Raw genomic sequence first — 72,089 nt, 5'->3', positions numbered from 1 at the left:
TTTTTGTGGAGCCAGAGTCTGTATAAAATAAAGTGTAAATAGTACCATAAATAAAGTATACATAGTACCATTTTATAGTAGTATAAAACGGACATTAGAAACTCTGAACTTCAAGGTGAAAAAAATACACAAAAGTAGTTCTCAAGTTCTAGAGACTTGGAGAATCCAGGAATCAACAATGTCGTGGAACTCCTACAGCCTTTCATAAAGAATGGCCCTCGAGGAAAGTGGAATTGTCAGTGGGCATTGTGTTGGTGCCTCAGCTAAACGCGGCAGGAATTTATTTATAACCTAGTGTAACATCCTCGAGGCACTGTTCAATTATTCAAGCAATTGTAAAATTCTCCCAGTCTTAGAAAAGATACAGGTGTGTGTCCCTCTGCTGTGGCTGTGCACTGAGGCTTCAGTAAAAGTTGCCGTCTAAAACCACCGGCCTGCCCTTGAATTCTTTTTTTTTTTTTTTTTTTTTTTGAGACGGAGTCTCACTCTATCACCCAGGCTGGAGTGCAGTGACACGATCTCTGCTCGTTGCAACCTCCGCCTCCCGGTTGAATGATATTGAGATGTAAAAAACCATACAAAAGATCAATGAAACCCAAAGTTGATTTTTTAAAAAAATTATTTATTTATTATTTATTCCATAAATTATTGGGGTACAGGTGGTGTTTGGTTACCTAAGCTCTTTAGCGGTGATTTGTGATTTTGGTGCACCCGTCACCTGAGCAGTATACACTACACCCTATTTGTTGTCTTTTATCCCTCGCCCCCGCCAACTCGTCCCCCTAAGTCCCCAAAGTCCATTGTATCATTCTTACGCCTTTGCGTCCTCATAGCTTAGCTCCCACGTATCAGTGAGAACATACGATGTTTGGTTTTCCATTCCGGAGTTACTTCACTTAGAATAATAGTCTCCAGTCTCCTCCAGGTCACTGCAAATGCTGTTAATTCATAAAAAGTTGATATTTTCGAAGGCGTAAATAACATTGAAAGACCACTAGCTAGATTAATAAAGGCAAAAAGACAAGATCCAAATAAACACAATCAGAAATGACAGAGGTGACATTACCACCGACCCACAGACATACAAGAAACCCTGAGACTATTCCACATGCCTCTATGCACACAAACTAGAAAACTAGAAGAAATAGATAAATTCCTGGAAACATCAAACCTCTCAAGATTGAACCAGGAAGAAATGGCAACCCTGAACAAACCAACGGTGAGTTCCAAAATTGAGTTAGTCATACAAAACGTACCAACCAAAACAAAAGCCTTAGACTAGACGGATCCACAGTCGAATTCTACCAGATGTGGAAAGAAAAGCCGGCACCAATCCTACTGAAATTATTCCACAAAATTCAGGAGGAGCAACTGCTCTGGAACTCATTCTATGAGGTCAGAGTCATTCTGATACCGAAACCTGGCAGAGACACAACGAAAAAAGAAAAATAGGTAAAGTAATACATATGCTAATGATCTTGATTTAGCCATTCTACGGTATATACATATTTCAAAACAATATGTACATGATAAATATGTACAATTTGTCAATTAAAAATATATAAAAGGAATGGGAAAAAATTCAAATGGCGCAGAATTTGAAAGGAGAAGATACAGAACAAACTCCAGTGTCTTCTGTATTCAACTATATATACACACATTCAATGGACCGGGAGCAGTGGCTCAAGCCTGTAATCACAGCACTTTGGGAGGTCAAGGCGGGCGGATCACCTGAGGTCGGGAGTTCGAGACCGGCCTGGCCAACATAGAGAAACCCCAGCTCTACTAAAAATACAAAATTAGCCGGGCATGCTGGTGCATGCCTGTAATCCCAGCTACTCGGGAGGCTGAGGCAGGAGAACCGCTTGAACTCAAGAGGTGGAGGTGTGGAGGTTGTGGTGAGCCGAGATGGCACCATTGCGCTCCAGCCTGGGAAACAAGAGCGAAACTCAGTCTCAAAAAAAAAAAAAAAAAAAAAAAGGATTTAATGAATGAATGATGAGACCGTTGGTGACATCTCCCACCTTCTCCCTCTCACTCCACTGCAGTCACACGGGGCTCCTCACTGTTCCCGTAGCAGCAGGCATGTGCCCGCACAGGGCCTCTGTACTGGCTGTTCCCACTGCCCGAACCCCCTCATGCACCATCTGCGCTGTCCAATACGGCCGCCTCTGGCCACACATGGCTACTGAGCAGTTGAACATGGCTGGCCCAAACCAAGATTTCCAATACGTCGTATGGTTAAAAAAAAAAACATAAAATCTTGCAAAAATGTTTCTATTGATTATGTTAAAATTATGATGTTTTAGGTATATTAGGTTAAATCAGCTATTTTATCAAAATGAATGTCACCTGTTTGTTTTTGCTTTTTTTTTTTTTTTTTTTTTTTTTGAGATGGAGTCTCGCTCTGTCGCCCAGGCTAGAGTACAATGGCATGGTCTCGGCTCACTGCATCACTGCAACCTCTACCTCCCAGGTTCAAGCGATTCTCCTACCTCACCCTCCCAAGTGGCTGGGATTACAGGCGTGTGCCACCACACCCAGCTAATTTTTGTATTTTTAGTAGAGACAGGGTTTCACCATGTTGGCCAGGCTGGTCTCGAACTGCTGACCTCGTGATCTACCTGCCTCGGCCTCCCAAAGTGCTGGGATTACAGATGCGGGCCACTGCGCCGGCCATGTTTCTCGACGTCTGCTGGCAAGCACGTTCCAGTATTCGCATGGCTCCTAGCCCTCATCTCCATTTCTCTGCACAGATGTTACCTTCCCCATGAGGTCTGCCTTATACATGAGGCCTGTATTATCAACTGCAAGTCCCCATTCCCCAACCCCGTTGTTTCTTCTCTCCAGAACACTAGGCACCATCTGATCTACTATGCCTTTTCCTTATTGTCAGATACTGAACTCTCAGATACAGTTCCCCTTCCTCCCTCCAGGGGGCGCCACGGAACGCAGGGCCCTCACTGGCCCTGGGGACTGGGTGACGTCAGGGGTGAGCCTCTTGTGACTGCCTCCCTCACCCTGCGTAAGCTCAAAGGGACTAAAGGTCAGCCCCGACACCCGGAGCCATTGTGGCTCCGGCCGGTTGTGCCTGCCCTCGGGCCCTCACGGAGGCGGGGGTTCCAGGGCACGAGTTCGAGGCCAGCCTGGTCCACATTGGTTGCAGAAAAGAATTCTTTTTATCGTTCCCTATATAACAACAAAACATAAAGGGAGGACGCCTTGATAGGGAGAAATGACATCTTCCTAAGCGTTTTTAAATTACTTCAATGTATCTTTTTTTTTTTGTTTTTTTTTTTTTTGGGAGACCGAGGCTTGCTCTGTTGCCCAGGCTGGAGTGCAGTGGTGTGATCTTGGCTCACTGCAACCTCCGCCTCGTCGGTTCAAGGGAGTCTCCTATCTCAGCCTCCTGAGTAGCTGGGATTACAGTCGCCTGCCAAGAGATGGGGTTTCGCCATGTTGACCAGGCTGGTCTTGAACACCTGGCCTCAAATGATCCACTCGCCTTGGTCTCCCAAAGTGGTAGGATGACAGGCGTGAGCCACCGCGCCCAGCCTCTTCTATTCTTTTAGAGACAGGGTCTCACTCTGTTGCCCAGGCTGGAGTGCATTGATGTGATGTGTGATCATAGCTCATTGCAGCCCTGACCATCCGAGCTCAAGCAATCCTTCTGCCTCAGCCTCCCGAGTAGCTGGGGCCGCAGATGTGCACCACTGCACCTGGCTAATTTTTAACATTTTTGTGGAGCCAGAGTCTGTATAAAATAAAGTGTAAATAGTACCATAAATAAAGTATACATAGTACCATTTTATAGTAGTATAAAACGGACATTAGAAACTCTGAACTTCAAGGTGAAAAAAATACACAAAAGTAGTTCTCAAGTTCTAGAGACTTGGAGAATCCAGGAATCAACAATGTCGTGGAACTCCTACAGCCTTTCATAAAGAATGGCCCTCGAGGAAAGTGGAATTGTCAGTGGGCATTGTGTTGGTGCCTCAGCTAAACGCGGCAGGAATTTATTTATAACCTAGTGTAACATCCTCGAGGCACTGTTCAATTATTCAAGCAATTGTAAAATTCTCCCAGTCTTAGAAAAGATACAGGTGTGTGTCCCTCTGCTGTGGCTGTGCACTGAGGCTTCAGTAAAAGTTGCCGTCTAAAACCACCGGCCTGCCCTTGAATTCTTTTTTTTTTTTTTTTTTTTTGAGACGGAGTCTCACTCTATCACCCAGGCTGGAGTGCAGTGACACGATCTCTGCTCGTTGCAACCTCCGCCTCCCGGTTGAATGATATTGAGATGTAAAAAACCATACAAAAGATCAATGAAACCCAAAGTTGATTTTTTAAAAAAATTATTTATTTATTATTTATTCCATAAATTATTGGGGTACAGGTGGTGTTTGGTTACCTAAGCTCTTTAGCGGTGATTTGTGATTTTGGTGCACCCGTCACCTGAGCAGTATACACTACACCCTATTTGTTGTCTTTTATCCCTCGCCCCCGCCAACTCGTCCCCCTAAGTCCCCAAAGTCCATTGTATCATTCTTACGCCTTTGCGTCCTCATAGCTTAGCTCCCACGTATCAGTGAGAACATACGATGTTTGGTTTTCCATTCCGGAGTTACTTCACTTAGAATAATAGTCTCCAGTCTCCTCCAGGTCACTGCAAATGCTGTTAATTCATAAAAAGTTGATATTTTCGAAGGCGTAAATAACATTGAAAGACCACTAGCTAGATTAATAAAGGCAAAAAGACAAGATCCAAATAAACACAATCAGAAATGACAGAGGTGACATTACCACCGACCCACAGACATACAAGAAACCCTGAGACTATTCCACATGCCTCTATGCACACAAACTAGAAAACTAGAAGAAATAGATAAATTCCTGGAAACATCAAACCTCTCAAGATTGAACCAGGAAGAAATGGCAACCCTGAACAAACCAACGGTGAGTTCCAAAATTGAGTTAGTCATACAAAACGTACCAACCAAAACAAAAGCCTTAGACTAGACGGATCCACAGTCGAATTCTACCAGATGTGGAAAGAAAAGCCGGCACCAATCCTACTGAAATTATTCCACAAAATTCAGGAGGAGCAACTGCTCTCGAACTCATTCTATGAGGTCAGAGTCATTCTGATACCGAAACCTGGCAGAGACACAACGAAAAAAGAAAAATAGGTAAAGTAATACATATGCTAATGATCTTGATTTAGCCATTCTACGGTATATACATATTTCAAAACAATATGTACATGATAAATATGTACAATTTGTCAATTAAAAATATATAAAAGGAATAGGAAAAAATTCAAGTGGCGCAGAATTTGAAAGGAGAAGATACAGAACAAACTCCAGTGTCTTCTGTATTCAACTATATATACACACATTCAATGGACCGGGAGCAGTGGCTCAAGCCTGTAATCACAGCACTTTGGGAGGTCAAGGCGGGCGGATCACCTGAGGTCGGGAGTTCGAGACCGGCCTGGCCAACATAGAGAAACCCCAGCTCTACTAAAAATACAAAATTAGCCGGGCATGCTGGTGCATGCCTGTAATCCCAGCTACTCGGGAGGCTGAGGCAGGAGAACCGCTTGAACTCAAGAGGTGGAGGTGTGGAGGTTGTGGTGAGCCGAGATGGCACCATTGCGCTCCAGCCTGGGAAACAAGAGCGAAACTCAGTCTCAAAAAAAAAAAAAAAAAAAAAAAGGATTTAATGAATGAATGATGAGACCGTTGGTGACATCTCCCACCTTCTCCCTCTCACTCCACTGCAGTCACACGGGGCTCCTCACTGTTCCCGTAGCAGCAGGCATGTGCCCGCACAGGGCCTCTGTACTGGCTGTTCCCACTGCCCGAACCCCCTCATGCACCATCTGCGCTGTCCAATACGGCCGCCTCTGGCCACACATGGCTACTGAGCAGTTGAACATGGCTGGCCCAAACCAAGATTTCCAATACGTCGTATGGTTAAAAAAAAAACATAAAATCTTGCAAAAATGTTTCTATTGATTATGTTAAAATTATGATGTTTTAGGTATATTAGGTTAAATAAGCTATTTTATCAAAATGAATGTCACCTGTTTGTTTTTGCTTTTTTTTTTTTTTTTTTTTTTTTTTGAGATGGAGTCTCGCTCTGTCGCCCAGGCTAGAGTACAATGGCATGGTCTCGGCTCACTGCATCACTGCAACCTCTACCTCCCAGGTTCAAGCGATTCTCCTACCTCACCCTCCCAAGTGGCTGGGATTACAGGCGTGTGCCACCACACCCAGCTAATTTTTGTATTTTTAGTAGAGACAGGGTTTCACCATGTTGGCCAGGCTGGTCTCGAACTGCTGACCTCGTGATCTACCTGCCTCGGCCTCCCAAAGTGCTGGGATTACAGATGCGGGCCACTGCGCCGGCCATGTTTCTCGACGTCTGCTGGCAAGCATGTTCCAGTATTCGCATGGCTCCTAGCCCTCATCTCCATTTCTCTGCACAGATGTTACCTTCCCCATGAGGTCTGCCTTATACATGAGGCCTGTATTATCAACTGCAAGTCCCCATTCCCCAACCCCGTTGTTTCTTCTCTCCAGAACACTAGGCACCATCTGATCTACTATGCCTTTTCCTTATTGTCAGATACTGAACTCTCAGATACAGTTCCCCTTCCTCCCTCCAGGGGGCGCCACGGAACGCAGGGCCCTCACTGGCCCTGGGGACTGGGTGACGTCAGGGGTGAGCCTCTTGTGACTGCCTCCCTCACCCTGCGTAAGCTCAAAGGGACTAAAGGTCAGCCCCGACACCCGGAGCCATTGTGGCTCCGGCCGGTTGTGCCTGCCCTCGGGCCCTCACGGAGGCGGGGGTTCCAGGGCACGAGTTCGAGGCCAGCCTGGTCCACATTGGTTGCAGAAAAGAATTCTTTTTATCGTTCCCTATATAACAACAAAACATAAAGGGAGGACGCCTTGATAGGGAGAAATGACATCTTCCTAAGCGTTTTTAAATTACTTCAATGTATCTTTTTTTTTTTTTTTTTTTTTTTTGGGAGACCGAGGCTTGCTCTGTTGCCCAGGCTGGAGTGCAGTGGTGTGATCTTGGCTCACTGCAACCTCCGCCTCGTCGGTTCAAGGGAGTCTCCTATCTCAGCCTCCTGAGTAGCTGGGATTACAGTCGCCTGCCAAGAGATGGGGTTTCGCCATGTTGACCAGGCTGGTCTTGAACACCTGGCCTCAAATGATCCACTCGCCTTGGTCTCCCAAAGTGGTAGGATGACAGGCGTGAGCCACCGCGCCCAGCCTCTTCTATTCTTTTAGAGACAGGGTCTCACTCTGTTGCCCAGGCTGGAGTGCATTGATGTGATGTGTGATCATAGCTCATTGCAGCCCTGACCATCCGAGCTCAAGCAATCCTTCTGCCTCAGCCTCCCGAGTAGCTGGGGCCGCAGATGTGCACCACTGCACCTGGCTAATTTTTAACATTTTTGTGGAGCCAGAGTCTGTATAAAATAAAGTGTAAATAGTACCATAAATAAAGTATACATAGTACCATTTTATAGTAGTATAAAACGGACATTAGAAACTCTGAACTTCAAGGTGAAAAAAATACACAAAAGTAGTTCTCAAGTTCTAGAGACTTGGAGAATCCAGGAATCAACAATGTCGTGGAACTCCTACAGCCTTTCATAAAGAATGGCCCTCGAGGAAAGTGGAATTGTCAGTGGGCATTGTGTTGGTGCCTCAGCTAAACACGGCAGGAATTTATTTATAACCTAGTGTAACATCCTCGAGGCACTGTTCAATTATTCAAGCAATTGTAAAATTCTCCCAGTCTTAGAAAAGATACAGGTGTGTGTCCCTCTGCTGTGGCTGTGCACTGAGGCTTCAGTAGAAGTTGCCGTCTAAAACCACCGGCCTGCCCTTGAATTCTTCTTTTTTTTTTGAGACGGAGTCTCACTCTATCACCCAGGCTGGAGTGCAGTGACACGATCTCTGCTCATTGCAACCTCCGCCTCCCGGTTGAATGATATTGAGATGTAAAAAACCATACAAAAGATCAATGAAACCCAAAGTTGATTTTTTAAAAAAATTATTTATTTATGATTTATTCCATAAATTATTGGGGTACAGGTGGTGTTTGGTTACATAAGCTCTTTAGCGGTGATTTGTGATTTTGGTGCACCCGTCACCTGAGCAGTATACACTACACCCTATTTGTTGTCTTTTATCCCTCGCCCCCGCCAACTCGTCCCCCTAAGTCCCCAAAGTCCATTGTATCATTCTTACGCCTTTGCGTCCTCATAGCTTAGCTCCCACATATCAGTGAGAACATACGATGTTTGGTTTTCCATTCCGGAGTTACTTCACTTAGAATAATAGTCTCCAGTCTCATCCAGGTCACTGCAAATGCTGTTAATTCATAAAAAGTTGATATTTTCAAAGGCATAAATCACATTGAAAGACCACTAGCTAGATTAATAAAGGAAAAAAGACAAGATCCAAATAAACACAATCAGAAATGACAGAGGTGACATTACCACTGACCCACAGACATACAAGAAACCCTGAGACTATTCCACATGCCTCTATGCACACAAACTAGAAAGCTAGAAGAAACAGATAAATTCCTGGAAACATCAAACCTCTCAAGATTGAACCAGGAAGAAATGGAAACCCTGAACAAACCAACGATGAGTTCCAAAATTGAGTTAGTCATACAAAACGTACCAACCAAAACAAAAGCCTTAGACTAGACGGATCCACAGTCGAATTCTACCAGATGTGTAAAGAAAAGCCGGCACCAATCCTACTGAAATTATTCCAAAAAATTGAGGAGGAGCAACTGCTCTCTAACTCATTCTATGAGGTCAGAGTCATCCTGATACCGAAACCTGGCAGAGACACAACGAAAAAAGAAAAATAGGTAAAGTAACACATATGTTAATGATCTTGATTTAGCCATTCTACGGTATATACATATTTCAAAACAATATGTACATGATAAATATGTACAATTTGTCAATTAAAAATATATAAAAGGAATAGGAAAAAATTCAAATGGCGCAGAATTTGAAAGGAGAAGATACAGAACAAACTCCAGTGTCTTCTTTATTCAACTCTATATACACACATTCAATGGACCGGGAGCAGTGGCTCAAGCCTGTAATCACAGCACTTTGGGAGGTCAAGGCGGGCAGATCACCTGAGGTCGGGAGTTCGAGACCAGCCTGACCAACATAGAAAAACCCCAGCTCTACTAAAAATACAAAATTAGCCGGGCATGCTGGTGCATGCCTGTAATCCCAGCTACTCGGGAGGCTGAGGCAGGAGAATCGCTTGAACTCAAGAGGTGGAGGTTGTGGTGAGCCGAGATGGCACCATTGCACTCCAGCCTGGGAAACAAGAGCGAAACTCGGTCTCAAAAAAAAAAAAAAAAAAGGATTTAATGAATGAATGATGAGACCGTTGGTGACATCTCCCACCTTCTCCCTCTCACTCCACTGCAGTCACACGGGGCTCCTCACTGTTCCCGTAGCAGCAGGCATGTGCCCGCACAGGGCCTCTGTACTGGCTGGTCCCACTGCCCGAACACCCTCGTGCACCATCTGCACTGTCCAATGCGGCCGCCTCTGGCCACACATGGCTACTGAGCAGTTGAACATGGCTGGCCCAAACCAAGATTTCCAAGACGTCGTATGGTTAAAAACAAACATAAAAGCTTGCAAAAATGTCTATACTGATTATGTTAAAATTATGATGTTTTAGGTATATTAGGTTAAATCAGCTATTTTATCAAAATGAATGTCACCTGTTTGTTTATGCTTTTTTTTTTTTTTTTTTGAGATGGAGTCTCGCTCCGTCGCCCAGGCTAGAGTACAATGGCATGGTCTCGGCTCACTGCATCACTGCAACCTCTACCTCCCAGGTTCAAGCGATTCTCCTACCTCACCCTCCCAAGTGGCTGGGATTACAGGCGTGTGCCACCACACCCAGCTAATTTTTGTATTTTTGGTAGAGACAGGGTTTCACCATGTTGGCCAGGCTGGTCTGGAACTGCTGACCTCGTGATCTACCTGCCTCGGCCTCCCAAAGTGCTGGGATTACAGGTGCGGGCCACTGCGCCGGCCATGTTTCTCGACTTCTGCTGGCAAGCATGTTCCAGTATTCGCATGGCTCCTAGCCCTCATCTCCATTTCTCTGCACAGATGTTACCTTCCCCATGAGGTCTGCCTTATACATGAGGCCTGTATTATCAACTGCAAGTCCCCATTCCCCAACCCCGTTGTTTCTTCTCTCTAGAACACTAGGCACCATCTGATCTACTATGCCTTTTCCTTATTGTCAGATACTGAACTCTCAGATACAGTTCCCCTTCCTCCCTCCAGGGGGCGCCACGGAACGCAGGGCCCTCACTGGCTCTGGGGACTGGGTGACGTCAGGGGTGAGCCTCTTGTGACTGCCTCCCTCAGTCTGCATAAGCTCAAAGGGACTAAAGGTCAGTCCCGACACCCGGAGCCATTGTGGCTCCGGCCGGTTGCGCCTGCCCTCGGGCCCTCACGGAGGCGGGGGTTCCAGGGCACGAGTTCGAGGCCAGCCTGGTCCACATTGGTTGCAGAAAAAAATTGTTTTTATCGTTCCCTATATAACAACAAAACATAAAGGGAGGACGCCTTGATAGGGAGAAATGACATCTTCCTAAGTGTTTTTAAATTACTTCAATGTATCTTTTTTTTTTTTTTTTTTTTTTTGGGAGACCGAGGCTTGCTCTGTTGCCCAGGCTGGAGTGCAGTGGTGTGATCTTGGCTCACTGCAACCTCCGCCTCGTCGGTTCAAGGGAGTCTCCTATCTCAGCCTCCTGAGTAGCTGGGATTACAGTCGCCTGCCAAGAGATGGGGTTTCGCCATGTTGACCAGGCTGGTCTTGAACACCTGGCCTCAAATGATCCACTCGCCTTGGTCTCCCAAAGTGGTAGGATGACAGGCGTGAGCCACCGCGCCCAGCCTCTTCTATTCTTTTAGAGACAGGGTCTCACTCTGTTGCCCAGGCTGGAGTGCATTGATGTGATGTGTGATCATAGCTCATTGCAGCCCTGACCATCCGAGCTCAAGCAATCCTTCTGCCTCAGCCTCCCGAGTAGCTGGGGCCGCAGATGTGCACCACTGCACCTGGCTAATTTTTAACATTTTTGTGGAGCCAGAGTCTCTATAAAATAAAGTGTAAATAGTACCATAAATAAAGTATACATAGTACCATTTTATAGCAGTATAAAACGGACATTAGAAACTCTGAACTTCAAGGTGAAAAAAATACACAAAAGTAGTTCTCAAGTTCTAGAGACTTGGAGAATCCAGGAATCAACAATGTCGTGGAACTCCTACAGCCTTTCATAAAGAATGGCCCTCGAGGAAAGTGGAATTGTCAGTGGGCATTGTGTTGGTGCCTCAGCTAAACACGGCAGGAATTTATTTATAACCTAGTGTAACATCCTCGAGGCACTGTTCAATTATTCAAGCAATTGTAAAATTCTCCCAGTCTTAGAAAAGATACAGGTGTGTGTCCCTCTGCTGTGGCTGTGCACTGAGGCTTCAGTAGAAGTTGCCGTCTAAAACCACCGGCCTGCCCTTGAATTCTTCTTTTTTTTTTGAGACGGAGTCTCACTCTATCACCCAGGCTGGAGTGCAGTGACACGATCTCTGCTCGTTGCAACCTCCGCCTCCCGGTTGAATGATATTGAGATGTAAAAAACCATACAAAAGATCAATGAAACCCAAAGTTGATTTTTTAAAAAAATTATTTATTTATTATTTATTCCATAAATTATTGGGGTACAGGTGGTGTTTGGTTACATAAGCTCTTTAGCGGTGATTTGTGATTTTGGTGCACCCGTCACCTGAGCAGTATACACTACACCCTATTTGTTGTCTTTTATCCCTCGCCCCCGCCAACTCGTCCCCCTAAGTCCCCAAAGTCCATTGTATCATTCTTACGCCTTTGCGTCCTCATAGCTTAGCTCCCACATATCAGTGAGAACATACGATGTTTGGTTTTCCATTCCGGAGTTACTTCACTTAGAATAATAGTCTCCAGTCTCATCCAGGTCACTGCAAATGCTGTTAATTCATAAAAAGTTGATATTTTCAAAGGCATAAATCACATTGAAAGACCACTAGCTAGATTAATAAAGGAAAAAAGACAAGATCCAAATAAACACAATCAGAAATGACAGAGGTGACATTACCACTGACCCACAGACATACAAGAAACCCTGAGACTATTCCACATGCCTCTATGCACACAAACTAGAAAGCTAGAAGAAACAGATAAATTCCTGGAAACATCAAACCTCTCAAGATTGAACCAGGAAGAAATGGAAACCCTGAACAAACCAACGATGAGTTCCAAAATTGAGTTAGTCATACAAAACGTACCAACCAAAACAAAAGCCTTAGACTAGACGGATCCACAGTCGAATTCTACCAGATGTGTAAAGAAAAGCCGGCACCAATCCTACTGAAATTATTCCAAAAAATTGAGGAGGAGCAACTGCTCTCTAACTCATTCTATGAGGTCAGAGTCATCCTGATACCGAAACCTGGCAGAGACACAACGAAAAAAGAAAAATAGGTAAAGTAACACATATGTTAATGATCTTGATTTAGCCATTCTACGGTATATACATATTTCAAAACAATATGTACATGATAAATATGTACAATTTGTCAATTAAAAATATATAAAAGGAATAGGAAAAAATTCAAATGGCGCAGAATTTGAAAGGAGAAGATACAGAACAAACTCCAGTGTCTTCTTTATTCAACTCTATATACACACATTCAATGGACCGGGAGCAGTGGCTCAAGCCTGTAATCACAGCACTTTGGGAGGTCAAGGCGGGCAGATCACCTGAGGTCGGGAGTTCGAGACCAGCCTGACCAACATAGAAAAACCCCAGCTCTACTAAAAATACAAAATTAGCCGGGCATGCTGGTGCATGCCTGTAATCCCAGCTACTCGGGAGGCTGAGGCAGGAGAATCGCTTGAACTCAAGAGGTGGAGGTTGTGGTGAGCCGAGATGGCACCATTGCACTCCAGCCTGGGAAACAAGAGCGAAACTCGGTCTCAAAAAAAAAAAAAAAAGGATTTAATGAATGAATGATGAGACCGTTGGTGACATCTCCCACCTTCTCCCTCTCACTCCACTGCAGTCACACGGGGCTCCTCACTGTTCCCGTAGCAGCAGGCATGTGCCCGCACAGGGCCTCTGTACTGGCTGGTCCCACTGCCCGAACACCCTCGTGCACCATCTGCACTGTCCAATGCGGCCGCCTCTGGCCACACATGGCTACTGAGCAGTTGAACATGGCTGGCCCAAACCAAGATTTCCAAGACGTCGTATGGTTAAAAACAAACATAAAAGCTTGCAAAAATGTCTATACTGATTATGTTAAAATTATGATGTTTTAGGTATATTAGGTTAAATCAGCTATTTTATCAAAATGAATGTCACCTGTTTGTTTATGCTTTTTTTTTTTTTTTTTCAGATGGAGTCTCGCTCCGTCGCCCTGGCTAAAGTACAATGGCATGGTCTCGGCTCACTGCATCACTGCAACCTCTACCTCCCAGGTTCAAGCGATTCTCCTACCTCACCCTCCCAAGTGGCTGGGATTACAGGCGTGTGCCACCACACCCAGCTAATTTTTGTATTTTTGGTAGAGACAGGGTTTCACCATGTTGGCCAGGCTGGTCTGGAACTGCTGACCTCGTGATCTACCTGCCTCGGCCTCCCAAAGTGCTGGGATTACAGGTGCGGGCCACTGCGCCGGCCATGTTTCTCGACTTCTGCTGGCAAGCATGTTCCAGTATTCGCATGGCTCCTAGCCCTCATCTCCATTTCTCTGCACAGATGTTACCTTCCCCATGAGGTCTGCCTTATACATGAGGCCTGTATTATCAACTGCAAGTCCCCATTCCCCAACCCCGTTGTTTCTTCTCTCTAGAACACTAGGCACCATCTGATCTACTATGCCTTTTCCTTATTGTCAGATACTGAACTCTCAGATACAGTTCCCCTTCCTCCCTCCAGGGGGCGCCACGGAACGCAGGGCCCTCACTGGCTCTGGGGACTGGGTGACGTCAGGGGTGAGCCTCTTGTGACTGCCTCCCTCAGTCTGCATAAGCTCAAAGGGACTAAAGGTCAGTCCCGACACCCGGAGCCATTGTGGCTCCGGCCGGTTGCGCCTGCCCTCGGGCCCTCACGGAGGCGGGGGTTCCAGGGCACGAGTTCGAGGCCAGCCTGGTCCACATTGGCTGCAGAAAAAAATTGTTTTTATCGTTCCCTATATAACAACAAAACATAAAGGGAGGACGCCTTGATAGGGAGAAATGACATCTTCCTAAGTGTTTTTAAATTACTTCAATGTATCTTTTTTTTTTTTTTTTCTTTTTTTTTGGGAGACCGAGGCTTGCTCTGTTGCCCAGGCTGGAGTGCAGTGGTGTGATCTTGGCTCACTGCAACCTCCGCCTCGTCGGTTCAAGGGAGTCTCCTATCTCAGCCTCCTGAGTAGCTGGGATTACAGTCGCCTGCCAAGAGATGGGGTTTCGCCATGTTGACCAGGCTGGTCTTGAACACCTGGCCTCAAATGATCCACTCGCCTTGGTCTCCCAAAGTGGTAGGATGACAGGCGTGAGCCACCGCGCCCAGCCTCTTCTATTCTTTTAGAGACAGGGTCTCACTCTGTTGCCCAGGCTGGAGTGCATTGATGTGATGTGTGATCATAGCTCATTGCAGCCCTGACCATCCGAGCTCAAGCAATCCTTCTGCCTCAGCCTCCCGAGTAGCTGGGGCCGCAGATGTGCACCACTGCACCTGGCTAATTTTTAACATTTTTGTGGAGCCAGAGTCTCTATAAAATAAAGTGTAAATAGTACCATAAATAAAGTATACATAGTACCATTTTATAGCAGTATAAAACGGACATTAGAAACTCTGAACTTCAAGGTGAAAAAAATACACAAAAGTAGTTCTCAAGTTCTAGAGACTTGGAGAATCCAGGAATCAACAATGTCGTGGAACTCCTACAGCCTTTCATAAAGAATGGCCCTCGAGGAAAGTGGAATTGTCAGTGGGCATTGTGTTGGTGCCTCAGCTAAACACGGCAGGAATTTATTTATAACCTAGTGTAACATCCTCGAGGCACTGTTCAATTATTCAAGCAATTGTAAAATTCTCCCAGTCTTAGAAAAGATACAGGTGTGTGTCCCTCTGCTGTGGCTGTGCACTGAGGCTTCAGTAGAAGTTGCCGTCTAAAACCACCGGCCTGCCCTTGAATTCTGTTTTTTTTTTTTGAGACGGAGTCTCACTCTATCACCCAGGCTGGAGTGCAGTGACACGATCTCTGCTCATTGCAACCTCCGCCTCCCGGTTGAATGATATTGAGATGTAAAAAACCATACAAAAGATCAATGAAACCCAAAGTTGATTTTTTAAAAAAATTATTTATTTATTATTTATTCCATAAATTATTGGGGTACAGGTGGTGTTTGGTTACATAAGCTCTTTAGCGGTGATTTGTGATTTTGGTGCACCCGTCACCTGAGCAGTATACACTACACCCTATTTGTTGTCTTTTATCCCTCGCCCCCGCCAACTCGTCCCCCTAAGTCCCCAAAGTCCATTGTATCATTCTTACGCCTTTGCGTCCTCATAGCTTAGCTCCCACATATCAGTGAGAACATACGATGTTTGGTTTTCCATTCCGGAGTTACTTCACTTAGAATAATAGTCTCCAGTCTCATCCAGGTCACTGCAAATGCTGTTAATTCATAAAAAGTTGATATTTTCAAAGGCATAAATCACATTGAAAGACCACTAGCTAGATTAATAAAGGAAAAAAGACAAGATCCAAATAAACACAATCAGAAATGACAGAGGTGACATTACCACTGACCCACAGACATACAAGAAACCCTGAGACTATTCCACATGCCTCTATGCACACAAACTAGAAAGCTAGAAGAAACAGATAAATTCCTGGAAACATCAAACCTCTCAAGATTGAACCAGGAAGAAATGGAAACCCTGAACAAACCAACGATGAGTTCCAAAATTGAGTTAGTCATACAAAACGTACCAACCAAAACAAAAGCCTTAGACTAGACGGATCCACAGTCGAATTCTACCAGATGTGTAAAGAAAAGCCGGCACCAATCCTACTGAAATTATTCCAAAAAATTGAGGAGGAGCAACTGCTCTCTAACTCATTCTATGAGGTCAGAGTCATCCTGATACCGAAACCTGGCAGAGACACAACGAAAAAAGAAAAATAGGTAAAGTAACACATATGTTAATGATCTTGATTTAGCCATTCTACGGTATATACATATTTCAAAACAATATGTACATGATAAATATGTACAATTTGTCAATTAAAAATATATAAAAGGAATAGGAAAAAATTCAAATGGCACAGAATTTGAAAGGAGAAGATACAGAACAAACTCCAGTGTCTTCTTTATTCAACTCTATATACACACATTCAATGGACCGGGAGCAGTGGCTCAAGCCTGTAATCACAGCACTTTGGGAGGTCAAGGCGGGCAGATCACCTGAGGTCGGGAGTTCGAGACCAGCCTGACCAACATAGAAAAACCCCAGCTCTACTAAAAATACAAAATTAGCCGGGCATGCTGGTGCATGCCTGTAATCCCAGCTACTCGGGAGGCTGAGGCAGGAGAATCGCTTGAACTCAAGAGGTGGAGGTTGTGGTGAGCCGAGATGGCACCATTGCACTCCAGCCTGGGAAACAAGAGCGAAACTCGGTCTCAAAAAAAAAAAAAAAAAAAAAGGATTTAATGAATGAATGATGAGACCGTTGGTGACATCTCCCACCTTCTCCCTCTCACTCCACTGCAGTCACACGGGGCTCCTCACTGTTCCCGTAGCAGCAGGCATGTGCCCGCACAGGGCCTCTGTACTGGCTGGTCCCACTGCCCGAACACCCTCGTGCACCATCTGCACTGTCCAATGCGGCCGCCTCTGGCCACACATGGCTACTGAGCAGTTGAACATGGCTGGCCCAAACCAAGATTTCCAAGACGTCGTATGGTTAAAAACAAACATAAAAGCTTGCAAAAATGTCTATACTGATTATGTTAAAATTATGATGTTTTAGGTATATTAGGTTAAATCAGCTATTTTATCAAAATGAATGTCACCTGTTTGTTTATGCTTTTTTTTTTTTTTTTTTTTTTTTGAGATGGAGTCTCGCTCCGTCGCCCAGGCTAGAGTACAATGGCATGGTCTCGGCTCACTGCATCACTGCAACCTCTACCTCCCAGGTTCAAGCGATTCTCCTACCTCACCCTCCCAAGTGGCTGGGATTACAGGCGTGTGCCACCACACCCAGCTAATTTTTGTATTTTTGGTAGAGACAGGGTTTCACCATGTTGGCCAGGCTGGTCTGGAACTGCTGACCTCGTGATCTACCTGCCTCGGCCTCCCAAAGTGCTGGGATTACAGGTGCGGGCCACTGCGCCGGCCATGTTTCTCGACTTCTGCTGGCAAGCATGTTCCAGTATTCGCATGGCTCCTAGCCCTCATCTCCATTTCTCTGCACAGATGTTACCTTCCCCATGAGGTCTGCCTTATACATGAGGCCTGTATTATCAACTGCAAGTCCCCATTCCCCAACCCCGTTGTTTCTTCTCTCTAGAACACTAGGCACCATCTGATCTACTATGCCTTTTCCTTATTGTCAGATACTGAACTCTCAGATACAGTTCCCCTTCCTCCCTCCAGGGGGCGCCACGGAACGCAGGGCCCTCACTGGCTCTGGGGACTGGGTGACGTCAGGGGTGAGCCTCTTGTGACTGCCTCCCTCAGTCTGCATAAGCTCAAAGGGACTAAAGGTCAGTCCCGACACCCGGAGCCATTGTGGCTCCGGCCGGTTGCGCCTGCCCTCGGGCCCTCACGGAGGCGGGGGTTCCAGGGCACGAGTTCGAGGCCAGCCTGGTCCACATTGGTTGCAGAAAAAAATTGTTTTTATCGTTCCCTATATAACAACAAAACATAAAGGGAGGACGCCTTGATAGGGAGAAATGACATCTTCCTAAGTGTTTTTAAATTACTTCAATGTATCTTTTTTTTTTTTTTTTCTTTTTTTTTGGGAGACCGAGGCTTGCTCTGTTGCCCAGGCTGGAGTGCAGTGGTGTGATCTTGGCTCACTGCAACCTCCGCCTCGTCGGTTCAAGGGAGTCTCCTATCTCAGCCTCCTGAGTAGCTGGGATTACAGTCGCCTGCCAAGAGATGGGGTTTCGCCATGTTGACCAGGCTGGTCTTGAACACCTGGCCTCAAATGATCCACTCGCCTTGGTCTCCCAAAGTGGTAGGATGACAGGCGTGAGCCACCGCGCCCAGCCTCTTCTATTCTTTTAGAGACAGGGTCTCACTCTGTTGCCCAGGCTGGAGTGCATTGATGTGATGTGTGATCATAGCTCATTGCAGCCCTGACCATCCGAGCTCAAGCAATCCTTCTGCCTCAGCCTCCCGAGTAGCTGGGGCCGCAGATGTGCACCACTGCACCTGGCTAATTTTTAACATTTTTGTGGAGCCAGAGTCTCTATAAAATAAAGTGTAAATAGTACCATAAATAAAGTATACATAGTACCATTTTATAGCAGTATAAAACGGACATTAGAAACTCTGAACTTCAAGGTGAAAAAAATACACAAAAGTAGTTCTCAAGTTCTAGAGACTTGGAGAATCCAGGAATCAACAATGTCGTGGAACTCCTACAGCCTTTCATAAAGAATGGCCCTCGAGGAAAGTGGAATTGTCAGTGGGCATTGTGTTGGTGCCTCAGCTAAACACGGCAGGAATTTATTTATAACCTAGTGTAACATCCTCGAGGCACTGTTCAATTATTCAAGCAATTGTAAAATTCTCCCAGTCTTAGAAAAGATACAGGTGTGTGTCCCTCTGCTGTGGCTGTGCACTGAGGCTTCAGTAGAAGTTGCCGTCTAAAACCACCGGCCTGCCCTTGAATTCTGTTTTTTTTTTTTGAGACGGAGTCTCACTCTATCACCCAGGCTGGAGTGCAGTGACACGATCTCTGCTCATTGCAACCTCCGCCTCCCGGTTGAATGATATTGAGATGTAAAAAACCATACAAAAGATCAATGAAACCCAAAGTTGATTTTTTAAAAAAATTATTTATTTATTATTTATTCCATAAATTATTGGGGTACAGGTGGTGTTTGGTTACATAAGCTCTTTAGCGGTGATTTGTGATTTTGGTGCACCCGTCACCTGAGCAGTATACACTACACCCTATTTGTTGTCTTTTATCCCTCGCCCCCGCCAACTCGTCCCCCTAAGTCCCCAAAGTCCATTGTATCATTCTTACGCCTTTGCGTCCTCATAGCTTAGCTCCCACATATCAGTGAGAACATACGATGTTTGGTTTTCCATTCCGGAGTTACTTCACTTAGAATAATAGTCTCCAGTCTCATCCAGGTCACTGCAAATGCTGTTAATTCATAAAAAGTTGATATTTTCAAAGGCATAAATCACATTGAAAGACCACTAGCTAGATTAATAAAGGAAAAAAGACAAGATCCAAATAAACACAATCAGAAATGACAGAGGTGACATTACCACTGACCCACAGACATACAAGAAACCCTGAGACTATTCCACATGCCTCTATGCACACAAACTAGAAAGCTAGAAGAAACAGATAAATTCCTGGAAACATCAAACCTCTCAAGATTGAACCAGGAAGAAATGGAAACCCTGAACAAACCAACGATGAGTTCCAAAATTGAGTTAGTCATACAAAACGTACCAACCAAAACAAAAGCCTTAGACTAGACGGATCCACAGTCGAATTCTACCAGATGTGTAAAGAAAAGCCGGCACCAATCCTACTGAAATTATTCCAAAAAATTGAGGAGGAGCAACTGCTCTCTAACTCATTCTATGAGGTCAGAGTCATCCTGATACCGAAACCTGGCAGAGACACAACGAAAAAAGAAAAATAGGTAAAGTAACACATATGTTAATGATCTTGATTTAGCCATTCTACGGTATATACATATTTCAAAACAATATGTACATGATAAATATGTACAATTTGTCAATTAAAAATATATAAAAGGAATAGGAAAAAATTCAAATGGCGCAGAATTTGAAAGGAGAAGATACAGAACAAACTCCAGTGTCTTCTTTATTCAACTCTATATACACACATTCAATGGACCGGGAGCAGTGGCTCAAGCCTGTAATCACAGCACTTTGGGAGGTCAAGGCGGGCAGATCACCTGAGGTCGGGAGTTCGAGACCAGCCTGACCAACATAGAAAAACCCCAGCTCTACTAAAAATACAAAATTAGCCGGGCATGCTGGTGCATGCCTGTAATCCCAGCTACTCGGGAGGCTGAGGCAGGAGAATCGCTTGAACTCAAGAGGTGGAGGTTGTGGTGAGCCGAGATGGCACCATTGCACTCCAGCCTGGGAAACAAGAGCGAAACTCGGTCTCAAAAAAAAAAAAAAAAGGATTTAATGAATGAATGATGAGACCGTTGGTGACATCTCCCACCTTCTCCCTCTCACTCCACTGCAGTCACACGGGGCTCCTCACTGTTCCCGTAGCAGCAGGCATGTGCCCGCACAGGGCCTCTGTACTGGCTGGTCCCACTGCCCGAACACCCTCGTGCACCATCTGCACTGTCCAATGCGGCCGCCTCTGGCCACACATGGCTACTGAGCAGTTGAACATGGCTGGCCCAAACCAAGATTTCCAAGACGTCGTATGGTTAAAAACAAACATAAAAGCTTGCAAAAATGTCTATACTGATTATGTTAAAATTATGATGTTTTAGGTATATTAGGTTAAATCAGCTATTTTATCAAAATGAATGTCACCTGTTTGTTTATGCTTTTTTTTTTTTTTTTTCAGATGGAGTCTCGCTCCGTCGCCCTGGCTAAAGTACAATGGCATGGTCTCGGCTCACTGCATCACTGCAACCTCTACCTCCCAGGTTCAAGCGATTCTCCTACCTCACCCTCCCAAGTGGCTGGGATTACAGGCGTGTGCCACCACACCCAGCTAATTTTTGTATTTTTGGTAGAGACAGGGTTTCACCATGTTGGCCAGGCTGGTCTGGAACTGCTGACCTCGTGATCTACCTGCCTCGGCCTCCCAAAGTGCTGGGATTACAGGTGCGGGCCACTGCGCCGGCCATGTTTCTCGACTTCTGCTGGCAAGCATGTTCCAGTATTCGCATGGCTCCTAGCCCTCATCTCCATTTCTCTGCACAGATGTTACCTTCCCCATGAGGTCTGCCTTATACATGAGGCCTGTATTATCAACTGCAAGTCCCCATTCCCCAACCCCGTTGTTTCTTCTCTCTAGAACACTAGGCACCATCTGATCTACTATGCCTTTTCCTTATTGTCAGATACTGAACTCTCAGATACAGTTCCCCTTCCTCCCTCCAGGGGGCGCCACGGAACGCAGGGCCCTCACTGGCTCTGGGGACTGGGTGACGTCAGGGGTGAGCCTCTTGTGACTGCCTCCCTCAGTCTGCATAAGCTCAAAGGGACTAAAGGTCAGTCCCGACACCCGGAGCCATTGTGGCTCCGGCCGGTTGCGCCTGCCCTCGGGCCCTCACGGAGGCGGGGGTTCCAGGGCACGAGTTCGAGGCCAGCCTGGTCCACATTGGCTGCAGAAAAAAATTGTTTTTATCGTTCCCTATATAACAACAAAACATAAAGGGAGGACGCCTTGATAGGGAGAAATGACATCTTCCTAAGCGTTTTTAAATTACTTCAATGTATCTTTTTTTTTTTTTTTTCTTTTTTTTTGGGAGACCGAGGCTTGCTCTGTTGCCCAGGCTGGAGTGCAGTGGTGTGATCTTGGCTCACTGCAACCTCCGCCTCGTCGGTTCAAGGGAGTCTCCTATCTCAGCCTCCTGAGTAGCTGGGATTACAGTCGCCTGCCAAGAGATGGGGTTTCGCCATGTTGACCAGGCTGGTCTTGAACACCTGGCCTCAAATGATCCACTCGCCTTGGTCTCCCAAAGTGGTAGGATGACAGGCGTGAGCCACCGCGCCCAGCCTCTTCTATTCTTTTAGAGACAGGGTCTCACTCTGTTGCCCAGGCTGGAGTGCATTGATGTGATGTGTGATCATAGCTCATTGCAGCCCTGACCATCCGAGCTCAAGCAATCCTTCTGCCTCAGCCTCCCGAGTAGCTGGGGCCGCAGATGTGCACCACTGCACCTGGCTAATTTTTAACATTTTTGTGGAGCCAGAGTCTCTATAAAATAAAGTGTAAATAGTACCATAAATAAAGTATACATAGTACCATTTTATAGCAGTATAAAACGGACATTAGAAACTCTGAACTTCAAGGTGAAAAAAATACACAAAAGTAGTTCTCAAGTTCTAGAGACTTGGAGAATCCAGGAATCAACAATGTCGTGGAACTCCTACAGCCTTTCATAAAGAATGGCCCTCGAGGAAAGTGGAATTGTCAGTGGGCATTGTGTTGGTGCCTCAGCTAAACACGGCAGGAATTTATTTATAACCTAGTGTAACATCCTCGAGGCACTGTTCAATTATTCAAGCAATTGTAAAATTCTCCCAGTCTTAGAAAAGATACAGGTGTGTGTCCCTCTGCTGTGGCTGTGCACTGAGGCTTCAGTAGAAGTTGCCGTCTAAAACCACCGGCCTGCCCTTGAATTCTGTTTTTTTTTTTTGAGACGGAGTCTCACTCTATCACCCAGGCTGGAGTGCAGTGACACGATCTCTGCTCATTGCAACCTCCGCCTCCCGGTTGAATGATATTGAGATGTAAAAAACCATACAAAAGATCAATGAAACCCAAAGTTGATTTTTTAAAAAAATTATTTATTTATTATTTATTCCATAAATTATTGGGGTACAGGTGGTGTTTGGTTACATAAGCTCTTTAGCGGTGATTTGTGATTTTGGTGCACCCGTCACCTGAGCAGTATACACTACACCCTATTTGTTGTCTTTTATCCCTCGCCCCCGCCAACTCGTCCCCCTAAGTCCCCAAAGTCCATTGTATCATTCTTACGCCTTTGCGTCCTCATAGCTTAGCTCCCACATATCAGTGAGAACATACGATGTTTGGTTTTCCATTCCGGAGTTACTTCACTTAGAATAATAGTCTCCAGTCTCATCCAGGTCACTGCAAATGCTGTTAATTCATAAAAAGTTGATATTTTCAAAGGCATAAATCACATTGAAAGACCACTAGCTAGATTAATAAAGGAAAAAAGACAAGATCCAAATAAACACAATCAGAAATGACAGAGGTGACATTACCACTGACCCACAGACATACAAGAAACCCTGAGACTATTCCACATGCCTCTATGCACACAAACTAGAAAGCTAGAAGAAACAGATAAATTCCTGGAAACATCAAACCTCTCAAGATTGAACCAGGAAGAAATGGAAACCCTGAACAAACCAACGATGAGTTCCAAAATTGAGTTAGTCATACAAAACGTACCAACCAAAACAAAAGCCTTAGACTAGACGGATCCACAGTCGAATTCTACCAGATGTGTAAAGAAAAGCCGGCACCAATCCTACTGAAATTATTCCAAAAAATTGAGGAGGAGCAACTGCTCTCTAACTCATTCTATGAGGTCAGAGTCATCCTGATACCGAAACCTGGCAGAGACACAACGAAAAAAGAAAAATAGGTAAAGTAACACATATGTTAATGATCTTGATTTAGCCATTCTACGGTATATACATATTTCAAAACAATATGTACATGATAAATATGTACAATTTGTCAATTAAAAATATATAAAAGGAATAGGAAAAAATTCAAATGGCGCAGAATTTGAAAGGAGAAGATACAGAACAAACTCCAGTGTCTTCTTTATTCAACTCTATATACACACATTCAATGGACCGGGAGCAGTGGCTCAAGCCTGTAATCACAGCACTTTGGGAGGTCAAGGCGGGCAGATCACCTGAGGTCGGGAGTTCGAGACCAGCCTGACCAACATAGAAAAACCCCAGCTCTACTAAAAATACAAAATTAGCCGGGCATGCTGGTGCATGCCTGTAATCCCAGCTACTCGGGAGGCTGAGGCAGGAGAATCGCTTGAACTCAAGAGGTGGAGGTTGTGGTGAGCCGAGATGGCACCATTGCACTCCAGCCTGGGAAACAAGAGCGAAACTCGGTCTCAAAAAAAAAAAAAAAAAAAAAGGATTTAATGAATGAATGATGAGACCGTTGGTGACATCTCCCACCTTCTCCCTCTCACTCCACTGCAGTCACACGGGGCTCCTCACTGTTCCCGTAGCAGCAGGCATGTGCCCGCACAGGGCCTCTGTACTGGCTGGTCCCACTGCCCGAACACCCTCGTGCACCATCTGCACTGTCCAATGCGGCCGCCTCTGGCCACACATGGCTACTGAGCAGTTGAACATGGCTGGCCCAAACCAAGATTTCCAAGACGTCGTATGGTTAAAAACAAACATAAAAGCTTGCAAAAATGTCTATACTGATTATGTTAAAATTATGATGTTTTAGGTATATTAGGTTAAATCAGCTATTTTATCAAAATGAATGTCACCTGTTTGTTTATGCTTTTTTTTTTTTTTTTTTTTTTTGAGATGGAGTCTCGCTCCGTCGCCCAGGCTAGAGTACAATGGCATGGTCTCGGCTCACTGCATCACTGCAACCTCTACCTCCCAGGTTCAAGCGATTCTCCTACCTCACCCTCCCAAGTGGCTGGGATTACAGGCGTGTGCCACCACACCCAGCTAATTTTTGTATTTTTGGTAGAGACAGGGTTTCACCATGTTGGCCAGGCTGGTCTGGAACTGCTGACCTCGTGATCTACCTGCCTCGGCCTCCCAAAGTGCTGGGATTACAGGTGCGGGCCACTGCGCCGGCCATGTTTCTCGACTTCTGCTGGCAAGCATGTTCCAGTATTCGCATGGCTCCTAGCCCTCATCTCCATTTCTCTGCACAGATGTTACCTTCCCCATGAGGTCTGCCTTATACATGAGGCCTGTATTATCAACTGCAAGTCCCCATTCCCCAACCCCGTTGTTTCTTCTCTCTAGAACACTAGGCACCATCTGATCTACTATGCCTTTTCCTTATTGTCAGATACTGAAGTCTCAGATACAGTTCCCCTTCCTCCCTCCAGGGGGCGCCACGGAACGCAGGGCCCTCACTGGCTCTGGGGACTGGGTGACGTCAGGGGTGAGCCTCTTGTGACTGCCTCCCTCAGTCTGCATAAGCTCAAAGGGACTAAAGGTCAGTCCCGACACCCGGAGCCATTGTGGCTCCGGCCGGTTGCGCCTGCCCTCGGGCCCTCACGGAGGCGGGGGTTCCAGGGCACGAGTTCGAGGCCAGCCTGGTCCACATTGGTTGCAGAAAAAAATTGTTTTTATCGTTCCCTATATAACAACAAAACATAAAGGGAGGACGCCTTGATAGGGAGAAATGACATCTTCCTAAGTGTTTTTAAATTACTTCAATGTATCTTTTTTTTTTTTTTTTCTTTTTTTTTGGGAGACCGAGGCTTGCTCTGTTGCCCAGGCTGGAGTGCAGTGGTGTGATCTTGGCTCACTGCAACCTCCGCCTCGTCGGTTCAAGGGAGTCTCCTATCTCAGCCTCCTGAGTAGCTGGGATTACAGTCGCCTGCCAAGAGATGGGGTTTCGCCATGTTGACCAGGCTGGTCTTGAACACCTGGCCTCAAATGATCCACTCGCCTTGGTCTCCCAAAGTGGTAGGATGACAGGCGTGAGCCACCGCGCCCAGCCTCTTCTATTCTTTTAGAGACAGGGTCTCACTCTGTTGCCCAGGCTGGAGTGCATTGATGTGATGTGTGATCATAGCTCATTGCAGCCCTGACCATCCGAGCTCAAGCAATCCTTCTGCCTCAGCCTCCCGAGTAGCTGGGGCCGCAGATGTGCACCACTGCACCTGGCTAATTTTTAACATTTTTGTGGAGCCAGAGTCTCTATAAAATAAAGTGTAAATAGTACCATAAATAAAGTATACATAGTACCATTTTATAGCAGTATAAAACGGACATTAGAAACTCTGAACTTCAAGGTGAAAAAAATACACAAAAGTAGTTCTCAAGTTCTAGAGACTTGGAGAATCCAGGAATCAACAATGTCGTGGAACTCCTACAGCCTTTCATAAAGAATGGCCCTCGAGGAAAGTGGAATTGTCAGTGGGCATTGTGTTGGTGCCTCAGCTAAACACGGCAGGAATTTATTTATAACCTAGTGTAACATCCTCGAGGCACTGTTCAATTATTCAAGCAATTGTAAAATTCTCCCAGTCTTAGAAAAGATACAGGTGTGTGTCCCTCTGCTGTGGCTGTGCACTGAGGCTTCAGTAGAAGTTGCCGTCTAAAACCACCGGCCTGCCCTTGAATTCTGTTTTTTTTTTTTGAGACGGAGTCTCACTCTATCACCCAGGCTGGAGTGCAGTGACACGATCTCTGCTCATTGCAACCTCCGCCTCCCGGTTGAATGATATTGAGATGTAAAAAACCATACAAAAGATCAATGAAACCCAAAGTTGATTTTTTAAAAAAATTATTTATTTATTATTTATTCCATAAATTATTGGGGTACAGGTGGTGTTTGGTTACATAAGCTCTTTAGCGGTGATTTGTGATTTTGGTGCACCCGTCACCTGAGCAGTATACACTACACCCTATTTGTTGTCTTTTATCCCTCGCCCCCGCCAACTCGTCCCCCTAAGTCCCCAAAGTCCATTGTATCATTCTTACGCCTTTGCGTCCTCATAGCTTAGCTCCCACATATCAGTGAGAACATACGATGTTTGGTTTTCCATTCCGGAGTTACTTCACTTAGAATAATAGTCTCCAGTCTCATCCAGGTCACTGCAAATGCTGTTAATTCATAAAAAGTTGATATTTTCAAAGGCATAAATCACATTGAAAGACCACTAGCTAGATTAATAAAGGAAAAAAGACAAGATCCAAATAAACACAATCAGAAATGACAGAGGTGACATTACCACTGACCCACAGACATACAAGAAACCCTGAGACTATTCCACATGCCTCTATGCACACAAACTAGAAAGCTAGAAGAAACAGATAAATTCCTGGAAACATCAAACCTCTCAAGATTGAACCAGGAAGAAATGGAAACCCTGAACAAACCAACGATGAGTTCCAAAATTGAGTTAGTCATACAAAACGTACCAACCAAAACAAAAGCCTTAGACTAGACGGATCCACAGTCGAATTCTACCAGATGTGTAAAGAAAAGCCGGCACCAATCCTACTGAAATTATTCCAAAAAATTGAGGAGGAGCAACTGCTCTCTAACTCATTCTATGAGGTCAGAGTCATCCTGATACCGAAACCTGGCAGAGACACAACGAAAAAAGAAAAATAGGTAAAGTAACACATATGTTAATGATCTTGATTTAGCCATTCTACGGTATATACATATTTCAAAACAATATGTACATGATAAATATGTACAATTTGTCAATTAAAAATATATAAAAGGAATAGGAAAAAATTCAAATGGCGCAGAATTTGAAAGGAGAAGATACAGAACAAACTCCAGTGTCTTCTTTATTCAACTCTATATACACACATTCAATGGACCGGGAGCAGTGGCTCAAGCCTGTAATCACAGCACTTTGGGAGGTCAAGGCGGGCAGATCACCTGAGGTCGGGAGTTCGAGACCAGCCTGACCAACATAGAAAAACCCCAGCTCTACTAAAAATACAAAATTAGCCGGGCATGCTGGTGCATGCCTGTAATCCCAGCTACTCGGGAGGCTGAGGCAGGAGAATCGCTTGAACTCAAGAGGTGGAGGTTGTGGTGAGCCGAGATGGCACCATTGCACTCCAGCCTGGGAAACAAGAGCGAAACTCGGTCTCAAAAAAAAAAAAAAAAGGATTTAATGAATGAATGATGAGACCGTTGGTGACATCTCCCACCTTCTCCCTCTCACTCCACTGCAGTCACACGGGGCTCCTCACTGTTCCCGTAGCAGCAGGCATGTGCCCGCACAGGGCCTCTGTACTGGCTGGTCCCACTGCCCGAACACCCTCGTGCACCATCTGCACTGTCCAATGCGGCCGCCTCTGGCCACACATGGCTACTGAGCAGTTGAACATGGCTGGCCCAAACCAAGATTTCCAAGACGTCGTATGGTTAAAAACAAACATAAAAGCTTGCAAAAATGTCTATACTGATTATGTTAAAATTATGATGTTTTAGGTATATTAGGTTAAATCAGCTATTTTATCAAAATGAATGTCACCTGTTTGTTTATGCTTTTTTTTTTTTTTTTTTTTTTGAGATGGAGTCTCGCTCCGTCGCCCAGGCTAGAGTACAATGGCATGGTCTCGGCTCACTGCATCACTGCAACCTCTACCTCCCAGGTTCAAGCGATTCTCCTACCTCACCCTCCCAAGTGGCTGGGATTACAGGCGTGTGCCACCACACCCAGCTAATTTTTGTATTTTTGGTAGAGACAGGGTTTCACCATGTTGGCCAGGCTGGTCTGGAACTGCTGACCTCGTGATCTACCTGCCTCGGCCTCCCAAAGTGCTGGGATTACAGGTGCGGGCCACTGCGCCGGCCATGTTTCTCGACTTCTGCTGGCAAGCATGTTCCAGTATTCGCATGGCTCCTAGCCCTCATCTCCATTTCTCTGCACAGATGTTACCTTCCCCATGAGGTCTGCCTTATACATGAGGCCTGTATTATCAACTGCAAGTCCCCATTCCCCAACCCCGTTGTTTCTTCTCTCTAGAACACTAGGCACCATCTGATCTACTATGCCTTTTCCTTATTGTCAGATACTGAAGTCTCAGATACAGTTCCCCTTCCTCCCTCCAGGGGGCGCCACGGAACGCAGGGCCCTCACTGGCTCTGGGGACTGGGTGACGTCAGGGGTGAGCCTCTTGTGACTGCCTCCCTCAGTCTGCATAAGCTCAAAGGGACTAAAGGTCAGTCCCGACACCCGGAGCCATTGTGGCTCCGGCCGGTTGCGCCTGCCCTCGGGCCCTCACGGAGGCGGGGGTTCCAGGGCACGAGTTCGAGGCCAGCCTGGTCCACATTGGTTGCAGAAAAAAATTGTTTTTATCGTTCCCTATATAACAACAAAACATAAAGGGAGGACGCCTTGATAGGGAGAAATGACATCTTCCTAAGTGTTTTTAAATTACTTCAATGTATCTTTTTTTTTTTTTTTTTTTTTTTTTGGGAGACCGAGGCTTGCTCTGTTGCCCAGGCTGGAGTGCAGTGGTGTGATCTTGGCTCACTGCAACCTCCGCCTCGTCGGTTCAAGGGAGTCTCCTATCTCAGCCTCCTGAGTAGCTGGGATTACAGTCGCCTGCCAAGAGATGGGGTTTCGCCATGTTGACCAGGCTGGTCTTGAACACCTGGCCTCAAATGATCCACTCGCCTTGGTCTCCCAAAGTGGTAGGATGACAGGCGTGAGCCACCGCGCCCAGCCTCTTCTATTCTTTTAGAGACAGGGTCTCACTCTGTTGCCCAGGCTGGAGTGCATTGATGTGATGTGTGATCATAGCTCATTGCAGCCCTGACCATCCGAGCTCAAGCAATCCTTCTGCCTCAGCCTCCCGAGTAGCTGGGGCCGCAGATGTGCACCACTGCACCTGGCTAATTTTTAACATTTTTGTGGAGCCAGAGTCTCTATAAAATAAAGTGTAAATAGTACCATAAATAAAGTATACATAGTACCATTTTATAGCAGTATAAAACGGACATTAGAAACTCTGAACTTCAAGGTGAAAAAAATACACAAAAGTAGTTCTCAAGTTCTAGAGACTTGGAGAATCCAGGAATCAACAATGTCGTGGAACTCCTACAGCCTTTCATAAAGAATGGCCCTCGAGGAAAGTGGAATTGTCAGTGGGCATTGTGTTGGTGCCTCAGCTAAACACGGCAGGAATTTATTTATAACCTAGTGTAACATCCTCGAGGCACTGTTCAATTATTCAAGCAATTGTAAAATTCTCCCAGTCTTAGAAAAGATACAGGTGTGTGTCCCTCTGCTGTGGCTGTGCACTGAGGCTTCAGTAGAAGTTGCCGTCTAAAACCACCGGCCTGCCCTTGAATTCTTTTTTTTTTTTTGAGACGGAGTCTCACTCTATCACCCAGGCTGGAGTGCAGTGACACGATCTCTGCTCATTGCAACCTCCGCCTCCCGGTTGAATGATATTGAGATGTAAAAAACCATACAAAAGATCAATGAAACCCAAAGTTGATTTTTTAAAAAAATTATTTATTTATTATTTATTCCATAAATTATTGGGGTACAGGTGGTGTTTGGTTACATAAGCTCTTTAGCGGTGATTTGTGATTTTGGTGCACCCGTCACCTGAGCAGTATACACTACACCCTATTTGTTGTCTTTTATCCCTCGCCCCCGCCAACTCGTCCCCCTAAGTCCCCAAAGTCCATTGTATCATTCTTACGCCTTTGCGTCCTCATAGCTTAGCTCCCACATATCAGTGAGAACATACGATGTTTGGTTTTCCATTCCGGAGTTACTTCACTTAGAATAATAGTCTCCAGTCTCATCCAGGTCACTGCAAATGCTGTTAATTCATAAAAAGTTGATATTTTCAAAGGCATAAATCACATTGAAAGACCACTAGCTAGATTAATAAAGGAAAAAAGACAAGATCCAAATAAACACAATCAGAAATGACAGAGGTGACATTACCACTGACCCACAGACATACAAGAAACCCTGAGACTATTCCACATGCCTCTATGCACACAAACTAGAAAGCTAGAAGAAACAGATAAATTCCTGGAAACATCAAACCTCTCAAGATTGAACCAGGAAGAAATGGAAACCCTGAACAAACCAACGATGAGTTCCAAAATTGAGTTAGTCATACAAAACGTACCAACCAAAACAAAAGCCTTAGACTAGACGGATCCACAGTCGAATTCTACCAGATGTGTAAAGAAAAGCCGGCACCAATCCTACTGAAATTATTCCAAAAAATTGAGGAGGAGCAACTGCTCTCTAACTCATTCTATGAGGTCAGAGTCATCCTGATACCGAAACCTGGCAGAGACACAACGAAAAAAGAAAAATAGGTAAAGTAACACATATGTTAATGATCTTGATTTAGCCATTCTACGGTATATACATATTTCAAAACAATATGTACATGATAAATATGTACAATTTGTCAATTAAAAATATATAAAAGGAATAGGAAAAAATTCAAATGGCGCAGAATTTGAAAGGAGAAGATACAGAACAAACTCCAGTGTCTTCTTTATTCAACTAACTGAAGCACTTATTTAAATAATTAACTTGTTTAGTTAATTTATTTTAATTAAATAAGTTAGTTATTTAAATTATTTGAACAAGTGTTGAATTGCTTTTGTTTCTGCTAATTGTTCTAAAGAAACAGACATACAATACAAAAATCACAAAATGTCAGAATAAAATTTCTTTTCACAAACATATAACAAAAACTTAGCAATAATTAATGTACTAACATAGACTGGTTTGGTGTCTTACATGTGTGAAGAACTTGTGAACAGAATTTGATTCCTCAGTTGAATATTGGTTCTAGAATTTGAGAATCATTATTCATTCTGAGCAATCAAAGTTTAACCTAAAATTAAACAGAAAAATATTTAACTTAAAGCTAGTCCCAGAATAGCACAGCTAACATCACACTTAACTGTGAGACCTTTTCCTCTAAGATCAGGAAGAAGACAAGGATGTCCACCTTTGCCGCTACTGTTTAACAGAATAGTGGAAGCCCTTGCCAGAGCAATTAGGCAAGAAGAAATAGTAAGAGGCAACCAAACTGGAAAGGAAGAAATAAATTATCTCTGTTCACAGAAAACATGATCTTGTGTATAGGAAACTCTAAAGATTCTACATACAAAATGTGTTAGAACTAATACATGAATTCAGCAAAGTTGCAGGATATGAAATCAACACATAAAAATCAGTTGCATTTATATACTAACAACGAAGAATCCAAAAAAGAAACAGCTCCATTTATAATAACACCAAAACCTCCCAAAGCTTAGGAATAAATTTAACCAAGGAGGTAAAAGACTTGAAGGTAAATAAGATATAAATAAATGAAAAGACATTCCGTGTTCATGGACTGGAAGATTTAATACTATTAAGATGTCAGTATGGACCCGAAGCAATCTACCAATTCAATGCAATTCCTACAAAAGTTATAAAGGTTCTTTGCTTTGTTTTGTTTTCGCAGAAATAGAAAAATCTATCCTAAAATTCATACGGAATCTCAAGAGACTCAGAATAGCCAAAACAGGCTGGGCATGGTGGCTCATACCATGTAATCCCAGCACTTTGGGAGGCTGTGGCAGGCAGATCACCTGAGGTCAGGAGTTCAAAATCAGTCTAGCCAACACGGTGAAACCCTGTCTCTACCAAAAATACAAAAATTAGCCAGGCATGGTGGCACATGCCTGTAGTCCCAGCTACTTGGGAGGCTGAGGCAGGATAATTGCTTGAATCCAGGAGGCGGAGGTTGCAGTGAGCTGAGATGGCGCCACTGCACTCCAGCCTGGGTGACAGAGTAAGACTTTGTCTAAAACAAACAAACAAAAAAACGAATAGGCAAAACAATCTTGAAAAATAAGAACAAAGTTGGAGGGTTCACATTTCCTAATTTCAAAACTTACTACAAAACCACAGTAATTAAAACAGTGCGGCGCTGGCATAAAGACAGCCACATAGACCAATGGAATAGAATACATTGAAATTTTCTAAAGGACAATTTTTTCAATTTCCAACTTTCATGTGGTTTAACATTCGTAAGCAAGTTTGTGTTCTTTGAATCACTGAGAGCTTTTGAGCATGTAGCAATATCCTGCACAAATTTTGCATGAGTGTGTTAAAGATGGGTAAGTATTAAATGTCTCATCCAGCCGGATGCAGTGACTCACACCTATAACCCCAGCACTTTGGGAGGCCAAGGCAGGTGGATCAGTTGAGGTCAGGAGTTCGAGACCAGCCTGGCCAACATGATGAAACCCCGTCTCTGTTAAGAATACAAAAATTAGCTGGATGTGGTGGTGGGGGCCTGTAATCCCAGGTACTTGGGAGTCTGAGGCAGGGGAGTCACTTGAATCCGGGAGGCAGAGGTTGCAGTGAGCCGAGATTGCACCACCACACTCCAGCTTGGGTGACAGAGCAAGACTCCGACTCAAAAAAAAAAAAAAAAAGGTCTCATGGAGGAAGTCAGTTCTGTAGAATGACTCCACTGCAAGATGCTCTTCCAGTGCCAGGAAGTGGATTATGTTCTAGGAGCCATGAAGGAGAGTTTACAGAAGCCCATTCTCCGCTTCATCATCACTGTAACACAATGGAAGCTGATGACATGGCTGCTTGGCTACACTGTATTTATCAGCTTCTCCTGCATTTAGACTGGGGGCATGTAACTACACACTCTAAGTAGGTGCTTACCCAGGTCCAGAGTCTCCAGGAATAAGATCAATGTAGAAGAGCAGCTACAGAAGGAGTCGGTTGACTTGAATGACATAAAAATAAATCATGGTAATTGCTTAAGCCTCAGCATTTTTTTTATACTGTCCCATTTAGATAAATGAATAGAGTTTGACAACAGTCTTTCATGTCTTTGTTGGTGCCACCAAGCTCTGAAATTCCCAAGGAACATAATGTTTCTTCACGCGCTCCATTCTCGTAGGAGGCTAACTACGATGACGTGCAATGCGACTTTTCCCTATCTTAATAGCTGGGCCCACGGGTCTGGGAACCGATGTGAGTCATACGCCTTTCTGAAAATATTTTTTTCAAACTGTATTACTCCTGGGCCCTGCGGAAATCATTGCAGAAAGTATTTGGTATCACACTGAGCTAACACAGAGAAGTGAACCTAACTCGGGACTCTGTCTCATGTTCCTATAATCTTCCACTCTAATCACTGGATATAAGTGGTATTCCTAGTCCTTGAAAACTAATCTTTGCTCAAAACCAGTATTCAGTAGGCTCTGGAAAGTTTATGTATTTACCTTTGTAATTTCTTTCTTTCTTTCTTCCTTCCTTTTTTCTTTTTTTCTTTCTTTTTTTTCTGAGAGACTAGAGTTTCGCTCTAGTCTCTCAGGCTGGAGTGCAATGGCGCGATCTCAGTTCACTGCAACCTCTGCCTCCCAGGCTCAAGCGATTCTCCTGCCTCAGCCTCCCGAGTAGCTGGGATTACAGGAATGCGCCACCATGCTCAGCTAATTTTTGTATTTTTAGTAGAGATGGGGTTTCACCATGTTGGCCAGGCTGGTCTCAAACTCCTGACCTCAGGGGATCCACCCCCCTCGGCCTCCCAAAGTGCTGGGATTACAGGCGTGAGCCACCGTGCCTGGTCCCTTTGCATTTTCTTACTGTGTCTGCCTATGGCCTTATAGCAGTGCCTGGTTACCCAGCCTTGCCTTCACTCAAGGGGCATTGAGTTGGTGAACTGTCTTGTGCCTGGAACTGGGAGAAAAGCCATGACTCTAGCGCGATGGTTCCAGTCTGGCTGTTATACTGTGGATCTTCTGTGCAATGAACGTCTTTTTTTTTTTTGAGACAGAGTCTTGCTCTGTCACCAGGCTGGAGTGCAGTGGTGCAATCTCAGCTCACTGAAACCGCCCCCTCCCGGGTTCAAGCAATTCCCCTGCCTCAGCCTCCCAAGTTGCTGGGGCTACAGGTGTGTGCCACCATGCCCGGCTAATTTTTTGTATTTTAGTAGAGACGGGGTTTCACCATGTTGGCCAGGATGGTCTCGATCTCATGACCTCGTGATCTGCCCGCCTCGGCCTCCCAAAGGGCTGGGATTACAGGCATGAAGCACTGCACCTGGCCACAATGAATGTCTTTAAGCGAACTGTCAGTTGAATTTATTTCTGCAAAACCTATGATTATTACCACCAGATGTCGCTCTTGCACCAGCCATTCTCTATGATCTGATTAGTAATTATACCCTGTTGCCTGGTATCACTGCTTCTTAGGGATTAATGGCCACCACCTGGGCTCAATCACACCAGGCTCTGCCTGTCTCCACTGGAACCCTGAAGCTCACTTCAAAAAGCATGGCTTTCTGCTAGCATTCCTAGAGCGGAAAAGCAAGTCAGCCGTATTCTTTACAAAATATTTCCTATGCTTTGTGAAAGATTAAGATGAGATTTATGGGTTCACAAAGACAATGTTTCCATTTTTTTAACCATAATCTATAGAAAGAATAGACTTTAAAATATGAGCTGACATCTATCTATCCATCATCTATATCTTTCTATCTAGGCATCCCTATCTATCTATACAATCTCTAAACCTTTTTAGAAATAACTCATGCCATACACATGAAACACTCTGTGTTTTTCCATCCACGTTTGCAGTATTTTTAATTTAAACAATGCTGGTTGTGCTTTGATAAATGGAAGATTATGACTCACCATTTGAAAAGAGCTGGCCTAAGTGTGTGTCTTTCTTTTTCTTTTCTTTTCTTTCTTTTTTGGATGGAGTCTCACTCTGTCGCCCAGGCTGGAGTGCAGTGTTGCTATCTCGGCTCACTGCAGCCTCAGCCTCCCGGATTCAAGCGATCCTCCTGCCTCAGCCTCCTGAGTAGCTGGGATTACAGGCGCCTGCCACCACACCTGGCTAATTTTTGTATTGTTAGTAGAGATGGGGTTTCACCATGCTGGCCGGGCTGGTCTCGAACTCCTGACCTCAGGTGATCCACCCGCCTTGGCCTCCCAGTGTTGGGATTACAGGCGTGGACCACCGTGCCTGGCCCTAAATGTTTTCTAACATAAGCATGGATAGGTTTAAGAGTGGAGGGTGGGCGTGTGTGTGTGTGTGTGTGTGGTCATGGGGCCTCTGGACATTGCCATCCCCCTTCACCTCTGCACCTGCCTGATTGTCATTAAACTATCGGGACCCAGCCTGGTTGTTGTCCCTTATCCCTTCCTAGAAGTTATCCCTGATCCTGCAGGCTGAGCAAGGGTCCCGTTCTCTGGCCTCCTCTTACCCCTGGAGTCTCTGGTTTTTTTTTTTTAATTAGTTAATTAATTAATGTATTTTTGAGACAGAGTTTCACTCTGTCTCCCAGGCTGAAGTGCAGTGGTGCAATCTCAGCTCACTGCAACCTCCACCTCCCGGGTTCAAGTGAGTCTCCTGCCTCAGCCTCCCGAGTAGCTGGGATTACAGGCACGCACCACCACACACAGCTAATTTTTGTATTTTTAGTAGAGACACGGTTTCGCCATGTTGGCCAGGCTGGTCTCGAACTGCTGACCTCAGGCGATCCACCTGCCTCAGCCTCCCAAAGTGCTGGGATTACAGGCATTAGCTGCTGTGCCCAGGCATATACTCACTGTTTTCTTGGCCATTCATGAACACGTGAACAGCAGGGAAGAACTGGAGTTGTTCAATGCCCTCATGCCCTGCTGAGGTTGAACAAGGTGATGCTCCACCTTCTTGTTTCGGCTTTCAGTGTATACAAGGGTCCTTCAGGCTGGGCGTGGTGGTTCACAACTGTGATCCCAGCACTTTGGGATGCCGACGCGGGCGGATCACCTGAGGTCGGGAGTTCGAGACCAGCCTGACCAACATGGGGAAACCTCGTGTCTACTAAAAAATACAAAATTAGCTGAGTGTAGTGGTGCATGCCTGTAGTCCCAGCTATTCGGAAGGCTGAGGCAGCAGAATTGCTTGAACCCGGGAGGCGGAGGTTGCAGCGAGCTGATATCTCGCCATTGCACTCCAGCCTGGGCAACAAGAGTGAAACTCTGTCTCAAAACCAAACAACCTACCAACCAACAAACAAAGCACACACACACACACACACACACACACACACACACACACACACACACACACAAAAAACAAAAAATAAACAAGTGTCCTTGTGATCTATTTAGTCTCATGTTTTTCCCATTTTTGTATTTTTTCTTGGTGATGTCACTGTTTAAATGACCCCCAAGTGTAGTCCTAAAAGCAAGGGGTTATGGCGCACCTTATGGAGAAAATATGTGTATTAGAGAAGCTTCATTCAGGCCTGCATTCAGCCCTGTTGGCCTTGAGTTCAGTGCTAATGAATCGACATTATGTATTAAATGAAACATCTTTAAACAGAAACACATATAAAAGAAGGTTATGTATTAGTCAGTTAACAAAAACATTGTGACCAGAGGCTCTCAAGAAACTAACCTTCTATTTCCCCTAAAAGCACCAGCTCGGTATTCACTAATTCAGTGTACATGGCTACTTTCTAGAACACATTTACCACATATAGCAAGAATTGACTGCATCAGCTTATTTTAGATTCACAAAGACCTATGAGACTTCTATCTCCACTTTACAGATGAGGAAACTGAGTCTTAGAGAGATCAAGAAACTTGCCCTTCATCAATGATGCAGCCTGGATAGCAAACATATCCTTTGTCCTGTTGCTCAAAGAATACTCAAGAAAGGCCAGGCGTGGTGGCTCACGCCTGTAATCCCAGCACTTTGGGAGGCCGAGGGAGGGTGGATCACTTGAGGTCAGGAGTTCGAGACCAGCCTGGCCAAATCCCCATCTTTACTGAAAATACAAAAATTAGCTGGGCGGGGTGGCACGTGCCTATAGTCCTAGCTACTTGGGAGGCTGAGGCAGAACAATCGCTTGAACCCAGGAGGCGGAGGTTGCAGTGAGCCGAGATCACACCACAGCACTCTAGCCTGGGCTACAGAACGAGACTCTGTCAAAAAACAAAACGAAAAACAAAACAAAACAAAATAAAAAAACTTAAGGAAGCTCACAAAGCTCATAGGTGTTTAGAAAACAAACGTCCTCTGTCACGTTAAAAAAAAAAAAGTATACTGGCAGCTGGAGTAGGAGACAACCTGCAGGGGAAGTACCTGAGCATACTGTTATCTTCTTGGGATGTATGAATGGGGTCGATCAAGGAGACTCAAGCTGGGGTGCACACTGAGGTCACCAGGGGAGCTTTAGAAGGTGTGAAGCCTGGGCACCACCCTAGGACTTTCTGAATGAATTGATATGGGCAGCATACAGGCCATGGAGAATTTTTAAAGTTCTACGGTTGAATGTAAACTAGATCAAAGTTCAGAAGCACTGGGGCCAGTCACGGTGGCTCATGCCTATAATCCCAGCACTTTGGGAGGCTGAGGCGGGCAGATCACTTGAGGTCAGGAGTTCGAGACCAGCCTGGCCAACATAGTGAAACCCTGTGTCTACTAAAAATACAAAAAATTAGCCTGGCACGGTGGTGCACCCCTGTAATCCCAGCTACTCGGGATGCTGAGCTGGGAGGACTGCTTGAACTTGGGAGTTAGAGGCTGCAGTGACCCGAGATCACGCCACTGCACTCCAGCCCGGGTGACAGAGTGAGACTCCATCTCAAAAGAAAAAAAAGAAAAAAAAAAAAAGCACTGGGATAAGCCTAGGGCTCAAGAGACGAGGCATTTCATTTCTTTCTTTCTTTTTTTGACTCAATGGATGTTTAATGATGTAAAATTTAATTTAACTTAATTTTAGATTCAGGGGATACGTGTGCAGGTTTGTGACATGGATATATTGCATGATGCTGAGATTTGGGCTTCAGTGGATGCCGTCACCCAAATAGTGAACATAGCACCCCACAGGTAATTTTTCAACCCTTTCCTCGCTCCTTCCCCCTGCTTTGGGGTCCCCTGTGTCTATTGTTTCCAACTTTTATGTTCATGAGGTTTGTTTAGCTCCCACTTGTAAGTGAGAACACGCAGTATTTGGTTTTCTGTTTCTGCATTAATTCACTTAGATGGCCTCCAGCTGCAATTATGTTGCTGCAAAGGATACGATTTCATTCTTTGTTATGGGAGACTGGCCATTTCTAGTAAGCTGCATGCTGCTGTCTTCTTTCTCCTTTGTCTTCTGTATTAGTTTGCTGGGGCTGCCATAAAAAAGTAACACAGATGCGGTGGCTTAAACGACAGAGATTTATTTTCTCACTGTTCTGGAGGGTAGAAGTACAGGATCAAGGTGACATCAAGGTTGGTTTCCTCAAAGCGTCTCTCCTTGCCTTGCAGATGGCCACCTCCTTAGTCCTCACAAGGGCTCCCCTCTGTGCACACACATCCCTGGCATCTCTCTGTCTGTCCAAATTTTCTCTTTGTATGAGGACACCAGTCATATTGGATTAGTGCCTACTCTGAATACCTCAACTTAGCTTAATTGCCTCTCTAAACACCCTTTCTCCAAAAACAGTTGCATTCTGAGGTCCTGGGGGTTGGGGCTTCAACATATGAATTTTGGAAAGGACACAGTTCAGCCCATAACAACATATCTAGCCAATTCTGAGGTATTGTTTGAACGTTACAGCCTACTTCCATCTGTGTTGCTTGGAAATAGAAGTTATATGTCAACCCATAGAAAGGATATTGAAGGGGAAGTCATTGATTCCTGTGGCCACCATGTTGGTAGGAACCACAGTGAATGTGAGGTGCCCGAAGGAAGATGCATCTTAGTGGATGGATGCCTGGACTCTGATGTCCACTCATCACTCTCCCTGCACAGATTTCCCTTTTGCTAGAAATGCTGGAGAAAAAGAGTTTTATTTTATTAAGAAAATTGGGGGTTACTGTATATCAGACCATTCTGACCTGCTGAAGAATCCATGGCTTTCAGGAAGAAGATTATTACTGCTGGATGCATTGATCATGTTTTGTCTGTATCTGATAGCCAGCAGATGCAAGCAAACCTAACCCAAAGAACAGAAGCAGAAATCAGAAAGCAGACACAGATTGCCCCAACATTTCCTGCTCATTCTCTGCCAGGTACTAAAACATCTGATCTGGAGTCTGTGAAGACACACATCTTTTCTGCATAAAAATCAGTCTCTCTCTCTTTTTTCTTTCCTTTTCTTTTTTTTTTTTTTTTTGAGACAGAGTATCTGTCTCCCAGGCTGGAATGTAGTGCTGCAATCTCAGCTCATTGCAACCTCTGCTTCCCACGTTCAAATGATTCTCCTGCCTCAGCCTCCTGAGTAGCTGGAACTGCAGGCACATGCCACCACGCCCAGCTAATTTTTGTGGCCTCAGCTACTTAGTAGGCTGAGGTGGGAGGATGACTTGAGCTTAGGAGTTTGAGGCTGCAGTGAGCTATGATGGCACCACTGCACTGCAGTGGCATGATCATAACTCACTGCACTCCAGCCTGAGTGACAGAGCAAGACCCTGTCTTAAAAAAAAAAAAAAGAAAAATCACTGATGGGCCAGGCACAGTGGCTCATGCCTATAATCCCAGCACTTTGGGAGGCTGAGGCGGGTGGATTGTCTGAGCTCAGGAGCTCATGACCAACCTGGGCAACACGGTGAAACCCCGTCTCTACTAAAATACAAAAAATTAGTTGGGCATGGTGGCGTGCATCTGTAGTCCCAGCTACTCAAGAGGCTGAGGCAGGAGAATTGCTTGAACCTGGGAGGCGAAGGTTGCAGTGAGCCGAGATCACACCATTGCACTCCAGCCTGGGTGACACAGCGAGACTCTGTCTCAGATTAAAAAAAAAAAAAAAAAAGAAAACCCTGATGGCTGCCTGGAGGGTGGATTTTAGGAGGGTGCGAGTGGTAACAGTAAAAGTAGCTTGGAGACTATTGTTGTTGGGGCTGGTGCTGGTGACACCAGTGCACCTGCAGACAAGTAGATGGATTTGGCACGTTTTTTGAAGACAGTCTTGGTAAAACTTGTAAATTAGTTGGACGTGGTAGACATGGGAAAGAGAAGAGTAAAAACAGACTCTTAGGTTTGGGGCTGGGCAAATGGGTGGATGGTCATGAGATGGGAAGATTATCAGAGTTCCTGGCCTGGGGATATGAAGCAGAATTGAGATTCTATTTTGTTTTGCATGATTATTCAACATCCAAGTAAACAGATCCTTTATCCAGTTTGATATATGCTTTTGGGGTTTAGGAGAGAACTCAGGACTGGAAATAGAAATTTGTGCATCAATGATGTATGGGGGATATTCAAGTCATGAGGCTTTATAAGATTCCTTTGTCATTCAGGATTAAATCAGGAGACAGAAACGACACCTGTAATTCAAATGGAGAAAAATGTAATATAAGGATATATTATAAATGGTGAAAGGGTATTAACTAGAAGGGATAAAGAGAATCTTAAGAACCCTAAGGAACAGCAGATTGTAGGAAGAAGCCACTACCTGTAAGGCAGGGAGAGGGAGAGAGAGAGAGAGAGAGAGAGAGAGAGAGAGACTTTAGAACATATGTGTGTGTGAGAGAGACTTTAGAATTTATTTGTGTGTGTGTGTGAGAGAGACTTCAGAATTTGTGTGTGTGTGAGAGAGAGACTTTAGAATTTATGTTTGTGTAAGAGGCAGAGAGAGACTTTAGAATTTATTTTTGTGTGTGTGAGAGAGAGACTTTAGAATTTATGTTTGTGAGAGAGAGACTTTAGAATTTATGTTTCTGAGAGAGAGAGACTTTAGAATTTATGTTTGTGAGAGAGAGACTTTAGAATTTATGTTTGTGTGTGTGTGAGAGAGAGAGAGACTTTAGAATTTATTTTTGTTTTATTTTATTTTTATTTTATTTTTGAGATGGAGTCTCACTCTGTCACTCAGGCTGGAGTGCAGTGGCACGATCTCGGCTCACTGCAACCTCCGCCTCCTGGGTTCAAGTGGTTCTCCTACCTCAGCCTCTGGAGTAGCTGAGATCACAAGTGCGCACTAACACACCCAGCTAATTTTTGTATTTTTAGTAGAGACTGGGCTTCACCATGTTGTCCAGGCTGGTCTCAAACTCCTGACCTCAAGTGAGCCTCCCAAAGTGCTGGGATCACAGGCATGAACGACTGCGCCTGGTCAACTTTAGAATTTATGAGACCAGTGTCTTATTCTTCTCTTTTTCAGATATGTGGGTTGGTTATTGTTATCCTATTTCTGTCCCAACATTGTATCATGATATGTTGGGGAAAAGGACTAAAATGTGTATTTTTAGTTCAGAAGTCTCCAAATAAGGATAGTACAAAGGTTGACTTGATGCAGATCGCAAGATCCTAATGCTGTGTCCCGATGAGATTTGGGCACTCTTGGGATGTTGGCTAGATTGACTTGCATGTGGAAGAAGCATGAATAATAGTGATGAACAGGTGGGCTGTGATTATTTTGGTTATTGTTTACCAAATACCCTTCTCCTCTTCCTACCATGAGCAGAATTTACTTCCCTGTCCTATTAATAGTGGACCTGTTCATGTGCCGTGATGTGGCAATGGTATTTTATCAGGATGGATACAAGCAGTCATTTTAAATGTGTTTCTTCAGTCTTTGTGCTTCTGCCTTTAGTCATGAGAAGAGGATGGCTCAGGTAGTCGCTCCTTATGGGAGGATGAAAAATCTGCATCTCGGAGCCAAACTAAGCCTAAATCAGACAAATCCTAGCTGACCCATGAATGCATGGTTACAAAAATAATGCCAATTATTTTGAGGGTGGTTTGTTATGCGGCAGCATTGTGAATAGCTAACTGATACAGGGAGAAAAATATGGTGGTGGCACCAATGGATTTAGCAGTGGCAACTTCGTGACCTCTGAACCACAGCCATGGTGTTGGGATCTCTAAAGCATTATCACTGGGAGCGTCCCTGCTTTGGCTCTTCCTACCTTTCCAGTGATTTTGTAAGCCACTAATTCTCTGTATTTTATCGTTTAATTAATTAATTAATTATTTTTGAGATGGGGTCTTGCTCTGTCTTCCAGGCTGGAGTGCAGTGGCATGATCTCTCGGCTCACTGCAACTTCCGCCTCTTGGGTTCAAGCGATTCTCCTGCCTCAGCCTCCGGAGTAGCTGGGATTACAGGCGCATGCCACCAAGCCCAGCTAGTTTTCGTATTTTTAGTAGAGATGGGGTTTCACCATGTTGGCCAGGCTGGTCTCGAATTTCTGACCTCAGGTGATCTGCCCGCCTCGGCCTCCCAAAGTGCTGGGATGACAGGCGTGAGGCACCGCACCCAGCCTGTATTCTGTCTTTTAAAATAAAGAGATTTTATTGTCTGCACAGACTCATCAAAGGTCTTCTTTGATCGAATCCCTCTCATTTTTTATAGTATAGCCATATTTCTCTTGTTCTAGTCCTCAATATGCCACACCTGTTCCTGCATTAGGAACTTTGACTTGATGTTCTCACTGTCCCCAGATAACCTTTCACTGGATCTTCACATAGCTGGCCTACCAATCTGAAACAGACTGTTTGTCACTTAATATTTTATTACCCTAATTTTTAGCATAGCATCTATTCATACTAAATTCCTTTCTTATTAATTGAGAGCACTCCTAAGAACACGCGTCTTGTTTTATTGTGCAAGAAGGAAATTTATAATAACATTAATATCTGTTACCAATTTGTCTTGTTCATTGTCAAAGCCTTGGAAATATAATTTGAATAAAAAGGTTTTGGAATACTGAAAAGTCTTTAGAAATTTTTGTTCTGTCCTATGTTCATAGTCTTTGAAGAAAAAGTTATCCTTCTGACTCTTTTTCATGCTTGTTCATCTGCTTAGCTGGTTGTAATTGAGGTCTCTGCATTCCTAAACAAGATAAATACCTGGCGTTTGCTCTATTAAATCGGAAGATAATTGGCACTTTCCTCTGCTTCAACATGTGTAAATGGTGAGTGGAATCTAAAATCTGCTAGATTTCACAATTTAACAAGGGAGTGGTGTTAAAAGTCTTACCTCATTTAGGTTGGCAGACTGAATACTTGATTCCAGTTGTCCCATGCTAAACTTGATATTCTTTTTTTTTTTTTAACTTTTAGGTTCAGGATACATGTGCAGGTTTATTATACAGGTAAACTGTGTGTCACAGGGCTTTGGCGCACATATTATTTCATCACCAACATAATAAACATAGTGCTTTATAGGTAATTTTTGTATCATCTCCCTCCTCCCACTCTCCACCATCCAGTGGGCCCTGGTGTCTGTCGTTCTTTTCTTTTCTCCATGTGTTCTCAATGCTCAGCTCCCACTTATAAGTGACAGCATGCAGTATTTGGTATTCTGTTCCTGCATTAGTTTGCTTATAACCTTGATATAGTTACGTGAACCAAATATCTTACTGTATTCTTTAAGGTAGTTATATAGAGCTGGATTTTAAATAGAAATTGGAAATAGAAAATTCTTCACCATGGTTACCTCGGATGTGTGGAATTAGAATATTGAAGCTGAGGTGGAGAGAGTGTTTATTTTAATATATTAAAATAGCATAGTATTTCTTTTTAATGTAATTTTTAAAAAATTAAAAAATTCCCAGTTTTATTTCCTTCCTATATATGCGTGTGTGTGTGTGTGTGTGTGTGTGTGTATACACACACACACATCCCCACCCCCACCCCCACACGTACGTAATTGAGAGCATATCCAGATTTGGTAAATAAGTCTTCCTATAATAATGTAGGCGGCCGGGCGCGGTGGCTCACGCCTGTAATCCCAGCACTTTGGGAGGTCGAGGCGGGCGGATCACGAGGTCAGGAGATCAAAACCGTCCTGGCTAACACGGTGAAACCCCGTCTCTTCTAAAAATACAAAAAATTAGCCGGGCATGGTGGCGGGTGCCTGTAGTCCCAGCTTCTCAGGAGGCTGAGGCAGGAGAATGGCGTGAACCTGGGAGGCGGAGCTTGCAGTGAGCCGAGATTGCATGACTGCACTCCAGCCTGGGTGTCAGAGCGAGACTCCGTCTCAAAAAATAAAAATAAATAAATAATAATAATAATAATAATAATAATGTAGGCAGTAACATGCCAGAGACAGTAGTTTTTACATGATTCTGTGTTTTTCATAAAAAATTTGGAATATTTTACTCACTTCTAGGGAACAGTCTCCTGTCATTTTATTGGTACCATCTCATCAATCACCAGCACGCTCAATTAATTCATTTTAGGACAACTCATCCATCTCTGTGGTCCTTCCACCTCCATGGGGATCCATATGTGTGCACACAAACACATACACTTTTCATTCATAACGACAATAAAAAGTACAGCTTCCATTTTATTCTGCAAATATTTTGAAGTTAAGAGAAAGGGGAAGCTGGTTGAAATTCTGGTTCAACATTTGAGAGTTGCTGGTTGCTACAACAGTTGGTTGTTGAGAGATTGGACCCTTCCATTCAGCCGAAATAGAAAGATAATGTTTGCCTGGATATTATTGGGTATTACAAGAGAAATAAGCAAGCGAAGTACACGCGGGGAGGGCGCCATCTTGTTCTTGTTCCCGCCACTGCTCTGACGCAGCAAGAAGAAGTCAAAATCAGTTGGGGCTTCCAATCTACTGAGCCTCTACCTGCTTCTCCTTTTATTCACTGCCATCTTTTCTTTGCTGTTTGTTCACTTCCGGCTCCACGTTTATCCTTATGATCTTTCTTTTGCACATACTCTATCCTTAGCACTCTGTTCTTCTCCCACACCCACCAAACACCCACTTGGAAATAAACCCAAACAACGCCCTTCTCAGTGTGATCCCATGAGCAGGTATAGCTGTGGTGAAATCTCATAATTTAGTTTGGTGGGATTACAAACTCATGTTCCCCAGCCATGCTGAGTGCTATCTGCATGCACCTCCCGGCTCACTCTCCACCCCTCGTTCTGCTCTGAGCTCCTTTGCCCTTGCTTTCTACTTGGGCTTGACCAATGGGATGCACTGGCAGGAGATTAAAGGGAAGAAGGTTGAGGTATTAATTCCCTTGGCTCCCATGGATTGGTCACTTCCACAGCCACTTTCTCTCTCTCTCTCTCTCTCCCTTTTTTTTTTTTTTTTTTTTTTTTGAGATGGAGTCTTGCTCTGTCACCCAGGCTGGAGTGCAATGGCACGATCTCGGCTCAATGCAACCTCCACCTCCCGGGTTCAAGCGATTCTCCTGCCTCAGCCTCCCAAGTAGCTGGGATTATAGGTGCCGGCCACCACGCCTGGCTAATTGTTGTATTTTTAGTAGAGACAGGGTTTCGCCGTGTTGGCTGGGCTGGTCTCAAACTCCTTACCTCAGGTGATCCTCCTGCCTCAGCTTCCCAAAGTGCTGGGATTACAGGCGTGAGCCACTGTGCCCGGCCTCTCTCTTTTCTACCCGACCCTCTCTCCTCCCTCCTTTCCGTTCTCTCCTATTCTGTCTCTCGCTTGCTCTCCATCTCTGTCCTTTTTCTTCCTCCCTTGCTCTCCCACGCTCTCAATTCCAGGAATTTCTCTTCCCCTCACTGTTTAGGTATTGCTCTTGCTATCCCTGAATACTGCACTATTATCTATAGTTTCCAGTTTCCTCTAACTACCCAATTTGAGCGTGCAGTAAGCTTCCTGACTGACACATTAACCTCAACCAAACCCCCTACACTAGCCAGACGTCTTCCAACATTTCTCTGGTCACCTCACTCTCCACTCTCTTCAATGACCATGACACACCTACGCCACTATACCAATCCCTCTCATTGTCACAAGATTACTTTTCCTACTACTTTCCTGATAAAATACAATTTAAAAAAACTCTCACATATGAATCACCTCAAATCTACAAATCTGCTTATATCCACATGCACTTACGTTTTCTTATACCTCGTAACAATGGAAGACCAGTTTCTACCCAAGGTAACTCCACTTCCTCCTCCTGGGATCATCTCATCTCTTCCTTTTTTCTCTGGGCCTTCTATCAGATATTTCCTCTCTACTATTCTCTGTTATTTTCTTTCATTTTTTTTTCCTTTTGCGATGAGGTCTTGCTATGTTGCCCAGGCTAGTCTCGAACTCCAGGGCTCAAGCAATTCTTCTGCCTCTGCCTCCCAAAGTGCTGGGATTACAGGCGTCAGCCACGGCTCCTGGCCTCTATAATCAAATTGGATTGTATCCAGATTCTGCTTACCGAACGATGCTCTGTGGCTTCTCTTTGGACTTAGCCAGCTCTCAAGTGCTGGCTTGCCCACTGCCTGGCTCCCAGGGCACTCACTATGGACCAGCCCCAGTGGCTTTCCCTCACTTTGTACAGCGCACCCATCTTTGTTGCCCTTGTTCGTGTGGTTCCTATCTGACCCTTTTTAAACCTCACTCTGATACTTTATCTCCACACCTGTATTCCTACCTCAGGTATCACCCCAGTTATCACTTTTTTTCTGTTTTAGAAATATTCTTTATTAAGGTAATGCTTTTTTTTTTTTTTTTTTTTTTGAGACGGAGTCTCCCTCTGTCACCCAGACTGGAGTGCAGCGGTGCGATCTCGGCTCACTGCAAGCTCCGCCTCCCGGGTTCACGCCATTCTCCTGCCTCAGCCTCTTGAGTAGCTGGGACTACAGGCACCCGCCACCGCGCCCGGCTAATTTTTTGTATTTTTAGAAGAGACGGGGTTTCACCGTGTTAGCCAGGACGGTTTTGATCTCCTGACCTCGTGATCCGCCCGCCTCGACCTCCCAAAGTGCTGGGATTACAGGCGTGAGCCACCGTGCCCGGCCAAGATAATGCATTTTTAATACACGTTATTTTTTAGAGCAGTTTTAAGTCACAGAAAAATTGAGTAGTAGGTATAAAAATGTCCATGTACACATAGCCACCGTGTTATCAACATCCTCCACCAGAGTGGAACATTTGTTACAATTGATGAATCTACATTGACACATCACTATCACCCAAAATCCATAAGCTTATTTTACTTCATTTATTTTATTTTAGAGGTGGGTCTCTCTTTCATCACAACTCAATGCAACCTTGAACTCTTGAACTCAGGTGATTCTCCTGCCTCAGCTTCCCGAGTAGCTGAGACTACAAGTGTGTGCCACCATGCCTAGTTACATTTTTAAATTTTTTCTTTTGTAGAAACGGGGTCTTGCTATGTTGGTCCAGGCTGGTCTTGAACTCCTGGCCTCAAGCAGTCCTTCCTTTTTGGCCTCCCAAAGAGCTGGGATTATGGGCATAAGCCACCACGCCTACCCCATAGACTTAATTTTTAAAACGGACTAATTTTACACAGTTAGCAATTAAAGTGCTGAGGCTAAACTACAGATTTCCATATTAAAACCCCATAATTCTTAATCGAAAACCTCTAGTTATTTATAGTTAGATCACCTTCAACTCACATCCCAGGAAAAAAAAAAAAACCCTCTCTAATGAGAAAGGATTCTCCTCTGCCAACAAAAACTATAGGTTCTTTCCAAGGAGAATGATTAAACGTCTTCATCCCCCTCCCCTGGTAAATCTCACCATCATTCACAGTATTTCCAAATTCGGTCCTTGTTAAAATTCTTGGTCAGTGAGCACCATTTTTTCCCAAATGCTTCCCCATCATCAGTACACTCCCAGTAGATCAAGCGTCTGTACCAGAAGGGAAATGCACAGTTTGCAAAATCTGCAGAGGAGGAAGAGGAAGAAGCAGAGTAAGAAACCTTTCTAATTTGCACCACCTCCACCACACCATGCACACACATGCACATATATGCACACACGCGCATGCACGTGAACAAATGTGCACACATACACATGCACACTTAGACATACATGTGTGCACACTCGTGCGCTCACACACACACGCGCAAATACACACTTTTGCTTCCTATTCAGTATCATCTGCTCTGCCCTATTTCACCAAAGGCACACGGGAACAATATTGGTGGGGGATTCAGATCCCACATTACTTTGGTGTTCTACTGAAAAGATTCTTTTCAAAATAATGTGCTTGAAATGCTCATATCTATGGTGCAATGTGATTTTTATATCGTCAGAAATCGAGCATCCTTTATTTTCACAACTTAATTGGCTATGGATTCTATTTTCAGAACCCTCTTGTGTTTTGCCTCAGATCCCAGCCTCAGAGACCAAGATTACTGCTCTGGGGTATTTAGAGACAGGACACTCACCTTCTGCACTGCAAAACTTCCAGTATCCTTCGTAGGTCTTGTTTAACGAGCACCACTTGTGTCTTGCCTTGGACTTGATGCAGTCATAGTATGTTCCATTTTTATAGTGGAATGGAAAGACACACTCCCCATCTAGAGAAAACAAAATTCTTCCTGTGTTTCTGGGTGTGTTAGGAGAGAGGTTATCAAGCGACTGTCTTCCTAGGAGCTGTTGCCCTTTGAAATCAGAGTCATTGGCTGTGGCTGTAGTAAATGTTATTGTCCCACTCAATAGCAGAGCTTTGGCTCTCTAATAACAAAGCTCTTTTGTTTTATATTCCTGCCCCTGCCCTACTTCTTTTCCAGGGTATAAACAGTCTCAAAATTTTGCTTAGCATTTGCCCCAGTTTCAGAAATCTCTCCTAAGCGTAGAAACATAAATGTGGGCATTTACCTACCAAACAATTCCTCCCCCCTGCCCCTGGATCTCTTATTTTTACCTCTTTCCATCATCTCTCTTTCTCTCCCTCTCCCATACAACTATACATGTGTGTATGTGTGTCACCTGGGTATATCTATGTTGTATGGTTTTACATATATACTTATATATGTTATATGGTTTTGTATATATGCTGTATGGTTAATACAGGATATATATATATATATATATAGTTATATGTGCATACACACATACAGGCACACATACATAATTTTTTGCTACCCTTCAAAATGAATCATATTTTATACTTGAGTTTCTGACTTAACACATCACAGAAATCTTCTTGAAGTGATTGTGTAGCTCTAACTTCTTCATGGTTCACTGCAGCCTTATCCTCCTGGGCTCAAGCAATCCTCCCACCTCAACCTCTGGAGTAGCTGGGACTGCAGGTGCGTGCTACCATGCCCAGTTAATTTTTAAATTTTTTGTAGAGATGAGATCTCACTATGTTGGCCAGGGTGGTCTCAAACTCCTGAGCTCAAGCATCCTCCTGCCTCGGCTTCCAAAAATGTTGCAATGACAGTCATGAGCCACTGAGTCCGGCCTTAACTTCTTTCTAATGCTGATTCATGTTCTGTGATATGGATTCACCACAATTTATTCAGTATTTCCACATTCAGATTTTTCCTACTGTAAATACAGCTGTAGTAAACATTTCACATATTTAAGTCCTTATGTATTGAAGCATTTGTTTCTATAGAATCCCCAAAGCAAGGTTGCAAGCACACAATGTATATACAATTTTAACACTGATGAATATTGCTTTGTCAAAGGAAAATGGCAATTAGTCTTTCCCACCAATTGTGCTCCTTTACCTGAATTTTCATTAGCACGAAGCATTTACACACTTTAAAAATGTTTACCTGTATTACAGAAGATTTCTGCCTTGCTTTAAAAGATCTACTGGTCTTTAGGCCATACATATATTTTCCATTTTCTTCTTAAATTAAACAATTTTGTTCCTTTTACATTTAAAATTTGATTAAGCTAGAATTTAGTTTTGTATATGATGCCAAAGGGCAATGCAACTTTATTTTCTTTCAAACATATTTAGTAATGACGGATCGATGATGAAATAAATCACCTGTACATTTAAACAATCATGTTTAAAACCATGGATTATTCTAATATATCCTGGGATCCATTCTATATTTTCTATAAAGTTTCTTGAAATTATTAGAGAGGTAAGGAAGCATGGTGGTAAAATGAGCAGGCTCTGGAGCCAGCAAGCATCACAAAATATTTCTTCTTTTCTTCTCTCCTCTTCCTTCTCCTCCTTCTTCTTCTTCCTCTTCTTCTTCCTTCCTCCCTCCTCCTCCTCCTCCTCTTCCTTCTATTTTTCTAGGCTGATTCCATGTTGTTTATATTACAATATTTTAGTATGTCTACATATCTGATGAGACAAAATATTTCTCTACTACAGCACTTTGTTCATACTTCTAATTATTATTGGATGTTTTTTCTATATAAATTTTAAAATCTATTATTTCCTGTTAGATTGGCAGAAATTAAAGAGTAGACACATTTAGTGCTGATGAAAGTTCAGAGTGACTTCTGTACCTCTGTTTTCTTTATCTGTTTATGAGGCACTTATGTTACATTTTATATAAGGAGAAAAAATAACTTTTTTTTACTGGAAAAACATTACTGATTTCCCCACTTTTACAAAATTAAAAGAAAATATACATTAATAATCAAAGTTTTCTGATCAACTTACCTTTAACTTCTGGAAAATGAGTTATAGTTTCTGAAAAATAAAATTTAGAGCTGACATTTATTTCACTATTATTAGGCTTTAAAATGGGCTCTTACGTAAAATAAAATTAAATAAAAATGTTAGTTTAGGGAAAAAGTGATATTGTTATGGCATTATGTTTTCCATCCAAGAACATGGCATCGGCTCTTTTTCAAAATGTATTTTTTTGCTCTTCGATATGATTTTCTTATTTATTGTATATAAATCCTACACATTTCTCACAAATTTAATTCCAAAGTGCTTTTTTTTGGTCACTGATGTTAAACAGAATGTTTTCCATTTCCATCAATGTCCAGTTGGTTCTTACCAGTATAGAGAAAAACTATTGACTGTTGTATGTTTATCTTGCATCCAGCCACATAGCCATATTACTTTATTAAAACTAATAATTTTTATTCACGTTCTTAGGGATTTAAGGTATACAATCATAAAATAATTTTGCCTGTTATTTTATATAGATTTTTTCCTTTCTACAGTATCACTTATGTTAGAACCTAAAATAGTGTTAATGTAACACCCCTGTGCTTTCCTAGTTTTAATTGGAATGACACTTAGATTAGGAATGTTTATTTCAGCATGATTAGTATTAGATTAAAAAATAAGAATTAATTAAAAAATATTAATCCCTGGGGGAATTTTAAAATGAAATTGGCTTTATAATATCAAGTAGGCATTAATAAAGATGAGTATATAAATAGATATGGAAAAATTTGTACTTCATTTTTAGGTGGCAAAAGGCACTTTCTATTTCATTCTTTTCCATAATACTTGATTTTTGCTAAAAATCACATTATGAAGTTACATGTAATGACATGTTTAATCACCCAAAAATAAAATTAACAGTAAAATTATGATTTATCTCCTCTTCTTCTTTCTTTCTTTTTTTTTTTTTTGAGACTGTCACCCAGGCTGGAGTGCGGTGGCGTGATCTCGGCTCACTGCAAGCTCCGCCTCCTGGGTTCACGCCATTCTCTTGCCTCAGCCTCGGGAGTAGCTAGGACTACAGGCGCCCGCCACCATGCCCAGCTAATTTTTTATAGTTTTTTAGTAGAGACGGGGTTTCACCTTGTTAGCCAGGATGGTCTCGATCTCCTGACCTCGTGATCCCGCTGCCTCGGCCTCCCAAAGTGCTGGGACTCTTCTTTTTTCTTAACATTTTTAACATGAAATTTACTTTATATATAAGTACATAAAATAGTAATCTTTAATGAAAAGTATGATTTCTTACCAGGAAAGGGAATACTCAATGGTTTCACATTTTATTGCAAAAATTTGAAAAGAAACGCTAATAAAAGTTTTTTGATCAACTCACCCACAGTTGATGATAATTCATCTGAAAAACACAATTTTGAACAAATATTTATGTCACTTTAAAATAAAAGAGATGAAAGGATTTCACCAATTTCTATTCTAGTAAGAATAATACTATTTTGAAAGTTAGGCATCAAAGTTCAATAAAGCTTATTTTTAGTAGTGTGATTGTGGGTGATTTCTTACTTTCCTTTTGCTTTAATTGTATTTTTCAAATATTATTAAAGGATAGGAATGATTAAAATTATTTTTAAAACAAAAAATTCAGCAGGCAAAGGAAATGATTTACTTTTCTCACATTTTTCTATAAAATAAACCACTTCATCATAGGTTTCTGAAATGGAACACTATAGGTTTTTATTTCTGTCACCACTTCTCACTGAATACCTGAATTCTACTATTAGAGATTCATGTCTTTGGAGTTGCCACTTTCAAAATGGAAACCTCTTCCTCTAGGAGGGAAAAATAAGAATGATACCTCTGAGGTATGTAGGAAATGCAAATAAATGCTCTGAACATCTTCTCTATCCTGGGCACTATATTTTATTTAACTTAGGAGAACAATTTTGTGAGGCAGGCATTGTTTCCATCATCTTAGAGACAAAGTTCAGAAATGTTAGGTTCCATTAAATTAAAAAAGTTAAGCATATGGCAATTCAATTCGAATCCCCCCGGAGGGGTTGGTTCAGTAGGAAGTAACGGCCCAAACCCTGGCACAGGCTCAACCACTTACCAACCATCTGCCCTCAGTTTACTCTTTTGTAAAATGGAGAGAGAACATTAGGATGTCAAGTCCTCCCCAGTTTGAATATCCTAATATTCTTGGAATGAAGGAAACTGCCTGATAGCTTTACTTTTTTTTTTTTCTTAAAGCAGCATTTTTCAACCATTGTTCCTTCATGAGCCATTCAACCTGTAATATTTACCTCCCCCTCCTTAGAACTTGAATTTTTTGTTTTGTTACTTTGCATGGTTCCTGATGAAGTGATTTTATGCAAAGGCTATTTGATTTAAAACCAGCATGTTTTAGTTAAATATTACATAACTGTTACAAAGTTCATTTAATTGAGGCTTTAATAACAGTCATAACTTTAGGATGAAATACAACGTAGAATGAATTGTAGAATAAATATAGAGTGAAAAATTTGATTTTTTCCCAAATAGCCCATAATAGATGATGCTTAATAACCATTAAGATGATGTCAGATAGAAAAGCACAATTTACCAACAAGTAAATTTACAAATGTCATGTTTGGTTAAGAGAACATCCATGTACTATAATGTAATTAGCAGATCTCTCTCATATTAAAGCATTATAACTCGACATATTCTGTGTTCATAACTAGCTCATCAAATTTGTGGATTACACTTGAAAGAGCAATGACTTAATTTTTTATTTTTTGAAAAGATTTTTGCAAAAGCAATGATTTTAATTCTGAATTTGTTGTGTATATTTCATTTATTACTGACGATTTTGCTATTTGCTCGTGTTTATTCATTCCACAAGTTTGTTTTTCAGCTAAATTGTCCTGGCTGCCATTGTGGCTTGAAATTAAAACGTTTTTCCTTAGGCACATCTTATTTAAGAAATAGTCATAATGGACCAGCACAATGGTTCACAAGCTTTGTTGCATATTAGAATCACCAGCTGAGTTTTTAAAAACCCAGATCCCTTCCACTTCTGGGTATATATACAAAATAATTGAAAGCAGAGACTCAAACAAATATTTGTAAACCCATGTTCATGGTAGCATTATTCATAATAGCCAAAAGGTGGAAAGAACCCACATGTCCGTGAGCAAATGAGTAAATAAACAAAATATGGTAGACACATACAATGGAGTAGTATTCAGCATTAAAAAGGAACAAAATTTGAATAGATGCCACCACATGGATGCACTTTGAAAATACTAGGTTAAGTAAAATAAGCCAGACACAAAAAGACAAATATTATATGATTCTACTTATATGAGGTAACTAGAATAGTCAAATACATAGAGACAAAAAGCAGAATGATGGTTGTTAGGAGCTGGAGGGAGGGAGGAATGGGGAGTTATTATTTAATGGGTGCAGAGTTTCAGGTTGGGACAATGAAAAGGCTCTGGAGATAGATTGCACAATTTGAATGCATTGAATGCCACTGAACTGTGCACTGGTTCCAGTATATAGGGAAGATCTCACGATGAAGGGATCTGCATTTATTCAGCCAGTCCATCAACCCACTCATGTAGACAACAAATATGGATTGAATGCCTACTATGTGCCCAGCCTAGTGCTAGGTTCTGGGCTACCCAAAAAGGGAGTGGCTGAAATGGTAGACTCTGGACTACAGAAACCATGAGATTCAGGTGGGAATCCAAGATCAATGGACTCATCAGGAGTTAAGCTTGTCTTTCTCTGAAATATGGGGATTATAATTGTTTCTACTTCCTGGATTTGTTGGGTTCATTCAGTATGCATTCCATAGTGAAACTATTAGGAAATGGATTTTGGTTTTGAGGACCATCATAGGCCTGATTTCATGAATGGGGAGATACAGACGAGCGAGTCCAACATAGCCTGTCTGCTAAGCACTATGATCTTAGAACAGGTATCACCAGGTAAGCATCAGAATGCAACATCCCCATATCATAAACACAGTGCACCATCCTCGGTGCTATAAAATTATGAGTCCCCACTCAAACGTCCCACTCTGATTAACACCAGAAATTCTGCCATCCACCTGGTGGATCATTTGTTCTGAATGTTGGGATGTTATGTTTCAAAAAATACCTTGCAAGTACAATGCAACTGCAAAGCAAGTGGACTACAAAATGAAGCCGGTCACTTTGTGAAAGATGCAAGAATGTATGAATTTAATGACAGTGATACAACAAAGTTAAAAAGAGCACATATTGTGACTCCATAAGGGCTTTGAAGAGAATTTTTTTTTTTTTTTTGACACGGAGTCTCACTCTGTCACCCAGGCTGGAGTGTAGTGGCACGATCTCGGCTCACTGCTACCTCTGCCTCCTGGGTTCCAGGGAGTCTTCTGCCTCTGCCTCCCAAGTAGCTGGGACTACAGGTGTGCACCACCACCTGTATTTTTACTTGGCTAATTCTTGTATTTTTAGTAGAGACAGGGTTTTGCCATGTTGGTCAGGCTGGTCCCAAACTTCTGACCTCAGGTGATCCACCCACCTCGGCCTCCCAAAGTGCTGGGATTACAGGTGTCAGCCACCGTGCCTTGCTTGAAGAAAAAAAAAAAAAATATATATATAATATGTATATTATACATAAAATATAAATATATGTATAATATATTTTTTTAATTTCAAAGGATTAAGAAGGGCCCCTAAAAATTAATATAGTCCTAGAATTAGTCTTAGAATACTTATACAAAACTGGCTTTCTTTTTTTTTTTTTTTTTTTTTGAGACGGAGTCTCGCTCTGTCGCCCAGGCTGGAGTGCAGTGGCGCGATCTCGGCTCACTGCAAGCTCCGCCTCCTGGGTTCACGCCATTCTCCTGCCTCAGCCTCCCGAGTAGCTGGGACTACAGGCGCCCGCCACCACGCCCGGCTAATTTTTAGTATTTTTAGTAGAGACGGGGTTTCACCGTGTTAGCCAGGATGGTCTCGATCTCCTGACCTCGTGATCCACCCGCCTCGGCCTCCCAAAGTGCTGGGATTACAGGCGTGAGCCACCGCGCCCGGCCACAAAACTGGCTTTCTTTATGACCCTTTGAGGAAAGTGTAGAATGGAAGAAGACAAAGCTATGCACTGGAAAATCGTAACAATTTTGTCAGGAAAGTCCTGCATCCCAATTCTTTTCATTCTCAAGAATTCACCTTTGGTCATAATTCAAGCTAAATTCTGTTATAATATATAAGGTTTTAAAAATACCCTTATTTGAAATAAAAATGAGTCTCATTTTTTCAGTTAAACCCAAATCGAAATTGTTTTATGCAGCCATAACAAAGAGCAAAATCATGTCCTTTTTAGCAACATGGATACAGCTGGAGGCCATTAGCCTAAGCAAATTAGTGCAGAAACAGAAAACCAAATACCACATGTTCTCACTTATAAGTGGGAACTAAACATTGGGTGCACAGGGACACAAAGATGGGAACAATAGAAACTGGGGATTACAAAAGTGGGGAGGTAAGGAGGGGACCCAGGCTTGGAAACTACCTACTGATGGCCGGGTGCAGTGGCTCATGCCTGTAATCCCAGCACTTTGGGAGGCTGAGGTGGACTGATCATGAGGTCATGAGTTCAAGACCAGCCTGGCCAACATGATGAAATCCCGTCTCTACTAAAAATTAGCCAGACATGGTGGTGGGTGCCTGTAATCCCAGCTACTTGGGAGACTGAGGCAGGAGAATCGCTTGAACCTGGGAGGCAGAGGTTGCAGTGAGCCAAGATCGCACCACTGCACTCCAGTCTGGGCAATACAAGACTCTGTCTGAAAAAAAAAAAAAAAAGAAAAAGAAAACTACCTACTGGGCACTATGTTCATTATTTGGGTAATGGCTTCAATTGAATCCTAAACCTCACCATTTATGCAACATACTCATGTAACAAATCTGCACATGTACCCCCTGCATCTAAAATAAAATTTTTTAAAAGAAAAATCTTTTGAAAGAAGCCACAGGGGGGAAAAATACCTTACCTACAGAGAAGCAAAGATAAGAATTATGTCCAACTTCTTTCCAGAAACCATGAAGATAAGAATGAAGCATTTACAGTGTTGAGAGAAAAAAAAATCTTCAATCTAGAATTCCGTACCCTGCAAAATTATTCTTCAGAAGTGAAGGAGAAAGAAAGACAAAGATTCTCAGACAAACAAACATTGAGGGAATTTGCTACCAGAAAACCTGCCTTGAAAGAAATGTTAAAAGTTCTTCAGAGATATAAAGAGAGGAAGCACATTAGAAAAAGAGTAAGTAGGCCCGGCGTGGTGGCTCACACCTGTAATCCCAGCACTATGGGAGGCCGAGGCGGGCAGATCACCTGAGGTCAGGAGTTCGAGACCAGCCTGGCCAACATGGTGAAACCCTGTCTCTACTAAAAATACAAAAATTAGCCGGGCATGGTGGTGTGCGCCTATAATCCCAGCTACTCAGGAGGCTGAGGCAGGAGAATCACTTGAACCTGGGACGTGGAGGTTGCAGTGAGCTGAGATCACACCACTGCACTCCAGCCTGAGTGACAGGGCAAGACTTTGTCTAGAAAAAGAAAAGGAAAAGAATAAGTGAATGTAAATAAAATGAAAGCATGTGAAATGTGTTCAGGAGCTTATGAAGTCCCCTGAACCCGATCACTTTTCCAGAGGATGAGCAGTGAATTTCAGCATCGTCAACAGCATATATTGGCATTCCTGCAGTTGCCCGCAGGAGGATATAGTTTATCAGACTTTATTCTTCCAAGCTATGGAGCCCCAGAGGAGGGAGGAGGCTGGGGAAGCTGGTCGAACAGACTAGGGGAAAAAAGCTGCAGTCGTCTCCCTATCGTGGGGAATTGCTGTAGCCTGCTACATGGTAGTCCTACGATCCTAACTTGGCCAAGATTCTTGTTTGGGTTCAAGAGCTGGGTCAGGAGTCTTCCCAAAGTGCTGCACTTGCTGTTCCATTCTGTGTTCAGTGGAATACAGCACAAGATAGAAGACAAAACTTACGAATCTAGAGAATGTCAGAAGGCCTGGAAGAGTACTGGTGAAGAGCAGTAACAATGAATGGGGAGGAGTTGGGGTCCTTGGGTACCAAACCATGGGAAGCTCATCCCCCAGACAGGAGAGCCGCGTGGCCTCTGTGATTGCCTCTTCCTTGGTTTTGTGCTGTAGAATTTTACTGGTCAGGCATGGTGATTTACGCTTGTAATCCCAGCACTTTTGGAGGCTGAGCCAGGAGGACCGCTTGAACCCAGGAGTTCGAGACCAGCCTGGGCAACATAGCAAGACCCCATCTCTGCAATAAATAAAGACACAAAAATTAGCTGGGCATGGTGGTGTGCACCTGTAGTCCCAGCTACTTGGGAGGCTGAGGCAAGAGGATCACTTGAGCCTGGGAGGTCAAGACTGCAGTGAGCCGTGATTGTGCCTCTGCACTCCAGCCTGGGTGACAGAATGAGACCCTATCTAAAAAAAAAAAAAAAGAAAGAAAAAAAAATTAAAAAAATCTAGACAAAGTACCATAGACTGTTTGGTCTAGAGCAATAGACATTTATTGTCTCACAGATCTGGAGGCCAGAAGGCCAAAATGCCAGGGCTGGTTCCCTCTTAGGAGCTCAGAGGCAGAAACTATTCCATGCCTCTCTCCTTGCTTTTGGTGGCTGCTGGCAAGCTGTGGCATTCTGTGGCTTGTGGCAGCATCGCTTTAATCTCTTCTTGTGACTATGCGTGCTTGTCTTCCCTGTGTGTGTCTGTTTCCTCTTCTTATAAAGATACCAGTCATTGGATTAGGGCCAACCAGTATCCATTGTGACTGCATCTTAATTACCTACATCTGCAAAGACCTATTTCAAATACAGTCATATTCACAGATCTCTGGTAAACATGAATTCTGGAAGGACACTATGCAATGCAACCCCAGACAGTGAGGATGAAGATGAAGAATTTGAGTGTCACTAGGCAATCCAGTCTGTGGAGGCTAAAACACCTCTGTCTTGGATGCTAATTCGCCGTGTTGGTTTCTGATTAACCCCGTTCTCGGGATGTCCCTAAAATTTCTATTTTATCTACTGTTCTTTGTGTAAGAACATGTACTACATGTACTTACTTTTTTTTTTTTTTTTGGAGACAGAATCTCACTCTGTCACCCAGGTTGGAGTACAGTGGCGCTGTCATAGCTCACTGCAGCCTTGACTTTCCAGGCTCAAGTGATTCTCTTGCCTCAGCCTCCCAAGTAGCTGGAACTACAGGCACACACTACCATAGCTGGCTAATTTTCAAAAGTTGCTGTAGAGACTAGGTCCCACTATGTTTCCCAGGCTGGTCTCGAATTCCTGGGCTCAAGCAATCCTCCCACCTTGAACTATGCATGGCCAGAGCATGTCTTTACTATTGATCCTGCCCTTAGGTCAAAACAACCTTGATCAAAGAACCTTTAGGCAGGGCTGGGTGTGGTGGCTCACAGCACTTTGGAAGGCAGAGGTGGGCAGATCGCTTGAGCTCAGGAGTTTGAGACCTGCCTGGGCAACTTGGCGAAATCTTATCTCTACCAAAATTACAAAAAAAATTAGCTGGGCATGGTGGTGTGCTCCTGTGGTCCCCATACTGGGAGGCTGAGTTGGAGGATTACTTCAGTCCCGGGAGGCGGAGGTTGCAGTGAGCTGAGATCACGCCACTGCACTCCAGCCTGGGTGACAGAGTGAGACCTAGTCTAAAAAACAAATAAAATAAAATAAAAATAAAAATTACAAAATCAGAAAAATTTTAAAAATTAAAAAAAGAGAAAATCCTGCCGTTTTCAGTAACATGGATGAACCTGGAGGACATTATGTTAAGTGAACCAAACTGGTCACAGAAGGACAAATATTGCACAAGTCCACTTGTATGAGAAGTTTAAAGTAGTTAAACTCACTCTGTGAGTATCGACTACTAAATCCAAACCCTTATCCTGCCTCTTTAATACTGTAATAGTACTTTTGGTACTGTAATAGTAGTAATAATGACATAATGGTAACAGTTCTGTTCTGAGCGTCACGCATGCTAACCCATTTAATCTTCCAGCAACCCTGGGAGTTAGCAAGAATCACAATCCTCCTGTTTCAGATGTGGGAACTCATAGACATCCAGGACTCAAAGTCTTGCTCGAGGCCACAGGCTAAGCTTGGTTGGAACCCGGAGATGCTGGAGGGAAAACTGGTCTCCTGAGCTTGCCAGGAGCAGAGTTGAGTGGGACAGAGGAGGTGAGAGGAGCCTTCAGTTCTTGGTGAGTGGGGGTACATGAGAGCTCTTAGCCATGGTTCCTCCTCATCCTCTTTAAATAATAATGGCTCTTGCAATGCAAGATTCACATTTTAGCACAAACGTTTGTTGACATCAAACGATCGGTTGGTGGGCAGTCCTACCGCACCAAAGCCTGAACTGGCAAAAGTGAAAACCCCAGAGTTCTGGGTGCACGAAGCATGTCCGGGTCTACACACCTGGACAGTTCTCCCCACAAGGGACCCCACTCCCATGTAATCCCTTAGACAACCCATCAACTTGGAATGGTAATTACATGTTGGACATGGCAAATTCCTAGCCCTGGAACAAGATCACTCAATGAAGTCCTTTGTGAAGTCTTGCCAATTCAATTATTTTTTCTTTTTCAGGCTAGGCGTATAGCTGATTTAGCATGTGCCACACACATGGTCTGTTTCCTCTTCTGTCTTCCCACTAGATCGTGCACTAGCGGGAAGAGGTGGGGGTGCATATCGCATGCTCATGAGTGGAGACGCTCATGCTAGTTAGTCTCTGCATCCTGTGCATCTAGCAAACCTATCATGTCACCGTTTTATTATTATTATTATTATTATTATTATTATTATTATTATTTGAGATGGAGTCTTGCTCTTGTTGCCCAGGCTGGAGTGCAATGGTATGATCTCAGGTCACTGCAACCTCCGCCTCTTGGGTTCAAGTGATTCTCCTGCCTCAGCCTCCTGAGTAGCTGGGATTACAGGCACCTGCCACCATGCCCGGCTAATTTTTGTATTTTTAGTAGAGACGGGGTTTCACCATGTTGGCCAGGCTGGTCTTGAACTCCCTGACCTTGTGATCCGCCCGCCTCGGCCTCCCAAAGTGCTGGGATTACAGGTGTGAGCCACCGCGCCAAGTCTGTCACTGCTTCTAAAACACCAAAATGTAGTGCTCCTCTGATGAGGATGAGGAGGAACCATAGCTGAGAGCTCTCATACATCCCCACTCATCAAGAACTGGGACTCCCTTCACCTCCTCTGTCCCATTTGACTGCTCCCGGCAAGCTCAGGAGTCCAGATTTCCCTCCAGCATCTCTGGGTTCCAACGAAGCTTAGCCTATGGCCTCAAGCAAGACTTTGAGCCCTAGATGTCTGTGAGTTCCCACCTTCCCCTTATTTGTGATGACATCTTATTATCTGCAAGCCGGATTGCTGTGGGGACCCAGCTGTTATTGTCTGTATTGAATTCAACCAGCATCAAAAACTTGCAGTTTGCTACTCAGTAGCTCAAAAGAAACTCTTAAGAGACAATAGGCTGGGTGCGGTGGCTCCTGCCTATAACCCCAGCACTTTGGGAGGCTGAGGTGGGTGGATCACCAAAGGTCAGGAGTTCGAGACCAGCCTGGCCAACATGGTGGAACCTGGTCTCTACTAAAAATACAAAAATTAGCTGGGCATGGTGGCACGTGCCTTTAGTCCCAGCTACTCAGGAGGCTGAGGCAGGAGAATTGCTTGAATCTGGGAGGCTGAGGTTGCGGTGAGCCGAGATCATGCCACTGCACTCCAGTCTGGGTGACAGAGCAAGACTCCATCTCAAAAAAAAAAAAAAAAAAAGAGAGAGACAATAAGTCCAGGAGGCAGATGCTTGCAAGGGAGAGAGAGGGAGATAGTGAATAGGTAACAGTTCTGCAGATCAAAAGTAGACTAGCACCACATCATTTAAAATACAGGCTAACGAGCCCGGGGCCCATGAGTTTTTATTCTCTGATGCATTATTAAGAGAAATGCTTCATCAGTAAGGCTCTGAATAGCACAAGTATTATGTGGAAAAATATGACATCCATAAATTAGGAGACCAGACATTGACAGCGGAGAAGCTTTAGGATCATCTTAATTTGCCTTTTTCCACTTATCTATATTCCTTTTTATGTATCTACAGACATGATGTCTGATTTAAAAAAAAAACCTGTGGCCAAGTACAGTGTTATTTTTCAGTAAGTATAAAATAATTCTAGTGGATAAGAAAGCAGTGGTCATAGTTACATTGGGAGTATATTTTCTTTTCTGGTCTTTAAAAAAAAATAGCAAGCAGTGTTATTTTTTTTTTAATGCAAAGATGTCCTGAAGAATACTTAAAAGAAATATCTGCAAGATCATTCTTCTTGGTCATTCCATAAAAAATTGTTTTTGAAAGTATGCTTAGTCCTCATCAAACGTTGTCAGATGCATCCATAGTGAATTCCCTTCTTATTTTTCTGTTTCGCTTCATAATTGTTACAGGCAACACGACTTTGGAAAAGGAATAAAATTGACTTTATGAAAATTAGTCTCATTTTCAAAACCTCTGCAGGAGGCATTTAAAATCTCCTAGCATGAAGGGAGGAGACACATGGTTTTCAAGTAACATGTCACTAGGATTTTCCAATTTACATTCTTAGTCTTTCATTATTTTATTAGCCAAATTTTCTTATTTTTAAAAAAATCTTTACCCATGGATTGTGTTTCTGACGTGAAAGGGAGAGTATCTTTTTCTTTCTTAAGGTACCTAAAGCAAGGGAGACTGTTGCCCTCCATGGCGACTGGGATTTGATTACATACAGCAGCCGATGTGCAGGACTCCGTCCCAGCCAGGGTCACCTGTCTCCTCACCTTCTTCCAGAACGTTGAATAGAGCGCCGACCACACCGCCGACCACACCGCGAATCAGGCAGACCCAAACCAGCAGGAGCCCCATGTGCCGGGCCATGCTCCTGTCAGACACTCGTGGTCGACCAGCTGATGTCCAAGATTTTATAGCCCCTGGAACTAACCACAACCACTTCCCCTCCCTGTCCCTCCTCTCTTTCCCTCCTCCCCACTTCTTCCTTGCCCCTCTCCTTTTTCACCTTCTCCTCCTCCTCATTCTTTTTCTCCCTTCTCCTTCTCCTCTCCTCCTCCTCCTTCCTTTCCTCCTCCTTCTTCTCTTCCTTCTCCTCCTCCTCCCCCTCCTCTTCCTCCCCTCCTCCTTTTCTTCTTTCTTCCCCTCCTCCCGGTCATCCTCCTCCTCCTCCCTCTCCTTCCCCTCTGTCTCCCCCTCCTCCTCCTCCTCTTCCTCCTCTTCCCTCCTCCTCCTCCTTCCCCTCCTCCTCCTTCGTCTGCTCCTCCTCCCCCTCCTCCTCTTCCTCCTCTTTCTCCCCTCCTCCTCTCCTCCTCCTTCTTCCTACTCTCCCTCATTCCCCTCCTTCTCTCCCTCCTCCTCTTCCTTCTTCACCTCCTCCCCCCTTCCTCCCCCTCCTTTCCCTCTTTCTCCCCTCCTCCTCCTTCCTCTCTTCCTCCTCTTCCCTCTTCCACCTCCTTCCCTGCCTCTTCTCCCTCCTCCTCCTTCCCCTCTTCCCCTTCCTCCTCTTCTTTCATCTTTCATCCCCAACTTCTCCCTCCTTCCTTGCTCTCACTCTGCTCCAAAGTTAAGCTATCTACCTTGCATAGGAAGAAATATAGAAAAAGAAATACTTAAAATAACAGGGAAGATGCAAGCTGAGGAATTTCGCGTCGTTTCCACGAAGAGAAGCATCAGGGAGCCCATGGGCAGTCACAGGTTTCCCGGTATCTCAGATCTTCCTGGTCTTTGTCAGCCGGGGCTCAAGAATACCCTGGAGAGGCCCAGGGAGGCTTCTTGGAAAAGCAGGTTTGCTTCCCTAATATAAGCACCTTTGTTGATGCTCCACAAACCTTCAGTGTGGGCCACTGTTCTCTGGAGGCCCTTGGTGATTAACCTAATGGGCTGCAGATGGCTTTGAAGTTCTGAGGAACAAGCGGTGCAGCCTTATGGACACCTACATTTCCAACTATGAAATAAATAAATAAATAAAAGTATTAAAAAAAGAAAAATCAGATTAATCATGAATTCTGAAACACAACGTGTTCTTAGTTACTGTTCCTTTTTTTTTGAGACAGAATTTTGCTCTCGTTGCCTAGGCTGGAGTGCAATGGTGCTTGGCTCACTGCAACCTCCGACTCACAGGTGCGAGCGATTCTCCTGCCTCACCCTCCCGAGTAAATGGGATCACAGAAGCCTGCCACTACGTCTGGCTAATTTTTGTATTTTTAGTAGAGACAGGGTTTCACCATGTTGGTCAGGCTGATCTTGAACAAGGTGATCCACCTGCCTTGGTCTCCCAAAGTGCTGGGATTACAGGCGTGAGCCACCACGCCTGGCCCTTAGTTACTATTCTTAGAAGAGGGGCTGGGCACAGTGGCTCACGTCTGCAATCCCAGTGCTTTGGGAGGTTAAGGTAGGGGGATCGTTTGCAACCAGGAGTTTGAGACCAGCCTGGGAAACATAATGAGACCCCCATCTCTACAAAAAAAAAAATTGACGAATTAGCCGAGCATGGTGGCATGTGCCTGTTGTCCCAGCACTTTGGGAGGTTGAGGTAAGAGGATCGTTTGCAACCAGGAGTTTGAGACCAGCCTGGGAAACATAATGAGACCCCCCATCTCTACAAAAAAAAAATTGACGAATTAGCCGAGCATGGTGGCATGTGCCTGTTGTCCCAGCCCTTTGGGAGGTTGAGGTAGGAGGATTGTTTGAGCCCAGGAGTTTGAGGCTGCCGTGAGCTATCATTGCACCGCTGCACTCTAGCCTGGGCAACAGAGTGAGACCCTGTCTCAGAAAAAAATTGTGGAAAACGGGCTATCTTTTCATCTCCATCTTTTTTTCTCAGTAAGATGGAATCTCCTTTGGAAAAAAGTGTCAAAAGAAAGCCCTCCCCCCCAACTAAACTGTCAAAAATGTCAGCAACTATCAAATTAGAAACTCTTATGAAATAAAAGCCTATCCAAGACTTTAAAAATACCTTTGAGGAATCCTAGTTTTTGGAAATGACTGTTGCCTTCACTTATTTCTAACATTTCTTTTTTCTTTTCTTTTTTTTCTTTCTTTTCTTTTTTTTTTTTTTACATGGAGTCTCGCTCTGTTTCCCAGGCTGGAGTGCGGTAGTGTGATCTTGGCTCACTGAAACCTCCACCTCCTGAGTTCAAGCAATTCTCCTGCCTCAGCCTCCCAAGTAGCTGGGACCAGAGGCGTGTGCCAGCAGACCCAGCTAATTTTTGTATTTTTACAAAAATACAAAAATTTTATTTTTGGGATGTGCTGGGGTGTGCCAGCAGACCCCAGCAGAGATGGGGTTTCACCATGTTGGCCAGGCTGGTCTTGAATTCCTGACCTCAGGTGATCCACCGGCCTCGGCCTCCCAAAGTGCTGGGATTACAGGCATGAGCCACTGTGCCTGGCACCTCTTTCCTTCTTGTTTGAACATCTTTTACAGATCTTGATTATATTCTACTACATAATGGGTGGTCTCTGGCACACTGCCTTTTTGCTGTTATTATTGATGCTTTATGAAGACCAAGTGTGCTAAGACATTGTACATTTGCGGAGCCACCCATTCTCCCCTTTAACATCTTTGTTTCATGTCACTCTTCACTGCATTGCATGTCATCAGTTTCCCATTCTGCAAGTATTTCTTCAATCAGTTTCCCTTTATTATTAGCCATATGAGATCCAAAAATCCCTTAGCAGGTTAATGTGGACTGGATGCGGTGGCTCATGCCTGTAATCCCAGCACTTTAGGAGGCCAAGGTGGGTAGATCACCTGAGGCCAGGAAGTTGACACTAGCCTGGCCAACGTGGTGAAACCCTGTCTCTCCTAAAAAATACAAAAATTAGCTGGGTGTGGTGGCATGTGTCTGTGGTCCCAGCTACTTGGGAGGCTGAGGTAGGAGAATTGCTTGAACCTGGGAGGCAGAGGTTGCTGTGAGCTGAGATCATGCCACTGCACTGTAGCCTGGGTGACAAAGCGAAACTCCATCCTCTGGCTCAAAAAAAAAAAGCAGCAGCAGCAGGTTGATGGAAGAAGAGAAAGGGAAAAAGAGGAAAACATACACACACAAACACATCAATATATAGTGAGACATTCAAACAGAAAGAGAGACACTGAACAAAACCCAAAGACAGAGAAAGAGCTTCAAAGAGGAAGGAAAAGGAAGCAAGGACAGAGGGAGAAAGAGAGAGGGGAGTGGAGAGATGGTGAAAGAGAGACTGAGGAAGACAGTGACAGGGAGGGCCAGAGAGACAGCCAGCGAAAAGAGGTGAAGGCAGACAGACAGAGAAGTCAGGGCAGAGGAGGATGCCATGTGAGAAACCCCTAGCCTGTGAGCCTCTTATTCTGAAAATACCCAAGCCTGGAACATGAGGATGCAGCACCAAAGAATCAATAAAACAAAGAGCCCCAGACACGCTGACTCAAGCCCTACTCTCCCCAACAATTTGCTGTATGAGGTTCAGTAAGTCCCCGAGCCTAGCTGTGCCTCGATTCCCTTATCTGTAAAACCAAGGAGTCATACTAGGGTCAGCTGTAACATGTGGCCAACTCTGAAAGATCCCAAGAGAAGGCTTGTGGACTTCTTCACAAAATCTCAGGATGGTGGAGAATCATTTAAAAATGACGGACTGTACTCCCAGCACTTTGCAGGGCTGAGGCAGGTGGATCACCTGAGGCCAGGGGTTCAAGACAAGCTTGGCCAACATGGTGAAACCCTGTCTCTATTAGAAATACAAAAATTAGCTGGGCATGGTGGTGGGCACCTGTAATCCCAGCTACTCAGGAGGCTGAGGCAGGAGAATCGCTTGAACCCAGGAGGTGGAGGTGACAGTGAGCCGAGATCACGGCTTTGTACTCTAGCCTGGATGGCAGAGTGAGACCCTGTCTCAAAAATAAAATAAAATAAAATAAAATAAAATAAAATAAAATAAAATAAATAAAATAAAATAAAATAAAATGACGCATTTTAGAAGGCTAGTTTCAATTATTCCATGCTTGCCTTTTCACTAGAAAATTCTAGGGCTTGGCCGGGCACGGTGGCTCATGCCTGTAATCCTAGCACTTTGGGAGGCTGAGGCGGGCAGATCACCTGAGGACGGGAGATCGAGACCAGCCTGCCCAACATGGAGAAGCCCCGTCTCTACTAAAAGTACAAAATTAGCTGGGTGTGGTGGCACATGCCTGTAATCCCAGCTACTCGGGAGGCTGAGGCAGGAGAAAGGCTTGAACCCAGGAGGTGGAGGTTGTGGTAAGCCAAGATCATACCATTGCACTCCAGCCTGGGCAACAGAGCAAAATTCTATCTAAAAAAAAAGAAAGAAAGAAAAGAAAAGAAAATAGTATGGCTTTTTCATTGTTCAGCTGAAACCTCTCCAGCTCCTCATAGCTGAATTTCTGGGAACGTTCCCTCCTCTGTTCATTGATATTCTTGTCCCTGACCCCAGCCCCCGCAAGGCCCCGTCCGTGTACACTTGACTGAATTTTATGGGCCTCGTGGATATGCATGGGCTTATTTCCAGACATCATAAATTAACCACAGCTGATCTCATCCAAACTGTCTTCTGACAGTAACCACTGATGAAGAACCCTCCTTTGAGAAGCTGCCGTTGTGTCCTACAGACAGGCTGGGGCCAAAGCCATTCAACCAATCCCCAGATAATCCAGAGCTCTTGGGAGCAGAACCTTAAAGAGAGATAGTGGAGAGAGCCAGGGCCCAGAAGAACTCTCTCAAAGGTACATTTTGACCCGGAAACTTGGGAGGGTGTGACAAGTGGGGTCTTAGGGCCCCCATAGCAAAGAAGGAAGGTCTAGAGCATCGTGGTGCACTAGAAATATAATACGAGCCACATAAATCATTGTAAGTTTTATAGCAGAAGCACTTTAAAAAAGTAAGAAGAGTGCAATTTATTTTAATAACATGTTCTGTGGAATCCATGTATATCTAAACGATTATCATTTCAACACATAATGAATATAAATAATTATTAATGAGATACTTTACATTTTTTCCCTATACTTTGTCTTCAGAATCAATAAGTATCTTACACTTACAACATAGAACAATTTGAACTTTCCCATTTCAAGTGCTCAAGAACCAGAAGTAGCTGGTGGCTGCCATATTGGTTCTGGAAGGGGACAGCCAGAGAAAGTAGGGAAGGTGGTCTTGTGGGTGAGGTCCTTTCTCTGTTAATAAACTCAAAGAAATGGGTTAAACCAGATTCTATGAATGATGTAATGCTAAGGAAGGTTGCCTGAAACCAAAGTTTAGGGAAGAAACTGAAGAAAAGGGAACAAGTTACCTGTTAAGAGACTGGGTGAATTACTTATTAAATTCTTGGTAGTGGATTAAAATCTTCATGGTTCTATCAATGTTTGGACCATTTCTCCAAGGTAAGGCTTACTCTCCCTATTTTAGCAAAAAGAAAGTTGAGATTCAAAAAGAGCTTACTGAGATCCTGTTGCTTCTCCCTCCAAAGGCAGCCTAAATATGTAATAGAAGAGGTGTGTGTGTGCGCTTAGAGGTGGAGGGAAGGCTTACACTGAAGTTTTGTTTCAGATCTGGGGTCATTTGCTGCTGAGAAGCAGAAGGACTCATTATTTTGAAGGTACACTATACTTCAGTGACTTTTCAGCCCCATGTGTGCCTGTAATTATCACAATGGCTTCTATAGTTTAGGTTTTATCTCCACTAAACAGATAGGAATACTGACTTGGAGTTCAGAGAGGTGAAATGACCTTCCCAAGGCCACCCAGTTGAAACATGGGAGAGGTAGGATTTGAACTCTGGTTGGTTGGGTGCTATTATCTTCTCACCGCTCCACTGTGAAATTGTTTTGGCTTAAGAGAACGAGAGGGCAGAGGCTGTGGGCTAAGCTGCCTCTTGGGCACCCTATCAGTGCCTTAATACTACCAGTTGTGTCTGCCATTATTTTCCATGTTGGGTGGTAGATATTGGTGCCAATGTCTTATCTATAGCTGTTTGAAGACAGCTATCATATCTGGTTCCTCTTGGTACCCACCACATTTCCTTATAGATGATAGGGTTCTTGAATACTCATTGGATGGGTGGTGGATTGAAGGAAGATTAAAGAATGAAAGGAAGGATGGGTGGATAGAAGAATGGATGAACGGTGAAAGAATGGATGGATGGAAGGATGGATGAGAAGTGGATGAATAAATTGAAGGATGGATGAAACGATTTATCTCTGATTGTTGAGGGCAGAAATCATGTATGGTTCCTCTTGGTACTTGACACAGTTTCTTATGGATGGTGGGTTTCTTAAATACTTATTGGATGAATGATTGATGGATGGATGATAAGAGGATGGATTCAATGAATAACGGATGAATAGAAGGATAAATGAATGGACAGATGAGTGGATAGATAGATGGCTGGTGAAAGATGGACAAAAGGATGGGAGAATTGATAGATGGATGGAAGAATGGGTGGAAGGATGAATGGGTGGATGAATTGATGGATGGATGAATGGATGATGGAAGAAGATAGATGAAAAGATGGATAGATGGAGGAATGGATGTAAGAATGGGTGGAAGGATACATGGGTGGATGGGTGGATGGATGGATGATGAAAGAAGAGTTGGTAAAAGGATGGTTGATGGATGGATGGATGAGGGAATATTAACAATGAAAAGTATCATTAAGCAGGGAAAAAATTTCTCAGAAGGTAATATTTTCAGGAAAGTTTGAAAGCCAATAAATAACAAAAGTAAAAGAAGAGAATTAGAACATTCTCAAAATGTTTGCTTAATTAATTAATGTATTACTGCCAGTCTAACATGGTGAATGAATGTTATCATCATCATCATCATCATCATCATCATCATCATTAATGGCCAACACTTATTGTGAGTTATCTCTATAGCACACATTGTCTTAAGCATTTTGTATCTTTCATCTAATTCAATCCTCCCAACAACTCTATGAAGTAAATCTGTTTATTAGCATCCCCATTTTATAGAGGGGTAAGCTGTGAAGTACCTTATTAAATGTCACTCTGCTAGGCACCACTGAAACATCCACACAGGTTTTTAATTACTGGAGTGCCAGTGGAATTGGAATGCCAACACCAAGAGGCCCCTGGCACAGCGCTTTGCTCTATAGATGTTCAATAAATTTGGTAAGTCAATAACTACCCCATAAAATTAATCCATTCCTAAGACAGCCATCTCATTGTTGTAGATTTTTCATTTTGTGATTTTAAACTGCCTCCTATTGCTTTACTCAGGGTGTTCTATCTTTTTTAAAAACCATTTTAACTCTGCATGTTTTCATGTGAGCATATGTGCATGCATATACCTGTATATGTGCACATATGATGTGTGTATATTATGTATACATATATACACATCTATAATGTATACAGGCATGTGCACGTATATGTATATACACATTATGTATGTGCATATACATGTATAATTACTGTTTCTAAAATGTTTTATTGATACACAACAATTGTATATATTTATTGAGGTACACGTGATTTTTTTTTTCTTTTCCTTATTTATTTATTTAATAGACATGGTGTCCCACTCTGTTGTCCAGGCTGGTCTCAAATTCCTGGTCTCAAGTGATCCTCCCACCTCAGCCTCCCAAAGTGCTGGGATTACAGGTGTGAGCCACTGATGTGATATTTTGATACATGCATACAGTGTGTAATGATCAAATCAGGGTATTTAGGATATCCATTACTTCCAACATTTATCATTTCTTTGTGTTGGGAATATTGCAACTCTTCTCTTCTAGGTATATACATAATTAAATTGTTTTTAAAGACATAAGTCACACATCTGTGATAAAAACTTAATTGGAAAGAAGTCTCCTATTTACCCCTGGTTCCCACTTCCAGAGGTGATTGATATCAGTGGCTTCTCACATGCCCGCTCAGGAAAACACTCTGTGCATGTATGTGCATGGGGAACACAGATGCAGTGTCTTGCTGAGAACTACAAGGCTCTGACTTAGGTTTGCTAGTGTCACCATCTTTTCTTTCCTCTGCACTTACTCCAAAATTGGTAGTCAGCAGCTTCCAGTAAAATCTCAAGGATGGCCTGGGCGCGGTAGCTCAAGCCTGTAATCCCAGCACTTCGGGAGGCTGAGGTGTGTGGATCATGAGGTCTGGAGTTCAAGATCAGCCTGGCCAAGATGGTGAAACCCCATCTCTACTAAAAATACAAAAATTAGCCGGGTGCAGTGGCAGGCGCCTGTAATCCCAGCTACTCGGGAGGCTGAGGCAGGAGAATCGCTTGAACCGGGGGGCAGAGGTTGCAGTGAGCTTAGATCGTGCCACTACACTCTAGCCTGGGTGACAGAGTGAGACTCCGTCTCAAAAAAAAAAAAAAATCAGTCAATCAATCAATCAATCAATCAATCTCAGGGATTGGGCTAATGAGCCCGGGCATGCACATTAAGAGACAAAATGGCAGAGTCTGGGGGCGCGGTGGCTCACGCCTGTAATCCCAGCACTTTGGGAGGCCGAGGCGGGCGGATCACGAGGTCAGGAGATCGAGACCATCCTGGCTAACACAGTGAAACCCTGTCTTTACTAAAAATACAAAAAATCAGCCGGGCGTGGTGGTGGGCGCCTGTAGTCCCAGCTACGCGGGAGGCTGAGGCAGGAGAATAGCGTGAACCCGGGAGGCGGAGCTTGCAGTGGGCCGAGATCGCGCCTCTGCATTCCAGCCTGGGTGACAGAGCCAGACTCCGTCTCAAAAAAAAAAAAAAAAAAAAAAAAAAAAAAAGCAGAGTCCGACCTTTCGGGGGACATTTCGCTGGAAAGGGAAGAAAGTCTCAGACGAGCTTGTGTACAAGTCCAGTAAACACACCGTGCATGCTCACTTCCCAAGCCTAAAGGAGGCACTGCGCATGCGG

The 72,089-nt window shown here is 43.7% G+C and overlaps 2 protein-coding genes across 2 annotated transcripts in view; one reads left to right on the top strand and one right to left on the bottom strand.

Moving 5' to 3' along the window:
* Nucleotides 1-39,617: 39,617 nt before the first annotated feature.
* Nucleotides 39,618-63,989, bottom strand: BSPH1 (binder of sperm protein homolog 1). The gene is made up of 6 exons (XM_055370162.1): nt 63,828-63,989; nt 52,459-52,479; nt 51,108-51,137; nt 48,913-49,044; nt 48,260-48,404; nt 39,618-39,781 (listed from the first exon to the last, which is right to left on the bottom strand). Exons 1-5 carry the CDS (start codon nt 63,898-63,900, stop codon nt 48,262-48,264), a joined length of 399 nt encoding a protein of 132 aa, XP_055226137.1. The 5' UTR covers nt 63,901-63,989; the 3' UTR covers nt 39,618-39,781; nt 48,260-48,261.
* Nucleotides 63,990-67,753: 3,764 nt separating this feature from the next.
* Nucleotides 67,754-72,089, top strand: part of ELSPBP1 (epididymal sperm binding protein 1) — a 30,592-nt gene continuing 26,256 nt past the window's right edge. Inside the window, exon 1 of the mRNA XM_055370161.2 lies at nt 67,754-67,933. The gene's annotated coding sequence lies outside the window, so the exon portion shown is untranslated. The remainder of the gene's footprint in view (nt 67,934-72,089) is intronic.

This window comes from Gorilla gorilla, chromosome 20 (assembly GCF_029281585.2).
Source record: "Gorilla gorilla gorilla isolate KB3781 chromosome 20, NHGRI_mGorGor1-v2.1_pri, whole genome shotgun sequence".
Classification (NCBI taxonomy): Eukaryota; Metazoa; Chordata; class Mammalia; order Primates; family Hominidae; genus Gorilla; species Gorilla gorilla.
Note: the sequence above shows the minus strand (reverse complement) of the source record. Positions and strands in the feature narration are given on the sequence as shown.

Coding starts and splice junctions, on each gene's coding strand:
- BSPH1 (XM_055370162.1), bottom strand. CDS start 63,900: ATGGGCTCCCTGATGCTTCTCTTCGTGGAAACGACGCGAAATTCCTCA. Junction 51,138..52,458: donor TGAATTATCATCAACTGTGG/GTGAGTTGATCA, acceptor TTTATTTTTCAG/AAACTATAACTCATTTTCCA. Junction 49,045..51,107: donor TCATTTTCCAGAAGTTAAAG/GTAAGTTGATCA, acceptor TGTTTTCTCTAG/ATGGGGAGTGTGTCTTTCCA.